The 71018-nt window shown below is 36.9% G+C and overlaps 7 protein-coding genes, 1 long non-coding RNA gene and 1 pseudogene across 16 annotated transcripts; 4 read left to right on the forward strand and 5 right to left on the reverse strand.

The window, feature by feature from the left end:
• Positions 1-3303: 3303 nt before the first annotated feature.
• Positions 3304-4887, reverse strand: LOC113350282. The gene is made up of 2 exons (XR_003360706.1): positions 4162-4887; positions 3304-4065 (listed from the first exon to the last, which is right to left on the reverse strand). It is a non-coding gene; the product is annotated as an uncharacterized LOC113350282 (long non-coding RNA).
• Positions 4888-17778: 12891 nt separating this feature from the next.
• Positions 17779-21380, reverse strand: LOC113350283. Of its 2 annotated transcripts, none has more exons than XM_026594401.1 (2): positions 18712-21380; positions 17779-18565 (listed from the first exon to the last, which is right to left on the reverse strand). In XM_026594401.1, the coding sequence occupies exon 1, from the start codon at positions 21353-21355 to the stop codon at positions 20534-20536; it is 822 nt and encodes a 273-aa protein (XP_026450186.1). In that variant the 5' UTR covers positions 21356-21380; the 3' UTR covers positions 17779-18565; positions 18712-20533. The 2 variants fall into 2 exon arrangements, with proteins under 2 accessions (XP_026450186.1, XP_026450187.1); XM_026594402.1 differs by having other exon boundaries at positions 17779-18626.
• Positions 21381-27896: 6516 nt separating this feature from the next.
• On the forward strand, positions 27897-31322 carry LOC113350285. Of its 5 annotated transcripts, none has more exons than XR_003360710.1 (5): positions 27897-28836; positions 29606-29717; positions 30008-30077; positions 30782-31012; positions 31184-31322. XR_003360710.1 is itself a non-coding variant. In XM_026594404.1 (3 exons), exons 1-3 carry the CDS (start codon positions 28113-28115, stop codon positions 30033-30035), a joined length of 864 nt encoding a protein of 287 aa, XP_026450189.1. In that variant the 5' UTR covers positions 27897-28112; the 3' UTR covers positions 30036-30747. The 5 variants fall into 5 exon arrangements, 1 of the variants encoding a protein (XP_026450189.1); XR_003360709.1 differs by having other exon boundaries at positions 30870-31012; XR_003360707.1 differs by lacking the exon at positions 30008-30077.
• Positions 31201-31920, forward strand: LOC113352605 (chlorophyllase-2, chloroplastic-like; the record flags this gene model as incomplete). Its single annotated transcript, XM_026596412.1, has 1 exon — positions 31201-31920. A coding segment is annotated over one exon (624 nt), but the record flags the coding sequence as incomplete, so codon positions are not given.
• A 148-nt stretch (positions 31921-32068) lies between these two features.
• LOC113350284 lies at positions 32069-35402 on the reverse strand. The gene is made up of 8 exons (XM_026594403.1): positions 34650-35402; positions 34415-34564; positions 34174-34338; positions 34022-34096; positions 33768-33944; positions 33371-33628; positions 32832-33151; positions 32069-32742 (listed from the first exon to the last, which is right to left on the reverse strand). Exons 1-8 carry the CDS (start codon positions 35194-35196, stop codon positions 32128-32130), a joined length of 2307 nt encoding a protein of 768 aa, XP_026450188.1. The 5' UTR covers positions 35197-35402; the 3' UTR covers positions 32069-32127.
• A 388-nt stretch (positions 35403-35790) lies between these two features.
• Positions 35791-40096, reverse strand: LOC113354405 (DNA-directed RNA polymerase III subunit rpc9-like). 4 transcript variants are annotated; one of them, XM_026597742.1, is made up of 6 exons: positions 40012-40096; positions 38787-38860; positions 37452-37511; positions 37226-37343; positions 36988-37140; positions 35791-36252 (listed from the first exon to the last, which is right to left on the reverse strand). In XM_026597742.1, exons 3-6 carry the CDS (start codon positions 37457-37459, stop codon positions 35935-35937), a joined length of 597 nt encoding a protein of 198 aa, XP_026453527.1. In that variant the 5' UTR covers positions 37460-37511; positions 38787-38860; positions 40012-40096; the 3' UTR covers positions 35791-35934. The 4 variants fall into 4 exon arrangements, with proteins under 4 accessions (XP_026453527.1, XP_026453528.1, XP_026453529.1 ...); XM_026597743.1 differs by having other exon boundaries at positions 38787-38852; positions 40012-40090; XM_026597744.1 differs by lacking the exon at positions 38787-38860 and having other exon boundaries at positions 40012-40090.
• Positions 40097-51352: 11256 nt separating this feature from the next.
• On the forward strand, positions 51353-54853 carry LOC113354408 (annotated as a pseudogene).
• A 908-nt stretch (positions 54854-55761) lies between these two features.
• On the reverse strand, positions 55762-57072 carry LOC113352606 (basic 7S globulin-like). Its single transcript, XM_026596413.1, has one exon. The coding sequence runs from the start codon at positions 57070-57072 to the stop codon at positions 55762-55764; it is 1311 nt and encodes a 436-aa protein (XP_026452198.1).
• Positions 57073-65985: 8913 nt separating this feature from the next.
• On the forward strand, positions 65986-67913 carry LOC113354409 (mitochondrial zinc maintenance protein 1, mitochondrial-like). Its single transcript, XM_026597747.1, has 2 exons — positions 65986-66325; positions 67558-67913. The coding sequence occupies exons 1-2, from the start codon at positions 66082-66084 to the stop codon at positions 67632-67634; spliced, it is 321 nt and encodes a 106-aa protein (XP_026453532.1). The 5' UTR covers positions 65986-66081; the 3' UTR covers positions 67635-67913.
• The last annotated feature ends 3105 nt before the right edge of the window (positions 67914-71018 follow it).

A 71018-nucleotide genomic window follows, 5' to 3' on the forward strand; every position in this document is an offset into this window, starting at 1 on the left:
AGATTGGTGCTCATAAAATCTGTTCTCTGCAGTGTTCCTATTTATAATATGGCAGTCTACAAATGGACAAGACTTTTTTGTAGCGCCCCCAAACCTAGCAGCTGACTAATCCAAGAGATTAACTAATTAAAGAGACACTAAGAATCTAAGTCATTTACTTAAACATTCAATTAAGAAATTTGCTACAAAACTTAACCCAAAAATTATCCCCACTCTGAAAAATATATACAAGAACTCCTCTCAAATTATACATATTCAATAGTGAGTTGATTTACAAATGGAATACAAACACAGAATATACATAGCGGTAGCTAACTTACTAACGTAAATAATTCTTCGAAACTTTCATCGTCACGCGTACATCCTGATATGTCTCCGAAACTGAAAGTGGGAATGGGTGAGCACATCATCCCTAAAAGGGGTGCCCAATGGAAATAACAACTAGCTTTCAAGTAATCATTAATATGATTCGAAGACAATGCAGGTTTTATCGAAAGTCGTTAATACACGGAAAGACAGTAAAACACAAATTAGAAACTTCTACAAAAACATCCATAAATAACAGTAAACATTCATGTATGATAGGTGTGTTGCCGCACATAAGGGAAGAGTAATATTGATGCCAATTCCACATCGAATAGGTAATACTGCGGTGTATCGCCCTATCCATAGAATATTGAATATATAAAGGAAGAATAATATTGCCGTGTATCGCCCTAGCCGTGTAATGTTGCGGTGTATCGCCCTAGCCATAGAATACTGATATTGTGTCGGCACACATCTCATACCACACAAAGCACACAAATATATGCATGAATTTCACAACACCAAGATTGATTTGTAAAACAATAATGAATACAAGAGAGTTCGTTATCAATTCCCACCTCTTTTGATGACAAGCCTCGCCTACCTCGAGATCCATGATCCACTGGTTCATCCTTGAATCGATCGTTGTTAATATAGACTAGTTGTTAATCACACAAGAAGTCTAAGAAACTAGCTAAAATGGCTCATACAAGAATCATACAAGTCTAACTAATGGTTCTAAGTCCATTTATGACTTTACATCCTTTCATTCTTTATCTTTAGCAAAACTAAGATTTACTAATTGTATTAGGTTGATTCTATAGTCCATTAGCTAAGCCAAATGAATATCTACAACTTTGTAGAAGAATTCAAAGTCTAATTCAGATAGGGCTGAGCAGAAAAACCGTAACCGCGGATTTCATCCGTATCCGTCCGCAAAATTGCGGGTGAAAACCAATCCGCAAGAGTTATGGACCGGACACGGGTGCATTCTCAAATCCGCACGCGGTGCGGTTACGGTTGCGGTTGGGATTTGATAACCGCGGATTACCCGCACCGTAGGACAATTAGGGAATTTAGTAAAGTATTTAGGATAATATGGGAAGTTTGCAGACAGAATAGACCTCATCGTCTTTCTAATTTCTTCTTTTTCTTCTTCTTCATTCTTCTTCTTCTTCTCATTTCTTTCCTTCTATTTTTCTTCTTCTTTTTCTATGTGTCGAATTCAATCAGAGGATTGAGTTAAGTGGAAGAGTGATTCATAGACTACTTGATAACGTGATGAATTAAAGAAGTAGGTGTCGTCTCTAGGTGTTAATCCGAGTTCTGGAAGAAGATAATCGGTAAGATGAATTAGGGTTTCATAATCGGTTTTGGATTTTGATTGAGATGAATTTAATTTGATTAAGGATTTGACGGGTTTGCTTTCGTTTAGGGTAGAGATGATTGCATGCAGTTTAAATATTGGTATCTTTAAGAAATTGAAGTCCACAGAGAAATTGGGTTTTCTGAATTTAGAGGTCGAGTAGAATTAATGTTGTTTGTGAGTTTCTGGTAGTTTTTTAAGGAAGTGGTGTTTATTAATTTAGTGATATGAAGATGTTCTGAAGATGAATTGAAGAATCAAAGAGTTAAGGTTTCCGTTCTTCCCTAAATTAAGAACTAGGGTTTCATAAGAAGTTCAAAGAAGAATTCGAATATGGAATTGATGTCATAGAATGATGGTTAGGGATGGGTTTAGCCTGAATTAGAGTTTGAAGTTGAAGAATAGCTTGAAATTGTAGTTGAGGATTGATTCTGTTTTAATGATTATTCAAATGCTTACCATCATCATCACCAATCATATTCTCAGATATACAATGCTCCTCCTATCCAACCACCATGAGTTTCCTCAGAAGCAGCAGCAGCAGTGGCTAGCCAAATTGCTTATTATCCTCCTTACACTCAACCACTTGATAACCCATCAACATCTTCTGATTCTCCAGGTTTGAACCCTGCTGCTGCCGCTGCTGTTGAGGCGTTATCAAAATTGACACACTTTGCTGGTAATATGGATGCAGCTGAGAGAGCAATGGCTGCTGGAGTGCAAGGAAGACATTGGAATCCTAACAATGAACTAGGAGTTGGAGGAAGAGGAGGAGGAATGTACAGTCAAATGCCAATGCCGCTTCAGCTTGCTCCCTATCCGGTTCATTTTAGGGTATGTGGTTTTGTAACCGTTACTAGTTTTCTTTGCAGATGAATGTTAAGATCATTTATTGCCTGTATTTAATCAAACTACGCATATTTCTGAAATTGGATTGTTCTGTTGTGGTTTAATCAGTCTTAGGCTTGCTGATACCTCTTGATACATAGCATTTTCCCCCTTCCAGTTGGCATCTAGTTACGGATTTCGCATGCCTAGTGACTTATGCTGCTTAGATGGCTGATAGGGAAACTTTTGGAGGATTCGCTTGGCTAGTGACTTATGCTGCTTAGCTGCTTAGATGATTTTTGTGATTAAATCCGCGGTTAATCCGCAACCGGCCCGCAAAATCCGTTGATCCGCAGAGGACAAATCCGCGGATGATTGGGCCGGTCACGGTTCAATTTTCCAAATCCGCAACTTTGACGGTTTGGTTGCGGGTGACCCCTAATCCGCATCCGTCCGTTGCTCACCCCTAAATTCAGACCATAAGGGTCTAATACATCAAACTAGTAAAACTAGTCATAAGCCCAACTCTACTCAACAAGCCCATTACACAAATCCTGGCCAACTGGGTCAGTTAACGGTCAAAGGTCAACTATCAGTCAACATCTAGGTCCAGGTCAAAGTCCAGTCGAGGTCAAAGGGTTAACTCAATCAACGAGTCAAACAAGAATCAGTGAGTCAACAGATCCGACTCAGTCAGATTAACTGAGTCAGCTAAGCAAAGCTGAATCAGACTGAATAATCTCAGCCAGAAAGGCCAAGGGTTCTTCTCACACAGCTGTCACTCTAACTTTATAACTCTTAACTCAAGTTCAACTTCAATCTACTCAAAACAACTTCATCTGATCATTACAGATACTAATCATACAAATACAATTGTATAAATTCAATACAACTTCATAATTCATTCTCAAATACAAATTCAGCTTACCTTTAAGTAGCAGAAGCAAGCTTCCATTGAAGAGATTCAATTCAACATAAACTAATTCAGATTCCTCTTCTTATCTACACTTCAACAACCTTCTTATTAGATAAACAACATCACTACCAAACTCATTAACCGCAACTCACATATAACTTATCCATTTTATACTCATCCCTGTGATTCCCATAACTCAACCACAATAACTCAGCTAATTCAAAACACAGATAACACACACATTCTCTGCAACATCTCATTCTGTGAGATCAATTCATCCTCCTCCATTGACATACATACTCACATCCAATACCCATCATCAGATGCAGCCACTTGCAATCCACATATCAAAACTAACACAATCATCACCACCATTCCAGTTCTCATCTTTCACTCCACCAAATAGTATCATCACCATTTACTGTTCTGCAAGGTCACTACTTCACACCAACACACTAAAACCAGAGATTCAACCCTAACTTCATAAATTCTCACATCAACATCACCATGTCCATCTTAACCATTTAAGCACCACCAGTTCAACAAGATACAACTGTAATTCCATTTCATATCCAACATCTCCAGCTCTTCACTGTCTTAATCACCAGTCCAGTGTAATGATTCCTCCTTCAGTTTCATACACATAAATCTGTCTCAAAACTTAGATCAATTAACAAACTCATAACTCAGTAATGAAAGTATATAAACATTAGTACATTGCTAAGTTACCAAGAAGAATAATCACCTCAAAACAACTTGTCTCAATCAATTTGAAACCAACCCCTTCTTTCTTCTGATTCCAACAAATCAATACAACCCCATCTCCTTTCTAAACCATCTATTCAATTCTCAAAACCCTAGTTCTTAATTTGGGGAAGAACAGAACATAAACTCTAATTTCTCCAATTCTTCACGAATAGCTCATATCAACCAATTAACTCCATCCCATTCCTCAATCATCTAAACCCAGTCCTCAATTCATCTATCAATCCCATGCAAGCCTAAAATCGAACCCAAAACCCTAATCCTCTATTTCTTGAAGAACAGAAACCATGTCTCTTCGATTCTTCACTGAACCAACTTCAATACTTCAAATCAATCAAAAACCTATCTTTAATCCGTCACTTAAACCCTCGATTTCATCTTCCAGTTCTTCATATGAATCTCCACTCGAACCCTAGCTTCAACTACAACAGTGTCAACCCCATCTTCTCCTCGGATCAAACGATCACAACATCAACAATACATCCTTCATCATCAGAATAGTTTCATCAATCAAGAACTCTCAAACATGCTATGAAATTCATCACTCGAACTCGCAGAAGAAGAGGAACATGAGAAGAACGAAAGAGAAGAAGAAAAAGAAGAACGAAGGATAAAGAAGAAGAAAAGATAAAGAGAGCGAGTTTATCCTCTCGGTTTGGTATCGACACTACCACACCAAATTCCACGACACTCGTTGAAGATAAGGGAAGCCATACACATAAGCTACGAAGTTATTATTTTGCCCTTCATACTTAACCGTTGATATCTTCTTCGTCCGGTATCCGATTGACACGTTCGAGTAGTCCATTCTACACAACTTCCTGAGATCTATCCAACGGTACTAGTTTCATATCTAGATCGTTGTTAGATTAATTTATATTTATTAACGTTCGTGTTAAATTAATCGAGTTACTATCGGCTAATACGTCTCTTGACTAGTCTAATATCGTTGACGAGCTTGAGGGTCCTTACATATGTAATCAAAGTCTGTGAAAAAATCATAAGAAACTTCTTATGGACTGGTGACAGTGAAGTTAGAAAGCATGATACTCTTGGCTGGAGCAAAGTGTGTGCACCATTCAATGAAGGAGGACTGGGTATTAGGAGTTTGGAGGTAATTAATGAAGCCTTATTAATGAAAATGATGTGGAAATTTATAAATTCAAGTGATGAATGCTCAATGTTTTTTTCTGCTAAGTATAAGGATAAACATGGTCAATGGAATACTCAATGGAAACTATCCACAGTTTGGCCAGGATTGAAGTGGGCTTGGAAGGATTGAAATCAAATGTGAGATGGAATGTAGGTAATGGTGAAAAAATATCATTGTGGTTTGATACTTGGGTAGGTGATAAACCTTTAATTGATACTGTTAGTTGCACTGACAGAATAAAAGACAAGTTGCATATGTCTGCGAGTGATATAATGGAAAATGGAGAATGGAGTATTCCATGTGATTTGCAAGATTTCATCCCAGATTCATTACCAACAATAAGTGGAGAGCAAGACAAACTCATATGTAGTGGAGATATGAAAGGATCTTTTACTACATTATCAGCAGTTGAGAAAATTAGAAACAAGCAACCAAGAATAAATTGGCCTGATCAAATTTGGAAAAAATTTATGCATCCAAGCATTGCTAGTAATGTATGGAAAATTCAACAAGGGGTGTACACTGATGATGAGAAATTAAACAAAAAATGTTATTCTCTTGCTTCTAAATGTTGTATCTTCCAGCAGCATCAAGACAGTATGGAGCATCTGCTGTGGACCTGCAGTTTCAGCAAGCATATATGGAAATGGTTAGTCACTATTTTCCAATTCCAAATACTTACTTCCTTCTCAGACATTCTCAATTTTGCAAAACATAAAAGCTTTATTGTCAAACAATCTTGGATAACAGCAGCATATGCAACTATGAGAGAACTATGGTTCCAAAAAAATAAATTTATTCATGAAAATATACCTCCAAATTTGGAGTGCTTCAAAAGAACAATCATGAGCCTAGTGTTCTATGGTGGTTACAGAATGACAGGTACAAGAAGGGGGCAAATTTATGATTCTGAAATACTTCAATTCTTTAACCTTGGTCGGAGAAATATGAAGTTCAACAGAATACAAGAATGTCAGTGGTTCAATCCAAATGAAGGCTATGTTTTATTTTGTTCTGCTGGAATGGCTGTTGGTAATCCAGGTATGGCTGGTTTTGGTATTCTAGCTAGACTTCATGATAGTCAGGTGATTGGCACTGTCTCAGGTGGGACTGGTATTGCTACTACTTACATAGCTGATGCACTAGTTGTTGTGTGGGCTATAGAATGGGCAGTTAATTTACAATGCAGCAAGATACTCATCAGATCTCACTCTCTTACAGTAATAGAAGATGTAAAAAAAGGTGTGATGCCTCGATGCTTACAATCAAGATGGATGAAATCCAAGAAGGAGATTACTGAAATTATCTATGAACAATGTTATAAAGAAGTGAACTTTTCTGCAATTGAGCTAACTAAACAGGGTGCTAGATTACCTCAGGGGTCTGTGGTAGTTAATAGAGGGAATCCTTCATCTCTATCTCAAATAGAATTACCAGGTAGAAAGTATTATAGATTCTGTTAGCCATAACAGGTCTCCTTAAGTGTAATTTTAGCTCTTTTTGGTTTCTTTTTGTTCTTCAAATTTTGTAATTTCTAAATTTGTTTAAAAGCAATAAAATTGTGATTTATCAAAAAAAAAGTGGTAGCTTCTTTACGGGAAGGTGGCTCTGTAACTACACTTTCATCTTCGATTTCCACATCATCACTTTCATAATTTCCCATGACACTCTCAATTATTTCTTTGTCAGTTAACAAATCTGAGATGATATCCTTTTGAGGGATGTTTTAAAGAAATTCAGCATCCATTCTACTGTGATAATTCAATCCATTGATTGAATTTTGCGATTCTCTAGTTCCTTTATTATCTAACGCTTCACTTCAATTCTTTGATATAGTGTAATATATTGAACAAATCTTATAATGACGAAAACAATTTGCAATGTAATAAGGTGTATTGGTTCATTTTGTTCATTATTTCTTTTAAGAATTAAACAATTGATAAACTAATATTTTCAAACCAATTATTTTTGGGAAATCAAATCAAACACAACTTTTGGTTGGTAGCCTAGCAACAAGTTGGGCTCCAACTCCTCTTTGAATAGCAATGCCTAATCTATGAAAAATAAAACTACCAAAACCACTACTAGCGTCATTACTAACTAAACAATTCTTCAGACGCTTGAAAAAGCATAAAGTATTATCACCAAGCTCCCCCAGAGTAGAGAATACTAAAACACCCAGACCATAACCCAAGGAATGCATCTGTCCATATATTTAGTGTGCTTTCTAGAAACTACGTTACAAATTGCCTTTCCAGGGACAAAGGAGCGAACACCGTCACCAGTGAAGGGAGAGACAACGGTAACATCCATGCAAACATCTCGACCATTTTCCCAATTAAGAACAAGGATATCAACCGGTCTCAAGTCTATGTCATCATCTGACTGAACACCAAGGGATACTTCCTTACGCGCAGGTACATTAGCCTTGTAGCAAATGTCAAAAGCAACATACCGGACAAGATCATGTCGGAACTTGCCCCCAACATCTTTAGCACAATGAAGCGCATGGTCTCCGAAGATGTCCATTGATCGGCTGCAACTTGAGCATAAACCATTCTCAGCAAACAGAGGAATACCAAGTCTATAACATAGCACAACACGGAACTGTCTAGGACCGAGGCACTGATTAAGACCACTAATAGGTATTGCTAATAAGTAATCTTGAGCATGCTTGACACGGTTGCACTGCCACAAAATGGAATCTCTTGCAGACATTTAAAACTGGTCTGGGATTTGCTTCTTGACTGCATCAAAATAAGTGACTGCCAGGGAGTGCATGGAACGGGGGGCAGTATCATCGACACAATAAGAAGGAGGTAATCCACATACCTGAATGAAGTTCTGCAAAGCCAACTGATATGCAGAGCCTTTGTTTGCTGAGAATAAATCACCCAGAATTGTCTTCTGCACTGAAGTTGTCTGACACTGAGAAGCGAGGTAGAAGTAAGCACGAGTATCAGCCATAGTGTATATGCCGAGGCCACCCTCCTTGATGGGCAACGTGGCTAATCTCTGTTGCAGAGGAACAAATCCATCCCCATCTCCAGTGATGAGTAAACGTAAATACTTAAGTAAATGGTCATCAAAAAGATCAGTAGCTGGCTGTAAGGCTGCTGGATTGGTAGTACGCATTGCAAAATATAATCGAGAAACACCAGTGCAATTGCGAAGTAATAACATCTCACTTGTGGGTCTTTGAGTTTTCTGATCGCTGCCATTAGTTGAACAGTTTTATTCACCCTGGTCAACAACATATCACTAATAAAGCCCAAATCCAAACTCACCGGACCACCCAAGAGTTTAACACCATTAGCTGGTCTACCAATTTCGGGGGGAAAAACTACAACAACAGTACTTCTGGGATCAATAGAAGGCCAAAAGACTTCCGTCTTCTTCACATTAAGATGCAAACCCCTACCAGGGCCTTCGGTTTCTATTATGTTCAAGGCCTTGGCTACCTCTAAAGTATCACCAATGATAGTGCCACCATCAAGGGACCAAGCATGTAGATCAAGTTTGCATCGAGAAGCAATGGACTTCACTAGAGGGTGAAGAGTCAACGCAAACAACAAGGGACCGAGAGGGTCACCTTGTTGAACTCCAAGTGAAGACGACAAAATATAATGGTCATAAAAGAGCTTAGCAGGGCGCATGTAACAAAATTCAACCCAACGAGAAATACCTGCGCAATGAAGGCGAGCGTCCATGATGAGTTGAGTTCTGCTCACCATGTTAAAGGAATTGGAAAAGTCAATAAGCAACATTGACATTTTATCTGAATGCCCTTTCATCTCAAGTAAGCAATTTACAGCATGTAAAATCCCCTCTCCTCCAGCAGGCATCCCAACTCCAAACTGATAATCGCCTAAGTAAGAAGTCATATCCTTACCGACAGAGAAGGGCAACTACTTTTAAACTAATTAATATATAATTTAATAATTATTAATTTATACGATTATTTAATATCGCAATAAATTGATAAATTTTGCCGTTCTTAACCCTATTATTTTTTAGGGGTTATACTGTACATGTACCAACAGGGTTTCATTCAACCAGGCCTACAACAAAACAATAACTACCATATGTTTTCTCCATCAAAGGACTAGCGGATCTTAACCGTAGGAAAATCCAACACACTTTCGTCAAGAGGTAAATGTTACTCTAACAACGTAATAGTTACTTATCAAATGAGCAGTCTTTAAAAGAAAAAAAAAAAGAGAAAGGAAGGGGAAGCACCCGACATGACTTTACTCAACTGCTACGTGATCCTACTTTGATTTATATTAGTTTGAAAACTTGAAAATTTTAAAACATACTCGTTTTGCTGTCTAGCGCCTAATTTAATCTTAAATGTCATAGCGCCCAGCTTGTGGTAACAGCTAACTGCCTAGCATTCTGGTAAATGTATACCTGGCCTCGATTTCTATTAGCATGTACTATTGAAAATTTCGCTTTTCTTTAAAGCATCAACAACTATGTATATATGCATCTTGAATATTTTGCACTATAATAAAGTTTTCTCACGTGCACGGATGTGCTTAGTCATGTATGCTTAGGTATGTATCTGTATAGGTATTTTGAATTTGATATGAAATTATGTTTGCCACCTAGCATGCTTGCAAAGACAACATATTTATACTTGATTTTTGTACATAATAAGACTAGAATAATGTCACCCAACACCCTTCAAACGTATGTATATTAACAATATAACATGCTTGCACTTGTTGGTCAAATAGAAATCCAGGGCATGCAAGTGTTAAGTATGGTTACGTTGTCTCGCATTTATATTCTCCTAGCATACAAGTTATGGCCAAACCTTCCATTTTATGACTGTATGCGCCAATCCATATTTTCTAGTCGACTAAAGCATGAAACATTTAGTCTGAAACTTACTTGAATAATTGATATATGCGGCTCATGATATGTCACCTAGTCATATGTGTATATTGTCACTTTATTAACTTCACAAAGCATCAATATCATCTTGTCCTGAATCTCACGATCGACAATAAAAAGAAAATTCTAGTAAAGTGCTCTGGGCACCATGCTAGCTAGGATCCATAGAGGCCGCTTGAATAAATATAAATTTATAAAAAATTACGGGATGCATAGACACCCGGTCGGCTGACGATTATACAAAAGGATATGGGATGCATAGACACCCGGTCGGATGACGATTATACAAAAGGCTACGGGATGCATAGACACCCGGTCAGCTGACGACTATACAAAAGGCTACAGGATGCATAGACACCTGGGCAGCTGACGAATTTACAAAAAAGGGAGGCGACCGGTTGATATGCTCAACCGATCGGCCACAAATATACAAAAAGGCGACGGGTTGCTCCGCGCATCTTGTTAGAGCACTGCTCGGTCGAACTCGCATGCGTTGCTATCTCAATCATGTTTGTCAATGTTAGTGATCAAAACTATAAATCTTGATTTCTAGCCTATTTATAGATGTCTCGGACTAGGACATAGTTTGTGTAGTTGAGCTTAGACTTCACGGCTTATCACTTGAAGACGAAGAACTACTAAGGATAGCTTGTGGAACTTCATCGACAAAAGTTATGTGGAGACTTAAACTCATTCATCACTTGGAAAGTATATTTCTACTATATCTCCTATATTGAGACACAAGTAGTGTTACGATATAGTTTTCTCTATACACATTTGAGATTTCGAGCTGAGTATATCTCGCTTACATATTTCTCGAAATATATGTTGGTAAGCTTTCGCTTCGACCAAGTTCATTTTATATCACGAGAAAATTGTCGAGTAACATCTTACATGGTTTGTGTGATACAATCATTTGGTGTAAGACTTGGAATGTTTCGATAATGATTATTTCAATATCTTGAAAATTGCTTTGATGTTAATAGTGTGTGAAAACGGCTATTATCATTATAGAAGAATGTTTCAATGATTGAAATAAAGTGTTGAGATTATGTAACCATCTTTGGATATAAGCATATATAGTGTGTTCTAACATTAGTGTATAAATCCATAAACCGGGAACCAAGAGTATGCATATGTGTGTATACGAAATTGGTGAAGGAGACATTTAATAAGTGGCGGAAGTTTTCCAACTGAAAAATTCTGCTGAGTTTGAGAATTAACAAGCTCTTAATTAATCACCGGTGAGTTTGGAAACTAAACCAACTCAAATCCCGTTGCTTAAGTACGCATACCCGTACGCATACTTAAGCTGGTTACTTTATCAAATCGGCCATTTCATGAACTAAAATATTTATCAATAAGGAATGCAATCTTTGCAAACCGTGGCTATAATGTTCATGTATCGATTCGAGTGAATCAAACCGATTTTGCTTCAATTGTGTTCTTGTATAAATCCATGAGAATATAGCAATTGAACAACTCATTAACTAGTTTCATTTGAGTCATTTGAACTAGTTATGGTCAAGATGAATAAGGTTGATATGAGAGTAATCATATGGCTAACCTCGCTTAACTATTTGTCAACCAACATGATGTACACATTTAGGTACGGTTACATAAACCTAAATGAGAGTACATTTCATTTATGTGTAACAACCTAAGTTTGATCTAACATTTGAAAGATATTAGCTTAGTTGAATCAGGTTATTCATCTAACAGTGATTATTGAATGTTTTGTTACCAAGGTAACTTGGATTGCAAACCATGATTTGAAAACTATATAAAGAACAACTCTAGCAACTGGAAAACCCAATACCCACACCTCCTATGTGTTACTAGTTGCATAACTAGAGTCGATTCTCCTTAACCTTAGGTTTCTTCTCAAGACCTTGTAGGTTAATGACTTGAAGACTTTATTGGGATTGTGAAGCCAGACCCAACTATTCTCTTTGTAGTTGCGTGTTCTGATCTTGTTGTTTCTATCATGATTGAGTGTAATTGTAAAACTGGCTTGAGATTTATATCTCCGATAGGCAAGATAAGTAATCACAAACACCTTCATCTCGTCGTTTGTGATTCCACAATAACTTATTTCGCTAGTCGATTAAGTTTATTGTGAGGTGACTGATAATACTAGGTTGTTCTTCGGGAATATAAGTCTGGTTTATCAATTGGTTCCCGTTCACCTTTATTTATCAAAAGACGGAACAAAAAATCTTGGGGTATTTCTGTGGGAGACAGATTTATTCAATCCTATAGACTTTTCTGTGTGAGACAAATTTGTTTACTAAGTCTTCGATTTTGGGTCGTAGCAACTCTTAGTTGTGGGTGAGATCAGCTAAGTGAATCAAGTGTGTAGTATCCTGCTGGGATAAGAGACGTAAGGAGCGCAACTGTACCTTGAATCAGTGTAAGATTGATTAGAGTTCAACTACAGTCCAGTCCGAAGTTAATTGGTAGTAGGCTAGTGTCTGTAGCGGCTTAATACAGTGTGGTGTTCAATCTGGACTAGGTCCCGGGGTTTTTCTTCATTTGCGGTTTCCTCGCTAACAAAATTCTGTTGTCTGTGTTATTTCTTTTCCGCATTATATTTTGTTATATAATTGAAATATCACAGGTTGTATGTTAAGATCAATCAATTAGAATATCCAACCTTTGGTTGTTGATTTACATTGATTGACACTTGAACATTGGTCTTTGGACACTTGAACATTGGTCTTTGGTACCGTTCAAGTAATTTCTCTTATATTTAACCGGGCTCGCAGATTTCTATTTGCTGATTGCGGATTGAATTAAGAGTTAGAGATATTAAACTCTTTGATATACTTTATTCTAGATTGAGTCTAACTTTCTAGTTGATTCTCTAGAAAGTGTATTGGAGTAAGTCCTCTCAGATTGCAAACGAATTGTTGGGTGTGGTTGTTAGACCCCCGCATTTTCAATTGGTATCATAGCAGGCAAACACATTAAAGACCTTACAAGTCTGTGTTTGTAACGATCTGATATGGACATAGGTGCTATCTCTATAAACGTACCACTAGTCTTCAATGGGTCAAATTACTTGTGGTGGAAAATTGCTATGTGTTCCTTTCTTCAAGCACGAGATTTTCAATCATGGGTTTATGTAGTTAATGGCTATGATGCTCCCATTGTGGCAGTTTGGAATGCGATCGTTCCTAAGGATATTGGTGCATATGACGCTGCTGAGATACTTGCTGCAAAGCAAAACTCCGACGGTTTGAATGTCATCGTACATGACATTACCCAGATCTTCAGCACCATGTGACTATGTGTACTTGGTCCAAAGATGCTTGGGATATCTTAGAAACCGTATTCGAAGAAAATACCAGTGAAAAGGAAGCTAGGCTTCAAAACCTTAATTCCGATTGAGAAAACCTTCGTATGGAAGATGAAGATTCATTTGATGAGTTTAATCACAAAGTGTCTAAAATTGTTAATGCATCTTTTGTATTGGGTAAGACTATTCCTGAAAAGGACATTGTGATGAAAATTCTCAGATCGTTGTCATTTGGATAAGATTCTAAGAAGCATGCCATCGTTGAAGGAAATAACCTTGATGCTCTCTCCAAAAATACGTTGGTTTGGAAGCTAAAGATCTTTGATCATGAGCATACATCCAAAACTGGAAAGGATGTTTCCTTCAAAGCACAAAGGAACACTAAATTACTTGACAAAAGTAAGAGTATTTATGTCTCTGAGGATGATATTTCTGAGACTGATTCATCAGATGAATATCTTGACAAATCAGTCTCTATAATCACAATACAGTTTAGGGATCTTCTATTGAAAATAAGTAAACGGTTTTCCATAGATAAACCTAGGTCGTCAGTTAAACCTCACAATCGCATTCCTCCTAAAAACAGGGATGCTGACGAGGTTGATGACGAGGATATGGCACAGTGCTTTAAGTGCAAAGGTTTTGGTCATTTTGCGAATGAGTGTCCGAACCGGAGAGAATACAATGGAAAAAAAGGTCTTGATGCAACACTTGATGAAATGTCTGATCATTATGATTCCAATGAAGATGAAAAATCAAGTGTTTCACTACTCTGTGAAGATATTGATTTTGATAGTTGTAGCAATACATACATCAATCTTGATATCCTTCCAGAAGAAGACTCAACCAATCTGGAAGAAGAAAATAACCTTTCTGTTGGAAACCCTATGTTTGTTTTTTCAGGTTCCACTATGTGTCTATCAGCTTGCACATCTCGGGCGTCTGAATCATCTTATCCAGTGACATTTTCTTATTGTTCACTCAAGGGTAATGAACTTTCAAAGTGTTTCAAGTACAAACACAAGATGATACATGTCAAGAGACTTCAAATAAGAGAAAATCGCCTAGCAAACAAGCTCAAATTAACTTGTTCAAAAAACCGCTGAGGTATGTAAGATTTTATCCTCTTCAAAGAAGTTGGTTTCCAAAGATAGGTCAAGGCCACTAGAGAAAAGAGTATGGTCTAAACAATTTGATAGACAAGTTTCTATGAATTTCTTTCAAAAAGGAGATGGTGGACAAACTGTTGATCGCCGCAGCACAACTTGATTGTGTTGGTTTCGTGCATCTCGTCTCATGTGCCTGATCAAAAAGAGACAAGATTGTGCACACCTCGGGCTTTAATAAAATAAAAGTAGTTTTTCTTTTTAGTTTGTTTTTGCTTTGGTTTGCAAATTTGGAATTCTTCATTGTCAATTGGTTTTGGAAGAGACTTCCCCGTGTATTCAATAAAAGAGGGTTATTCTCGACAATTCTACTCTCTCTAGGGTTATGAATTGTGCGTGCGGGAACCTGTGCTTTTTAAGGTTCCGTGACCCTACATCTTTTTTCCTTCTCTGAAACTCTTTTCATCTTAAGACTATCTGTTGAGTTTAAATTGTGATTTCCTCTCACAAACCAATACAAGTATGGAGACTCCAAGCATCATGTGTTCTGATGGAAAAGATGTTAATATGATTGTTAAGTTATCAATCATGAAGGAAAAATAAAAATCTCTGTTACCTCCAACTTTGAAGAGAAAAAAGAAGGAATGTGAGGAAGACAAGAGTTGTTCCTTCAAATTCTCAGAAGTTTTCTGATGTTCTTGAAGAGTTGAAGGAAGCAAGGAAGGAGATTCAACAAATAAAGGCTTTTGTTATGAGAACTCTCGAAATTCAGAAGGCCCTGATTCGACATCATCATCCTAGAAGGTTTGTTGGAATTGACTCCTTTCTCTATGAACCTTATGTTCCCATGGCTTTTGACGACAAGGAGTTCGGGGACGATAAAGAATTTTTCAGAGGTCTCAATGTCTAGTAAATCTTCTTTATGAGAATTTAGTTCTTATTTTTTTGAAGAATAACTAGGGTTTGGAATAGCCATTATTGTGAGTACACATAGCTATGTCCAACAATTGTCATCTTCAATGTTTTTAGATTTATTTATTTAAATTCTAAGTTATTTGGAAGAAGATTTTTTTTTGCAATTTTAATCTTTATGATTTTATATATTGCAAATTGTTATGGGATATGTTGTTTAAGTCCGTGAACCTGTGACTGTCCCATACTTGTTCAAAAGTTATCTCTATTATGTCGGTATGAAAGTATTGATAGAAGATAGAATGGAATTTTGACATTACAAAAGTTAAAGCCTTTTATGTCATTGTTTTGATGGAAGAAAGGATAAAACTTTTGTTTACAAGGATTAAGTCTATTATATGTCATTGTGAAAATAGTGATGGAAAATAAAATGAATCCTTGTCTATTCCGCAATATTGGTCGATCTCTGATCCACATTCTTGTGCATATACTGTGTTGCTCCATAAGTTTTCTTATGTTTGAGCATGACCAATTGAATTGATCATTATCTTATGGTCAGTTTAGTTGTTGCTCCGTAAGTTCTCTTATGACGATCATGACCAATTGAATTGATCACTTTTGTGGTTAATTTAGTTGTGTAATTGAATTAATTATGGGTTTTTTGTGGTTAATTTAATTGTGCATTTCGATTGGACTAATCATGAATTCTTTTATGGATAATTCAATTGAATACTTTGGATTCAAATTCATGTTTTCCATGTGATTTGTTTGTCCAAATGAAATCCTTCTTTTCTTATGAAAGTAAGGTCGCCTTTGTTGTTCCTTCAGGGATGACATTTATGGGGGAGAGTTCATTTTGAACTTGTTCTTAAGTGTCAAATCTTTGTGGGGAGTGAGGTTGTGGAATATTAGGGGTTATATTGTATCTTTATAAACTCCTTGATGAGTGCATTTAGTTTCGGTTTTATGATGTCATCTAAATAAGTTGATATGGTATTCTCTTTTGGTCATGAAGTATCTCTTTGAAAATTTCTTGAGGATCCCACTAGTTTTCGTACCTTTTCCAATCTATATTAACAAAAAGGGGGAGAATTAATGTGCAGTGTGATAATACAAATACATATGGTTTACGGATTATTATGTAAGGGGGAGTGGTTTTCATGTCGACATGAAGTATTGACTAAGGGGGAGTGATACATATCACCATAGTATTGTTGTCAAAGTTGTGATACAATTGAACTTTGATGTTGTGTAATAATACTATGACACTGTATAACAATGATTGAGAGCATTTGTTTTCTCATTATTATCACTATGGATCTTCAACAACTATGATGTTGAACTTACAACCTTTAGGATCATGGAGTACTTGGAAGTGACGAAGATTTCAAGTCGCGTTGAAGATGCCAAGGAGATCAAGCATTTGGATGAGAAGCTACAATTTTTATTTATTTTGTAATCCATATGTATTGATAGTTTTTTCACTAAAATTGACAAAGGGGGAGATTGTTAGAGCACTGCTCGGTCGAACTCGCATGCGTTGCTATCTCAAGCATGTTTGTCAATATTAGTGATCAAAACTATAAGTCTTGATTTCTAGCCTACTTATAGATGTCCCAGACTTGGACATAGTTTGTGTAGTTGAGCTTAGACTTCACGTCGCTTATCACTTGAAGAAGAAGAACTACTAAGGAGAGCTTGTGGAACTTCATCGACAAAAGGTATGTGGAGACTTAAACTCATCTATCACTTGGAAAGTTTATTTTTACTCTATCTCCTATATTGAGACATAAGTCGTGTTACGATATAGTTTTCTCTATACACATTTGAGATTCCGAGCTGAGTATATCTCGCTTACATATTTCTCGAAAATATGTGTTGGTAAGCTTTCGCTTCGACCAAGTTCATCTTATATCATGAGAAAATTGCCGAGTAACATCTTACATGGTTTGTGTGATACAATCATTTGGTGTAAGACTTGGAATGTTTCGATAATGATTATTTCAATATCTTGAAAATTGCTTTGATACTAATAGTGTGTGAAAACAGCTATCATTATAGAAGAATGTTTCAATGATTGAAATAAAGAGTTGAGATTATGTAACCATCTTTGGATATAAGCATATATAGTGTGTTCGCACATGTAGTGATCTACACTACAACTGAGTAATCAGGCTCAAGACCGCAGGATCTACTCTGCAGAATTGAAGGGTAAACCTCAAATGAGGGGAAGAACAAACAACAATTTCTATTCGATAACCTTCAATTACAGGAGTTCAGTGTTTATAAGAGAAATGGAACTATTGAATTGGCACATGCCACTCACACGCTCGCTACTAATACTACATCTACTAATTACCATACAGACATCCCTTAACAAGTGGATACCCCATAACCGGGACATGACAAATTCCCACCTCTTCAAATTATCCTTGTCCTCAAGGACATGGTATGAGCTCGACCTCAGGACACAGTTGTTGCAGTTCCTTCTCCACCACAGTAAAAGACATGAATACAGTTTCCCTAACTTCGAAAATAAGGCCCCTAACAAGCTGAATTCCTTCGCGTCACTGTCAACTTGATCCAAGTCCCCTTCAGAAATAATCAATGAACTTGAGCCTAGAATCATTTCCCAATAGTGAACAGGCCTTGTATCTTCACAACTGAAGGTTGGGTAGATACTAGTAATGACACCACTTGCAGCTACGAATAATAGTTTCCAAATGGGATTGCAAATCACTGTACGAGTACCTTTCAGCATAAGAGGCTTTTATCCATTACCAGTTGAGGTATGAACGTGCATCTTCATATTAGCTTCTTCACAACGAACTTGCACGTGGAGCTGTAGTTGTAAACCTGCCGTTTCCACTAACACAAAAACTGCCACCTGCAACTCTTTTCTTGGAAAGATAACTCCTTCCTTGTTAGTCTTCAGCTGCTTGTAGCCATGTTGTAGCAAAAGAGTTGTTCCGTGCAAATGGGGATATATTTTCCTGAGTCACTCCTAAACCTGTGTATACAAAATCAAATACTCGAAAAATTCCACAGAGGCTTGTTGACTTAATTGTCTCCTGGTAAGAAACCAGAGAATAATACACCTCCATCACACATTCTTTCTTAAAATTAGGAAAAAACCTTAATAAAGAAGTTTCTTACCAGGCCATCGTGTGATGTAGATATATATTAATTTCTTCCATTAGTCCAGCTGTACAAGAGTGGTGACTTGTACTGGCTTGTAGAAAGGTAGCTACTGTGATGAATACCACCAGCCAAAACCTTCTAAAAATTATGTAGCTTTTGATGTGCAGCAGGTTAATTCGAAAGCCATGTAATGTAGTGACAAGAACTGCGATGGCCCCTTCAGTCTTGAGCATAATAATCCTGGAGATGAAAATCTTGAGCTAATATCCCGTTGTATGCCGAGCATTTCAGTAATGCACTAGGTGACAAAATGGACTTGACAGACTCACTTCTCCCTTGTATTGTCGAGCCATTGGATGTGGAGATGTTCAGTCGGTTCACTGAGTGATAAGTACTCTCAACATAATACTCAGCTGGCACTATGACGTACTTCTCAAGACTTTTTCTTCCAACTTTTACAAATAATTGCTGCCAGTGCCTTAGATTTAGAGAGAACCCAGTACTGCCATTAGTAGATGAGCTACGTAGTGTAGTATAGTTACTCTTCAAAATGCAACGTTATAATAAAATCTTCTACACAATTATCCGTCATAACTTTCAGAAGAATGAATGTTTGGGTCACGATGAAGGAATACAACTCAGCTGCATCTTCCACCTGATAAAGAATACTCGCAACTTGTGTAAGCAATTCTTCCAACCACATATGCACACTGTTTCCACCACCATTAGCTTCAGTAAGTACTTCTTTGATTCCCACCATTCTTATAATGATTTCCTTCCAGCTAGAACACCAAGGATTATTACTACAAACCATGGAACTAGGTATTCTAGGATGTAACTTAGTGACAATCGATTCATAGCTACTGCCATTTCGTAAGTTACTGATAATCAATACATACCCACTGTCATGGCCCTTTATGACCCAAGAATCATTTCCAACTTCCAAAATGAATTCAATAGTGGACCTGAGCACAATTGATCCAATCATTCCCATAGCAGACAAGGCTCTTTCAACATCATTCACAAGTCCTTTGGATTCCATCTTGTCTTGCAATCTGTCCGTATGTAGAGTACCAACATCCATTTCCTCAGCTTCTACGACCTTTTTCAGGATACCCCATCCCCATTCAGAAGATTCTGCTCTGCTGTAACTCCTCCATGGTTCACACAATAGTCTCAACAGTAAACTTCTGACAATTGTAGATAAACCACCGTTAACTCCTCTAGTGTTAACTTCGCTTGCAAAAACAGTTTCCTTTTTACACTCCTTGGGTAAAAGTAGCATGAGTCAATGTTGTGGAACATATTTAGGTTTTAGCTTGAATACCACACAGCCATACGAAGACATATATTGTTTTCTATCTGTTTCCATCTTCACATACAACTCATTCTTCAGTTCTTGCAGAAGATGATTCACATCCCAACTGAAGTTCAAACCTTTACTAAAATAAATAATAGAGCTGGGGTATTCGAGGAACCCCATGGAGACCAATACATAACCATATTCTTTTCCCATCCTCCATGAATCGAAGGAAGACCATGTTAATTCAAACTTTGATAAGAAAACAAAAGGGCTAAGCATTCTGAGAATGATTAGCTTCCTTACCATCTGCATGTCATATCTTTTTGCAGCTATCTTTACTTCCCTGAGCCCCTTCCAAGCTACTTTCATATGTGTAGGCAGTATGCAAACTCTCACAAGCAGTTGCTCCAATAGTTCAATTGTATCCATGTGCTTGTTTTCTCCAGTTACTTGAAGATCCCAATTAGTCCATAAAAGAATAAATTGCTGCAGCATTTCACCAGATAATTTGCAAGCATGATGAATGTCACCATTTTAAACAAAGAAGAATACATTTGACTTCACCAACAACAATTCTAAACCATCGGCAAGCTCTAAAGTCAGCTCGTAAGACGAATTTTCATTATGCTCATCCATGATAATCAACCCATTGCAAACAAACCAATAAGAAGTCATGCAGAATTTGCATTTATTCCTATCACAAGAAGAACAGCTCACAACAGATTTTATTTCTTTATCACGATCAAATAAGATTCGAGCAGAATCTAGACAACAATCTAAACCTTCTACACAAGACTGTTTCTTCAAAAAATTCAACCCACTCGAATTCTCAATTCTATTATTATTCTGATTTAATGTATTGAAATCATTTAACTCATGAGATTCATCTCTTTTAATTTGAAAATCCACCACAAAATCATTACCAAGTATGAAAGGTTTACCTTCTTGATATGCTAGAAAGCTTGAACCATCATTGTATTCCTGAACTCCAACTTCAAAACCAGCTTCATCCCTATCCGGGAACTGAGTTCTCGCTGTAGATCTAAAATTTTCTTTATCTGCTGATAGAATTAAAGAAGGGAGAGCGAAATTACTCCATGATTTTGACTTAACAGGAATGACTTCCAAATCAGTGTCGAATTTGGGTATAGATTCAATTGAGGGTTCGAGTAAGTCTTCAGTTGATTTAAGTTTACTCACGTCATCAGCCAAATCCCTCAACTGAGCAGCTAGAAGTTCCCTCGAAGCTTTCAAACCAAACAATAATTCCTTCAATGGAGCTTCTAACTCAACCTTCAATCTAGCAGCAATTGAATTCGTCACTTCAGCTATAATCTCATCTCTGTTGATCATCATTGTCACTCGGTCACACAGGAATCGAGTGCTCTGATACCAATTGTAGTGATCTACACTACAACTGAGTAATCAGGCTCAAGACCGCAGGATCTACTCTGCAGAATTGAAGGGTAAACCTCAAATGAGGGGAAGAACAAACAACAAATTCTATTCGATAACCATCGATTACAGGAGTTCAGTGTTTATAAGAGAAATGGAACTATTGAACTGGCACATGCCACTCACACGCTCGCTACTAATATTACATCTACTAATTACCATACGGACAGCCCTTAACAAGTGGATACCCCATAACCGGGACATGACAACACATTTGTGTATAAATCCATAAACCGGGAACCAAGGGTATGCATATGTGTGTATACGAAATTGGTGAAGGAGACACGTTAAGTATGCGTACCCGTACGCATACTGGCGGAAGTTTTCCAACTGAAAATTTCTGCTGAGTTTGAGAATTAACAAACTCTTAACTAGTCACCTTAAGTATGCGTACCCGTACGCATACTGGCGGAAGTTTTCGAACCGAAAATTTCTGCCGAGTTTGGAAACTAAACCAACTCAAATCTGGTTGCTTAAGTACGCATACCCGTACGCATACTTAAGCTGGTTACTTTATCAAATTGGTCAGTTCATGAACTAAAACATTTATCAATAAGGAATACAATCTCTGTAAACCGTGGTTATAATGTTCATGTATCGATTCGAGTGAATCAAACAGATTTTGCTTCAATTGTGTTCTTGTATAAATCCATGAGAATATAGCAATCTTTAACTAGTTTCATTTGAGTTATTTGAACTAGTTATGGTTAAGATGAATAAGGTTGATATGAGAGTAATCATATGGCTAACCTCGGTTAACAATTTGTGAACCAACATGATGTATAGGTACGGTTACATAAAACTAAATGAGGGTACATTTCATTTGTGTGTAACAACCTAAGTTCGATCTAACGGTTGAAAGATATTAGCTTGGTTGAATCAGGTTTTTCATCTAACGGTGAATATTGAATGCTTTGTTACCAAGGTAACTTGGATTGCAAATCCTGATTTGAAAACTATATAAAGGAGAACTCTACAAACTGGGGATTTTATAAGGGAGAACTCTACAAACTGGGAAACCTAATCCCCACACCTCTTGTGTGTTACTAGTTGCATAACTAGAGTCGATTCTCCTTTAACCTTAGGTTTCTTCTCGAGACCCTGTAGGTTAACGACTTGAAGACTTCATTGGGATTGTGAAGCCAGACCCAACTATTCTCTTTGTAGTTGCGTGATCTGATCTTGTTGTTCTATCGTGATTGAGTACAACTGTAAAATTGGATTGAGATTTATATCTCCGATAGGCAAGATAGAAAAGTAATCACAAACACCTTCGTCTCATCGTTTGTGATTCCACAATAACTTGTATCTCTAGTCGATTAAGTTTATTGTGAGGTGATTGATAATACTAGGTTGTTCCTAGGGATTATAAGTCCGGTTTATCAATTGGTTCCTGTTCACCTTGATTTATCAAAAGACGGAACAAAAACTCTTAGGTCTTTCTCTGTGTGAATACCAATATTTTGCGGAGCACGTGTCACGATCTTAGTGGTCACACATAAGATAATTGTGTAGCCCTCGCTATACAGAGAAACCTAAGTGGCATAGGATACCTTCGCAGATCTACTTTATCTCATCTCAAGAAGTGATACCTCAACGGCCAAGATGGAGAAAGTAAAAGCCTAGTCTATAGAGAGGCAGCTGGCGAAGGGACAGAGGTAGATGACGCATCTAATCAGCATTAAATGCACAAATCTCTTATCTACATGCATAACCAAAGCACGTGAAGAGAGATGATGTGGCGGAATCTGACTGGCAAAGGTTATCGGTGAACGAAGGTACAATGTGTACTGAGGCTGGGAGGTTCCCGAAGGAACGTGGGTCAGCTGAGGTGGAAGAGTTTGACTGGAGAAAGCACGCGGCGAACGAAGGTACCATTTGTACTGAAGGTATATCAAGAAACGATGGATCCAAAGATAACAAAGATATACCTGGAGTAGAGGGGGCTATAAATACCAAGCCTCACCAACAAACTAAGGGCATTCAATATCTAGGAGAAGAAGATCTAGTCTCAAGTTTATACCTCTTAAATGTTTAGAACTTAAGTATTTACTTCAACTTGAGTTCTGTCTATTACTTGAGAAGCATTTAAGATCTTTGTAACCACTACTACTTAATACAAACAAATCACTCATTACCCTGTGGATGTAGATGAAAGTCGAACCACGTAATCTCTTGTGTCTCATGATAACTTAGTACCATTTACATTATATTTGTGTCATTTGTTATTATCGTGATCTTAGATATCTTTTACTACTTATTATTATCAGTTCAACAGAGGTATCATTACTACACAGTTCTCGATCCTCTGAGTTGTTTACATTACGTAGACTGTGGTAAAATTAGTAGTCACACTATGGGAGACAGATTTATTCAATCATATAGACTTTTCTGTGTGAGACAGATTTGTTTATCAAATCTTCGACTTTGGGTCGTAGAAACTCTTAGTTGTGGGTGAGATCATCTAAGGGAATCAAGTGTGTAGTATCCTGCTGGTATCAGAGACGTAAGGAGCGCAACAGTACCTTGAATCAGTGTGAGATTGATTAGGGTTCAACTACAGTCAAGTATGAAGTTAATTGGTAGTAGGCTAGTGTCTGTAACGGCTTAATACAGTGTGATATTCAATTTGGACTAGGTCCCGAGGTTTTTCCTGCATTTGCGGTTTCCTCGTTAACAAAATTCTGATGTCAGTGTTATTTATTTTCTGCATTATATTTTGTTATATAATTGAAATATCACAGGTTGTGCGTTAAGATCAATCAATTAGAATATCCAACCTTTGGCTGTTGATTTACATTGATTGACACTTGAACATTGGTCTTTGGTACCGTTCAAGTAATTCCTCCTATATTCAATCGGGCTCGCAGATTTCTATTTGCTGATTGCGGATTGAATTAAGAGTTAGATATATTAAACTCTTTGATATAATTTATTCTATATTGAGTCTAATTGTCTAGTTGATTCTCTAGAAAGTGTATTGGAGTAAGTCCTCTCAGATTGCCAAACAAATTGTTGGGTGTGGTTGTTAGACCCACGCATTTTCACATTCGATCGGCCACAGATATACAAATAAGGCGACGGATTGATATGCTCATCCGATCGGCCACAGATATACAAAAAAGGCGACGGGTTGCTCCGCGCATCCGATCGGCCACAGATATACAAAAAAGGCAACGGGTTGATATTCTCATCCGATCGACCACATATACAAAAAAGGCGACGGGTTGCTCCGCGTATCCGATGGGCCACATATATACAAAAAAGGGTTGCTCCGCGCATCCGACCGGCCACAGTTATACAAAAAAGGCGACGGGTTAATCCCCGCATCCAATCGGATACGGAAAAGAGGAGAGCGTGTAAAGGGGAAGCGCGTTTGCCTACCTTGGAAAAGGAGGTGCGAAGCATATGGACTTACCTCCATTACAAGGGATTCACCCCTCGCCTTGAATGCGTGTGTTGCCTACCCAGACATAATCACGAAGAAGACGCACCTCCATCATTCACCCCCTCTAAACATCCCCAACCACGCGGAAAAGTTAGAGAAAATAAAAGAGTGGGGGATAAGTAAAGATTACGCCCTTTCTTCACCACACACTCCCCGGGACTCTCAAATTGTGCTAGTAATACAATCCAAAGGTCCAAGAAATGTTCAGTTATTTCATACAAGAATTCTCGGAAAATACTTATCTAAACAGTCGTCGCGCATGACATCAATTTCTTGCAAAAAACTATCTCATTTCATAAACTCCCCAAATTTGCGGACTGGGGACTCGACTCGAGAAGACAATATAAGGGAAACTAGAATGGAATGCAATATGACTATCAGGTTATTTGACAATTAACCCAATAGTCAGGGGACTAATATTAATACATGAAAATAATTATCCTTAGCAGGGCTAGGGACCCTTAAAGGGGAGGCAAACCCGACATGAAACATGGGAGACTTGGGGAATAAGGCCCAAGTCCACTAAAAGGTATCCATAATATGGAAAGGATAAGGCGGGAATTAATGGAAAATGAGAAGGTTGTATTACAGAAGGAGTGGCATTAGTGGTAATTTAGGAGGTTTAGGACATGTGGCATGATGTCATAAAAGGAAGGGCTTCTAGGAAAGCCTATAAAAGGAGACACATGGTACAATGGAAAGGGAGGAGTCTCTCTCTCCCCCTCTTTTCTCTTGGGAATTGGATGTGTTGTGGCTAAGACTTGTAGAACCAAAATCATATTCACCCTTCAACAAGAACAAATGTTGGATTCCTAGTTGTTGAATGAATGGTTTATTTATCTATGTTAAGTTACAATAATTTAGCCGACAAGGTATTGAATAAATGTTTTGTTTAGTTATAGTGCCAACTAAACCAGAGTCGGCAAGGTGTTAAACTGGTAGGCTGCCGACCTCGACAGCAAAAATGATGCAGTTACCAGGATCGTCAAGTTAAGAACATTACAACCTACCCGACTATATATTAGTCGAAATTATTGTAACCATCACCATGCCGACTAATGGTAGATGGAACTGACCTTTTCCTGTGTGTGAAAAAATATATAGTCGTCAGGTTAAGAAAATTAGGACCTTGACGACCATGTATTAGTCGGCATTTTTCTAAATCACTATCGCGCCGACTAATGCTCAATGAATATGAGTTTTCCTGTGTGCGAAATTGCCATTATTCGTCATCTTAACAATGTTACGACCATGCCGACTATATGTTAGTCGTCGTTGTAATAAATAAATATCTTTCTGACTATATGCAGAAGAATATGACATTTTCCTGTGTGTGAAAATTCTATTAGCCGTCAGGTCACAAAATTACGATCCTAACGACTAATGATGGTCGGCAAATGGAGTAAACAAAAACATCGACGGCGAGTTCAAAATTTAATTTTTGCAAGTACAATTGCATTGATTGACTGCCCAAACGGCTAGATCTCGGCACTATTTTATAAATACACTAGTTCTCTCTACAAAACTACACACACCTATTTTCAAATACTCTACAAAGCTCAATCCATCATCTACTCATTCTAACTCTCTTCATACCTCTACATACAACCATGGCATCATTTGACTCTGCCGAAGATTTAGCCATCATCAAAATATGGTACCCTGAAAGTCGAGTTGTCGATCAATCCCCCGTAAGGGTAGAACCCTAAACCTTCTGGGCGAAGATATATAACCAATACAGTCGAGATTATGGGAATCCAAAGATAATAAGTCTTCAGCAAATTCATGATAGGTACCAAGTTATCCAAAAAGGCATATGTGACTTTATAACTATCCAAAAACGGATTTTGAACGCTAGCCAACTTAGATTTCCCCTTGACCAATTGGTAAGTATTTTTATGGTTTATATTGCATAATATATGTTTTTTGATCTTCTAATTAGACAACACCAACTAAGTAAGTTTGTTTTGTGTTTTGTGTTTTTGTAGCACGAACTCGTCAAAGCGTGCCACTTGGAGGAAAAGGGGGAAGCATTCACATTTGATGAAAGCTATCATTTCATGGTATCCAAAATTCCGGAGTATTCTCACCACGACTATTCCTCTGATTCCTCCTCCGACGATTGATAGTTTTACAAGTTGTTGTGTAGATTTTGTGGGTAAATCTCTATGTAAATCCTCACCAGACTATAACTCGTCCACTAGGGTCGCCTAGGGGTTCAAAGGCTTAATGCACGTGCTAAGTGCATCCGTGATTCCTACGGAAAGGAGTTAGATTTTATGTTTCAATCAATGTAGTAACCAAAATTGCATAAATAAAATGGATAACATTTTTTCAGATTCGGTTTTTTGTAGGTATACAAAAAGCCGGCAGAGATTTAAACTACACAACATGCCGACTAACCCAGGGTCGTCATTTTTCGTAATGACAACTATGCCGACTACTTTTAAGTCAGCAGGTTCAGAAATAAATATTATGCCGACTAATCAAGCATTTAGAACAACTTTGTTGTAGGTCAAAAAAACATATAGTCAACATAATGGTTTTTTACTAGCCCGCCGGCTATTTGTGGTCGTTATCTTCCAAATTTGTCGACCTTGTCGATTTTTCATACTATTAGAATTGAAAGTGTTGATTTCTTCTGTAATTTTGAGTATCAAATCACCCAAAAGCTTTACAATCCCCATATTTATGTGTTTGGGTAGTATGGTTTTATTTCCGTTACAAACAAAATTTTCAAAAAAATAAAAAAATCTCAAAGATCTACTCACATAATTCATGAGTTCAATCTAAATAAAACTAATTTCAGAATTTTAATCAACTAATTAACTAAATTAATCAACCTAACAGATTCTTTTAGTGTTAATTAAGTAAATATGTGGTTAAGGGTTATGTGTTTTACTTCAAACTGACCTCATTTTTGTTTCATCAGGTATACTCTAATTAATCCGTGTCTACCTCGATTTGGCCAGGTTTCACACGGCTCAAGGGCTCTGTTGTATTCTAAGGGTGAAACTGTAATCTTTGCGCTCTACTCTTTTTCTGCCCTCTCTCAGTTAAGGAATCTATGATTTTGTTCATTTTCCCTCCCTGAAAATCTCGATGAAATCGAAGTAAGATCTTCTAAAAATCCCAACTTTCTCATCCTAATCTCTTCAGTAAGGCAAACCCACAAGATCCCCTCGTAAAATCTGAAATTTATGCATATAAATGGCACAAAGAACCTTAAACCACCATCGTCAAACACTGGAATCCTTCACTTACCAACTCCATACTTGGAAACCATTTCAATTCCAAACCCTAACGAAACCCTTTACAGATTCACACAAAAGACCATGTTTATCAGATCGAACAACAACAGCAACAACAACAACAATTGACACTCTAGACATGTCAAAATTGAGTTTAATCGAAGATGAAAAAAGACCAAAGAAAAAAGAGAAATTTCAATGGTTCGCTTCTGCTAAGAAAAGAAGAAGACACGGGTCAAGATCAGTATCAGGAAGAAGTACTAGTGATAGGAGTGGTACTAGAAGGTGTTGTTCAGTTGGAGCATCAGCAGCTCATGCGACTTGTTCTGATTTTGTGGTTGCTGCAACGAATACTGATTCCAGTGGTGAATTGTTCGTTAATGCAGGAGGTGGTGGCGGAGGTGAAGGGAATTGGTCTTCCTCTGATGTTAGTGAAGTAAAGAATAGTAGAAAGGATAAGAAAGATTGTGGGGGTGGAGGTGGTGGTGGTGGTGCTTGTGAGAAGGGGGAGAGTTTGAGTTCTGGTGGGGTTTGGCAAATTGGGGGTTTTGATAATCAAGGGAATGAAAGTGGGTATGGTAGTGAACCTGGTTATCGGGGTGATGCTGAATTTGGATATGGTGATGAATTTGATGAAGAGGAAGATGATGGTAGAGTTTTGTTTTGGGGTGAAAGGTCTAGAGGTAACTAAATATGATTCCACTTTTTATTTTGAATTATAGTTCATTCATATGTCGTTTTATAGTACTTGTTGTTCTTCATCACTAAATTTTTTAGAACATCATCTATGTTTGCACTTCATTGATGCATTAGGCATTTCAGTTGTCTTGCATTGGTTCTGAAATTCTCTTGAGCTAGTTATTATTATTCTTAGATGTTTGATTGTGTTATAGTGAAGCCACTGAGATTGATTAAGTGAACTCCTCGAGTCTTATAGAGACTACCCAAGGCTTTATGGATGAGATATATAAAGACATCAAAGAATTTCAATGAAAGGGGTGAAATTTCTCAGCTGTTACTATTAAATGATGTTTCATGTAGGATTGAAAGTGAAACCATGTTTCTTGTCATCATTGTCTAGTAGCTTTATGTATTCTCCATTCTCCGTTAGTAAGTCAAGTCGGTTTGTTTTATCTACGCTCTTTGGAATTGTATAAAGGCATGTTATATACCACGTGAATCAGTAACCTACAACTTCGTGTTCTGTTTGTTTTCGCCTTTCTCTTGTTCACCACTTCATTTACCTTGTTGCTACGTCAATCTCCTTTTATGTTTATTATCATTTCTGAAAATTCTAGTATAGCATATTGAACATTTAGTACTTAAATCAAATCTCCCTCTCTCTTCATTGTTATTGCAAACATCATCTAATGCTAAATTGTTCATTGCTGCTCAAGGTGTGCTGTTTTTGATTTGTGTGTATATGTTCTCTTTTCTATTTTTCATTTCTAGATACAGATTGCAACATGGAACTGGTTGAAGAGAACACATTTTTGGATCAAAAATCTCATTACAGATGCAGGCGTAAGAAGCATGACTGGAGAATGGCAGTTGATCCACCACGGTAACGGACAACCTTGTTTCCCTAATTAATCAACATTCACCCATGTCATTCGTTTGCCACATCCTCTTCGGCGAAGTAAAACTATGTTCAGTGTATTATTGTATCACAAATAATATTATTTGTCCTTCGTTCTTAAATTAATAGTAAAAACAACTTTATTTGGTTGAATACTCATTTTTCATGTTTCAGAGTTAAATGGAGATCTTTTAGTGAAAATTATTTTGAAGGCTTTGAAATGTTTGTCGCAAGCTAGTTGTCAGTTAATTTTAACCTTCACTACTTAAGAACAGGTTAGCAGGTGTGCTCTACTTTAAATAACAAGTTCAGAGCAGGTGTAGGGTCAAATTCATGGTAACCAAGGTATGAGCTCCTTACTTCCCTCAAGCCATGCACTCTCAATTGAAAATGGATGGAAAGGACAGTATATGATGGGATAGAAACTAGGAATCCTGATGAACTTCAAACTGTTGAATTTTTTTTAGGTGAATGACATAGTGAAGTACTGGTCATCTTGAATGTGTACTTACCGTATTTTAGTAATTGTGTGTGTACTAAAACCTAGCACTAATTTCTTATGTAAATCTGACAAGCCAATCCGTATAGACAAGCTTCAGAGAAACGAAATTAAGTTAAGATATATCCATATTGTAAGTTCCTTTTGTGTATTCCACTGTTCCAGAGTTTAAGTTTCTTTCATTACCACAGAAGGGATAGTGACATGGGATAAATACTAAGATAAAAGATCTTTTGCAAGTTCGACTTGTATATGCCACTAAGATCACACGGATATATCCCCGTTTTGTCCTGCCAATTGCATGTCCCACATAGAAAGAGCTAGTAATAGTAATGTGCTAAGTGACAAGCAGACCTTATCTCAAGGTTGTGATTATAACTGACAAGCAGGCGTAAAAATAAGAATCTTATCTTAATGGTACTATATTAGCATGAATTTGTTTTAGGAACACTGGAATTGCAAATTAGAAGGTGAAACTATTACTAGCTAGTTAAACGGATTTCACATGTCTTCTGCATCTCATTCTTCTTCTTCTATAAATGTTTTCCAGTTGGGGAAGTACACAGTGTCTTTATTTCCAGTCAATCCTCAGAGCTCTACATTAACATCTTCACCGTTGTGTAATCATTCTCTCACAGTACCACTTTTGATTGCGACGCCAACTGAAGAAGGAGAATTTCCAATACTGGTATTTCTCCATGGTTTTCTGCTCGAGAATTCTTTCTATTCCCAACTAATCCAACACATTGCTTCTCATGGTTTCATTGTCATTGCCCCTCAGGTCAGTTGAACTATTCTTCTAAATTCCATCACATCTTTGTTCTTCTTTTTGAGCAAGCTCTAAACAAAAGTAGTATCCACTGGCTTTAGAGATTGCTCCAGTAAGACTGTCTCACGAGTAAGAAGAATTAAACGCAATTGCTTAATTGTTTCGTTCTCTGACTTTATACAGTTACCCAATAGTGTTGAAATCGACTCAGCAAAAGGAGTACAGAATGGTTGTCAGATGGACCCTGTCCCTTACTGCCACCAGTTGTGCGACCTAATCTATCTAAGGCACCACTCGGTGGTCACAGTAGAGGTGGCAAAATCGCATTTGGCCTAGCTCTATCTTACATTAGTAACCCTAGCAATAGGATCAAGTACTCAGCTGTAGCGGGTATTGATCCAGTTGAAGGACTGATGAAAGGTATACCAATTCCTCCACTCGTTCTAACCTATGTTCCTCACTCTTTCGACCTAGATATGGCGGCTTTAGTTGTGGGATCCGGCCTTGGAGAGATTAAGAGAAATCCACTGTTTTTTGCTTGTGCTCCAAAAGGTGTAAACCATGAAGAGTTTTACAGTGAATGTCGATCTCCGGCCTTGGATACACTCGACGACGAAACTAAAGGGATTAAAGGGGCCGTTACTTATTGTGCTTGTAAGAATGGGAAATCAAGGGAGCCAATGAGGAGCTTTGTTGGGGGGATTACTGTTGCTTTTATGAAAGCATATCTTGAAGGTGATGATAGTTACTTAAATGCTATCAAGGATGGGAAAGATATTAATCTTCCTGCTCAGCTTCAAACTGTTGAGTTTTTAAAGGACTGACTTACAGTTAAGTGTTCAGCTTCAAACTGTTATGTTTTTACAGAATTTCCTACCAAATTCTCTATTGTACCATTAATCTGATGTTGTTAGTCCGCACATATTTCCGTGTTTGCAGGAAGGATACACTGAAATTCACAGAACCCATCCTTCTATTCTCTGTTTATCAAAATACTTGCTTTAAAACTACACTCATTAGTCCAGTCCACGCCAGAAATAATCAATACTAACCCAGCAACAGACGGATTAACTAGAGTTAGGTAGGGTCACAATTCATTACGCACTCCCTTGTCTCCGTGCTTCTGATCAGATAGCAACATTCACCTTATAACTCCGCTGAGGAACCTTTCTAAAAGTAGCTCTAATAAGATCAAAGTACAAAGGAAATTGTGCAGCAGCAAAAAATGCAACAGGCAAACAAGTTGTTGCATACAACGGATAAGCTGCATATCTCAACTTATCTTTGAGTATAAAGAAATGACCAGCACAGAACGATACCAACATTGAAGCTATAGATATAAACAGTGAAGAAAGACCCACTATTAGTTTCTTTGGTAAATCACTAGCAAAATCTTGTTCTTGATATCTTGAAGTGAGAATGGAAAGAAACATAATCACAGAAGTAACAGAAAAGCAAAGAGTGACAAGCGAGGATATAGCAAATACGTTGAACGCTGGTTCTTTTTCGAGGGTCGATGCACCGGTGTTTGACTGAACTCCACCGGGGACTGTTGAGGCAGTAGCAAAAGCAACTGTTGCAATAAGTGCGGCTACAACAGAACATGATTCAGATGTACTGGTTAACCATGCACCTCCTTCTTTAACTAATTCTGAATGTGTTTCTGTGAATACTTGTTTTGGTGATTTCCCTCTGTTGTTCTGACGTACAAAGAAATTTCTTGGCATGGATTCTTTAACAAACTGTCAAAATCATTTTAAAACATTTGTGCTCAATACCTATGGTTCAAGTCAAATAATTCTTTCATGAGATTAAAAGAGAATATGTGTACCTTGTACCATCTGATTTCCCATTGCATTTGCAAGGCAGCACCAGGAATAAGCCAAGGCCTGTACTCTCCTAGAGTTGCAGCAAGGTGCAATGCGCTGTTCCCTTTGATATCTAATTTACGGAAGACACTCTCTAGAAGGATTTTCCGTTTCAGTAATAGTCGATAGACATGGGGTTGCCTGTTCTCCACAGCTAATAACACAACATTTTTCCGCTCCGAGTTGATGTCTTGGATTGCCACAGGAAATTTATCTAAAATTTTCTCTACCATCTCTGTCACCCCCATCTTGGCTGCAATTAGTATCGGAGTCTCAACAATCCCTGCACCATCATCATCAGTGAACTGTGTTACAACCTACAACATGCAACTAATTACAGAATGATTTTAGTACACTACGGAAATTATTCCGGGCTATGAAATAGAAAAATGGCTCCAGTCTGGACGTAGGATCCTTTTCAAAGTTCGAAGTAAAAACTTGTGAATTTACAATTTCTTGACTATACATGCTATTTTGACAGAATATGCTTAAATAGTCTAACCTCTTCTCTTCTTGGCTTTCTTTTTTCTAGCTCTGCGATCACCGGAATCAGATGATGAAGCATCATTATTTCGAACTGCATGTGCTGTGGCCACAGCATCAAAGGCCGTGGTTTCTTCATCAGTAAATGGTCTGTGTGGGTCTACTCCATTGTTTTCATACTCCCAAACGGAAGCTCTTTCAACAAGTTCTTCCATGACTTGTGCTGCCCATGTATGTTTCTCTTTCTTCTCTTTGATTTTCCTCACCCTTATAAATCCTACATTACATTCACATTCAACATGTAAGCGGTTGATTTTTACTGTGCATGATGGGTAAACATTTTCACCTAATGTAAGATAATTCTACATCCACCCTTCAGTGAGTGCTTAAACAATTTATAATGATGAGGTACAAACCTAATCCAAGAAAAATTGACAATGCCTTCATAGCGAGTTTGAAGAAGTTGAAGCAAGTAGTATAGTTGGGGGGATACAAATGATGACGCGGGTCCAATGCCCCATAGCTCAAAAACCTTTTGTTTTTCTTTATCTCGATTTTCTGTTCATCATTTTGCTGCTCACTCAGTGTTCTACCTATAAAATTTCCATTTGATAGTTATTTTGAAACTACATAATGAAGTTCTCAATTGTGTTAAAGGAGGCACACTTACTGGAAGACTTTTGTTTCACTTGATGTGGGTTCTCTGTATCCCCTCCATGGGAATCCCTTACTTGTTTACGACTAACTAGAAAACACAAAAATGGTTAGTAATGTCTGTGTAAACCGTTAAATGCCTCCGGATTTTTTCATTGCTCGCCTTACCTATGACAAGAATAAGTTGCTTGAAGAATTTGAATAAGGTGAGGCAAGTTCTGTAGTTTTCAGGACAGTACTTTCTGTAAGTAGGACAACTTTCTCTACTAGCAACAATTCTTTGCGAGATATAATTGTAGCTCTTATTCGGAGTGAGCTGATCCAAAATTATACCTAGGCAGCAAAAAGGTACGCAAATTTAGAGAAGATAGTAAGAGACAGAGAGACATTTGAATTCAGTATCCCTTACAGTAGTAGAGGATTAGATCAAATCTTGCAAGGCGGCTTCCACTTTTAAACGCTGAAGGATTAAGAACAAGAAGGTGAAGTGGTGAATGACCCTTCTCGTTGTTGTTGTCAACAAGGTGCTCGTATAGTCCGATTATACGGAACGCCAAGTCTATCCACAGAGAGATAAAAGATGTAGGTGAGTGAGTTACATAACTAAGAAAGTCTTAAATTATAAATGGGCATATAAAGCTCACCAAAGTATTCTCCTCTGATTGCACAGTGTAGTATGGTTTCCCCATCATTCCTTCTAGAGTAAGAGTAATCACTATGTTCACAAAAAGAATGTAAAGAGAGAAATGCTTGTTTTTTCCCATGTAAAGCAGCTAAGAACAGTGGTATCTCGCTATCATAGTTTCGAACTCCTATCAAACAACAACTTTTCTCTGCAATTGCTTCACACATCTCTACACTACCCAATGTCGCTGCTAAATGAAGTGGTGTATTCCCTCTATGGTTTCCAATCTTTAAGACCCTTAACAAATTTTCCTTCGAAATTAGATCAATCAACTTCTGCACCGTCTCTACTTGACCATCAGAAACCGCTACATGTAATAGTGTGTCTCCTGATTTAGTAATCGTCATTTCCTGAGCCAATGGATTTGCATAGTTCGCCACGACATCTTCCCAAAGTCCTGCCATGGCTTTCTTAAACATTCTTTTCTTCAAGGCCCCAATATTTTCTGTGGGTAATTCACTTTCCTGGGACATTGTTGATGGGAGAAGACTAAGTTCAGGAGCCATGGAAGAAACAGAAAGAAGATTGAGGATCTTGCAGCATTATGTACTCGGGCATGTTTACTTATATATGACCAAGTCCATCTCCCTGTACCAAATACTGATCAAGTATAATCTTCCAAAACTTTAAAAAGAAGAAAAAGCAAAAGAGTCACTTCCTTGTACCAAATCTAGTCAAGTATGGTCTTCTAGGGCCCAAGAATATATTTCTACCTTCTTTCTCACTTAAGCTACAAAGTAAAATCTTCTTCATGGCTGAAAATTATCTTCACAATACTTTCTGGGGAGGAAGGAAAAAAAAAACAAGGAAGGTGTTGGGGAAGGAAGATCTACCTTCTATGATAAGCTTACTACTTGAGGAAACTGTCTTGAGATGATATTCTCTACATCCTTAAAAAGGCAAAGTTAAAAGAAATAAATGAAAATTGAAAGATGCCAACACAGGTAAATGGAAATAGACTTCTACCCTTCAATTTTCAATCAACTAGATCTTATAAACTTATCACACTGAATTTTTTGTTACTGAGAGGTGCTAGACGTAGACTAGGTGATAAGCAGGGTTTGTGAATGTGCAAAGTACAACAATGTGGTTTTGTAAAATGAAGCACCAAAAGTGTAAATAGATAATAATAAATGGTTCAGAGTTACACTTTTGTGTGCAATTATAGGTAATGAACATGTTATTGACTCATTTTTGTGAAACCTTAATTTTCTTTCTCTACTGTTGACCCATCTGGGAATTGTTTATTTACCCTTATCTGTATCATCCAGCGTTAAACCATCTGTAGTTCCTTCTATATCCTCCTCATCTGTATCTTCCGGTTGAAAGCCGTCGCAAAATCCTTCTTCATCCTTATCTGATCCATCTGTTACTTCTTTAGCCTCATCTGGAGCTCCTTCAACATTATCTGTACCTTCTTCCATTGGCAAACCATCAGGAATTCCTACTTCACCCTCATCTGCACCTTCAGGCGTTGGTGGTGGAGGAAATAAATTTGCTATCAGCTCCACCAACTCTTCGACTTGTTCCTCTTTCAAGCGATTCTGACACTCTTCAATAATCTGTTCACATGGACACAGTACCAGGAGAAGATAATAAGTCCATGATTTCCAATAGAAAACATCTTACCACAGTCTATAATACTCGAAGAAGCCAAAAGAAATGGGCTGAAGCATCTGGGAAGTTTTAAGGTATCTAATTTAATCAGAACGTATAACAAATGTTTAGCCTACGCATGCTGATTGCTGAGGTAAAGACGCCATACACTATGTTGCCACGCTACCACTGATGTCTCATTTTTTGCCAATTTCATTAATATGTAAGGGTCCAAACAATCATGCCTACTAGGTCATATTTCAAATGATGTAAAGACCCCAGGACTGGTGAAGCTGTCAAGAAGAGTATACAATGGTTAACATGGATTCAAGTAACAGGCTAACTTTAAAGCATTGACTAACTAAGAAACAAGATTTCAGACACATTTGGAAGGCGTGTGAGTGTCTGCGCAGAAATTCCTGAGATGCACTTGTGAATCTTGAAACAATTAAAACTGATAACAGATCAAAAGAAGATCTATTCATTTATTTCTGTCTATATCAAGCTCTAGCAGTTACGGAATGCGCAAGATAGAATTCTAAAAAGCCTTACTTATTCAATACAAAGGAAAATCAATACAAGTATGATCACATATATATGGCATGCTAATACATAAAGAAGAGTGTGCAACAGACAATAAAATGATTTATAAACATATACAGTACTAGGAACTGAAAAAGGATTTTGAAAGTATATATTACCGGGTCAATTTCCACTTGAGTTGATGGCCTAATGTTAATGATGTTGAGCTTCTCTGCTTTCGCAAGTTTATACTTCTCACAGCTCTTCAAGAACTCATTGATATTCTCTTGTGTTTGATTACAAGCAGCAGTTTCAACCAAATAATCATAAACCTAAAAACCATTGAATGAATGTGAGCGCTCCTTACTCTATAATGTAGAATTTCAGCCCACATCATCAGAATGTGTCAGGTCTTACCTGGTACTCAGAAGGAGAAACAGGAGCAATTACTCGTGTGGGATCTGTTGATGCTCCTCTAGCTCGTAAAAAGTTGAGCACTTCCAAATTGGTAAGTGCGCCAGCATTAGCTTTTTTCCTACACAAGATGATGTGCCAATAAATAAACAGTAAAAACTAAGAATAACAAAATTTAGCACTACGTCAAAAGACTCAAAACTAAGCTATTCAGAGGTATGGCACTTACACTTTCATCGTCAAACACGAATTGACGACTCAAACGATAATTAGTCAGATCCTTTATCACCTGCAGGTAGGTGGTGTTTTATCAGCCTTCGGAAGTAATCAGCAATGACGCAAAAAGATGAATAATATACATCTTAATTATGGAAAACAGAGTTAATATACAGCTCAAAGAGTTTTTGATGCAGAATGTATAAGAGTCCCCACATTTTAATTTTGAAAGATGAGCAAGGAGCTCAACATTCAATGAGTCTGCAGTTGTGCACTCACTCTTAAGTCAAAACCACAACTTAAGGTGAGCACCGTACTATTTCTTATCGGTATCTGTGTAATAAAACTCAAATTAATAATGGTTGAAATAGATAGTCATCAAAGATGGCAACCCAACACGCAACACCTTAATGTTAAAAGCATTAGTACTAGAATAAGTGCTAAACTTCTCTACACACATCTTTAACATCATATCTTTAACATCATTCATGATTGATATATTCGATGTAAACGTTATGAAATTCCAGTTCGGCTGTATAGTACTACTACAACTATAACCCACAGAAAAGAGCTACACTCACTCTAATATTCAGCATCTATCTACAGTGGCGGAGCCAGGATTTCAGAATGGGGGGGGGGGGGGGGGGGGGGGGCTAAAAAAAAATTTTGCTGCACCTAAATCAGTATCTAGTTGTTATCTAAAATAGTTAGAGTTGAAACTAAGATTAGGAACCGAATTGCATTTGCCCTCTAAATATGCAATTAACGTAATTCCGAGATTAAGAAACTGATGCTTATTAGTGAGTGCTACAAAGTGATACAAGAAAAATATGATAGGCTAAAAAGTGACCAAGGAATATGCAGTTAACGCTTCCTTTAAACACTTTTAAAATCCATAAAGATCAAGGAATACACACAATTTCTGTTGTGAGAACAGTATCATGTTAAGAGTTATTACTCATAGTTATAAATAAAACTGAAGTTAGAAGAGTTGAGGACATTTTGCAGAGTGCATGGATGTAGACATTTCTATGCACTATCTATGAGTAATACATGGTGGCAAGCACTCCTTCTCTAATTAATTCAATTCTGAAGCCAAAAACACTAATACGAGTTTATGTATCAGTACAGGTTTTAGTCTTTTTGAGGAAAAAGTGTGATATAATGAAAAGGACAACAGTGAACTGAGAAAGATCTTGGAAAATGGCAGACATGTATTGCGTATACTCCACCACACACGCATCTTTTGAAACCTCAAATAATGCTCCAATATCAGAGCTATTGCTTAGCTATTTACTTAACTCTAAACGATCAGACACACACAACATTGAGAATAGTTTCTACATACCTGGAGCTATTTAGGGGAATCCAAGCTGGGGGCAGAAATTATTTGCAGGAACTCCTTTTTCTTTTCCTTTTTTCCTGCGAAAATCATTTGCAGGAACTCTTAGGTTGGTAAAAGAACAACTTTATATGCTAAACTATAACAGAAACCTATCGTTCACTTTTCATTAACCAAAATTAAAAAATTGCAATCTGACTTGTACAGTTCATAATTTTGAACACCTAATTCCTGGATTTAAAAGATATTGGATCAAATTGATGGACGGTTAACGAGTGTGCGAAGGGCTAAACAAATTAAGCTTGGAAAGGCTCAAAGGAAAGCTAAGGAGGCTATAACTATATACACGGCCGCATGAAACTTAATTTTGTAACTGTCTTTAAGCTGGAGTATATAATGAAAAATAGCACTGGATGGGATAATTCATGTCTTCTGGCCTTTGCCAATAGTTATGATCATCTGGAGATATTGAGTCCCACCTTCGGTACATTCTGCATGGCTAAAAGATTGATTGACAACCAATATAAACCTAAAAAATTGCACCATGTCCTTTAGATACACTAAGAAGTCTTGTGTAAGATTCCACACAACCCTCAATATCGGTACAGCACCATTATTCCACACAACAACGTAAATCTTAGAATAGTTTTAATTTCCAATCAGTATGACAGAATCTAACCAAACAAAAAAAGACCCTAAAAAACATAAGATTTTTGTAACCTAATTAAGAGGCTGGTCCAGGTTTAGTCAACCTGTGGCTCCGCCCCTGTCTATCTACAGGAAACTTTGATCAAACAACTGATGTGCGTTTTACATACGCCTAAGCAAGTCACAAGAGGCTGGTCCCATGGTTCAGACCCTGTGGCTGGAACGTTAGGATTTAGTTCTGGTTCAAACTAGGATTGCATAATCTTATAGCATATCTCAAATCTTTACTTTAGGGTTCCTAATCATGATTTTAACATAACAAAATAAGATGATAATGGTACTGATTCTTAGTAGAATGAATATGCAATCAAGCTAAAAGTAGTCGAGCCAGCAAATATAACAACAAAAACACCTAACATCCAGTATAACTCAACAAACATACCCACTGCATACCTTCCCAAGCCAAGTTACAATTCCCCCACAAATTCAAAGAGCTAACGCTAACTATTTAATAAGTTAACAGAGATAAATCTCGAGCTCATAAGATATAACTCCACAAAGATTAAAGGGCAAAGAAACCTACCTGGTCGCCGCCAACGATTAAACCCTGTGGTGGTGGTGGTGTAGCATTCAAGGAAGTTAGCCTTTCTCTGAGACTCAAGTACAAAAGACAGTGAAAGAAAGAAAGAAAGAAATAATACAAGAATGATTTTTTTTTGTGGGGCCCATGGTTTTTTTTGGATCATGATTCTATTTTTAGTACGACATTTAGAAGTAAATGTAGGTCACCCCTTATCTAGATATTTATATTAATATCTAAACTACCTTCCTGATTAATTTTGGGTAATGATTGGTAAAATCATTAGTAAAATGATTAAGCTAAAGAAGTAGAATTATTGAGAGAGTAAAATTAGAGATGATGAAGAAGAAAAACATGGAAAATAAAAAAAAATTCCAATTCACTAAGCTTGAGTATTCAAGTAATGATAGCTCATCTGAGTCTTCATCTCCATCCTCTCCTAGAATATCTGGTAATCTTCACAATGATCTAGATATGAGTTATTTTCTAGATGGTGAATGTATTCTTCCACAAACTCAATCTCAAGATGAAAATGATGGATTTTACCAACCACAACCGGAGGAAGAGTATTTGGTACCCAAGTATGCTTCAAAATTAGATAATGGTGGTTGAATTGATCAAAATATTCATAAAACTGTAAATTTTTATAAAAAATTCCTGTTAGGTTCAGGTAGTTCGGTTACCAAGTGTGAAGAACAGGTAACCGAACACGGAGTTCGGTTAATAAATGTCAAGAACATATAACCGAACACAGAGTTCGGTATCTTTCTTCAAACACGCAGGTAGCCGAACTTTAGTAATAAGATTTACAGAGGTATGTTCGGTTAGTTCGCAAACTTCATCCCAACCAAGTTCCCAATCGAACTGCAGGTTAAAAGTAACCTAGTATTAGAAGTTCGGTTGGTTCGCAAACTTCAACATATTTTGCGAATCAACCGAACTGGGCTTATATATGCATATATGCAATTTGCAAAATTTCGGTTACTACGAAATTTATTTCTTGGCGAATTAGGTAGAGTTCGGTTACGAAGTTTCAAAGGTAGAGTTCAGTTACAAAGAAAACTTAACATTTTTGCGAAGGAACCGAACTTATGGACTTGTGTTGTTCTAATACAAGGAGTTCGGTTAAAAGTATTTTTTGCGAATCAACCGAACTCTGAGTTCGGTTAAGAAAAAAATAATTCGTGATAACCGAACTTTTTGTGACGAAACCGAACGTTTTGCGACGTAACCGAACTTTTCTCTGGAAAAAAAAACTCTATTAAACCTCTCTGCAACTTTCATTTCAACTCATTTTGATGATTACTTCTCATTTATTCAACCAAAAACAAATGACAAGTAATGGGTTTGTGAGAATATCTTTGTTAATGTTTTAAATTAAGCTATATATATAGAGGTGGTGGTGGTTGGCGGTGGTGGTAATCAGAGGTGGTGGTGGTGATCGGTGGTTGGTGGTGGTGATAATTGGAGGTGGTGGTGGTGGTAATCGGCTGTGGTGGGCGGTGGTGGTGGGAGAAGGTGGTGGTAGTAATCAGTGGTTGTTGGTGGTGATAATCGGAGGTGGTGGTGGTAATCAACGGTGGTGTGCGGTGGTGGTGGGAGGAGGTGGTGGTTATATATATATAGGTGGTTATTAGGTTGGTTTTAAATTAAATTAGGTTAAGAATAGGCTAGTCATTTCAACGTTTTAGGACACCCCTTATAACTATAGGGAGGGTGGCCTAATAAAACCATGGTCCTCTCAAAAAAACCATGGTCCCTAAAAAAATGAACCATAATATTGGGCATACCAAAATCTTCCAAGGCATACTGAATGAAGACAAAAAAGGTTGTGAAATAGAAAAATCAGATAACCCCTTAATCCAAAAAATTTTTAATGGCAAATCTGCCCTTTACGTATTAGTGTTAATAATCTTGATTAGTGATTAAATATTTAGTTTAGTGATTAAAATATTTTTCAGAATTATAAGAGTTGTTTAGATGAAAAATTTGAGGAAAAAAAAATCAAAGTTTTGGTTTGGTTAAGAAGGAGAGAAAGAGAAGGAGAGAAAGAGAAAATTCTAATTCTTGATTCAATGGAGGATGAGGAGGGTCATCATTCATCTAAAAAACCTAGGAAAATACATATCAACTACAACGATGATCCAGAAATGGCTGATTTCTTAGATTATGAGAATGATTTTACACCCACTCAAACTCAAGCTCAAACTCAAACACAAACTCAAGATGATGATTTTTATGAGTCAAATCCTGATGATGAAGACATTGATGAGGAACCCAATGCTTCTAATACACATGTACACTTATATCCTATACTTAATCTCACTTCTATAGCTCTCAATTATCAAAAGTTAGGTTTTTTGAATCATGGTTCGGCGAAACAGGTTGAGGTTCGGCTCACATCTATGAGCCGAATCTACCAATTGATAAACGGTTCGGCTTACTGAATCTGTTTACTGCATGCGCCGAACCTATAATTTCCAATTCCAACCCTTTTGCTAGACACTAGTTCGGCTTATATGAAAGTTTCATAGTAAGCCGAACAACATCCTGAATAGCCCGGAATAGAATCATTACTAATTCGGCTTATATATCCAAAATTGTATGTGCCGAACATAATTTTTTTTTAATTTCTGAGTTGAAATATTGTTACTGGTTCGGCACATATGGAGAATATCGTATCAGCCGAAACCTCTTATGTTCAAGGTTCGGCACATAATATGATTATCGTCTGAGTCGAACATGAATTTGTTAATTTTTGGGTTAAAATATTGTTCGTGGTTCGGCACATATTGAGGATATCGTATAAGCCGAAACCTGTAAATGTTTATAGTTCGACACATAATATGATTATCGAATGCGCCGAACCTTGTTATTATATTCCCTTTCTAGTGTTTAACCTTGTGATATTCTTTGTAGATCGTGCTTGGACCCATGGAAAATCAACCTGATCCAGTAGACATAATTCACGAGGATACCAAGGATCACTAAAACATGAAATTGAGGAACATCAACCTGATCGTGCTTGAGGAACACCAATACTGGATTACACCAATAATGATTTTTAAGGCTCGGCTTATAACTCAAATTATAGAAAAAGCCGAACCTGAAGGACAAATGATTCGGCGCGTAACTAACATTAGAGGATAAGCCGAACTCTATAAATTCGGCGCATAACTGTTAAGCTATTCATTAAAACATGAAATTGAAGGTGTCCATAACCCAATCCCAGCACCATTAAAAACAAAGTTCAGCACCTAAAAGCAAAGGTGTTCGTAACACCATAAAAGTGTACTTAAAACTTAAGAAAAGGTGTACCATAAAAGTGTACATAAAAGGGCATTTAACCACGACCCCTCTTCTTAGTTGCACGACCACCTCTTCTTCCACCTTGGTCTTCATCTTCCGACGCATCATTACTGGGTTGGACGGTAGCACCACCTTGGCTTATACCTTCACCAACTTGTCGAGACCTCTTAGTGGTAGGCCTTTGTTCGGGTTCCTCGGGTCCTTGTCCTTTGTTGATGATTGCATCCCACTTGTTGATGAGGTATTTTTGTTCTTCCACGGTCATTGGTGTTTTGCAACCAAGTTTGGCCTTCATTTTTTTCAACATCTCCCTACCCACGGCAACCTATTTTTTCATTTGTCAACAACTTATAACCATGAGGTTGAAGACATTTTTACCATAACTAATATATGAAAATAGTATAAAGTGAAGTCATTCTTACCATAATCTTGAAAGCCTTGACTACATCTTCGGAAGTAGACTTGTTGGTGATCTTGATTGACTTCGCCTTCTCCTTATCATATATATTTTGCCTTTTCTTATTGATAATGAAGGGATGAGAAATTTGGTTATACCAATCCATATAGCCCGGATCCTCTTCACATGGATCATCAAGTAAAGGTGTTAACTTGGACGCATCTAATGTGTGATTGTCTAAATTATTCCAAAACTCGACGGTGGGATCAGGATCATACTTTGGTTCCCAAGATGAAGTGGTGCTTTTAGTTCCCTTACCACTCTTTGGTAACAACCTGAATTTCTCGTCAAACAAAGGAACCTTTTGGACGAATCCTAATTGACGGAGTACTCGCCTAGGATCATATATAACATAACCACCGGGATACCACAATGGCCCATGATACATACCTACCGGCATATCCTCATCTTCAACAACTTCATCTTCTTCATCTTCCTTCTCATATGGTTGAAAAGTGACATCATCAACACCAAGACGGTCTAACGTATTCGGCACAAAACTAATACTACCATACAAGCCGATCCTACGCACATGCAAAATTTCTGAAATTCACAAAACATATTCGGCACAAAACTAACACCATCGAATAAGCCGATCCTAAATATAAGTCTCTGTGTCACTAAGTTCGGCTCAAAACGGATTTCAGATATACGCCGAGCCGTTCATATGCACTTTCACGGTTCAGTTTCAAGAACAGCTTGGCGCACATCTAAGATTTGTTTTGCGCCGAACCATACCCTGTAACCGTCGCAGAAACATGATTTTGACGAATTAAATCGACCAAACCAATCTAAAACATCAAATACGAGATGGGTTTGTAGAACTAACCTTCTTATTATCATTTCCGGAGTTGGTTCTTCTTCAATCTCTTCTTCCGGTTGATTTTGTGGTTGATTTTGAGTTTGTTCTTCACTCTCTAAATCTTCTTCTTCTTCAATGGGTTGTTGAGTCGATCAATTTGAACGAGATACTGGCTTACGACGACCCATTATATAGATGAGTTTAATCGTCGACTAAATTTTCATGAATCGACGATTAAATTTCCGCGATGAAAAAAAAAGAAAGGGAAGGGTGAATGAGTTCGGCTGTGGAGAGGAAGAAGAAGAAGGTGAATGAAACTGATTTTAGGTGTAGTTGATTATAGGTTTTGTATTAGGGTTAGGGATAGATTAGTAGTAATTTAAAGGATTTAAGGGCATATAGGTAATTGAACCACCCCATAGGGTACCCCTTATAAGGTCACCCAAGTTGGGACTAGTGCTTTGTATGCCTAAGAAGATTTTGGTATGCCCAAAATCAGCCTCGCGTTTTTAGGGGACACTCGAAAGGATTTAGGGGCCAACAATAAAACAAAAAAGGTCACCCAAAGGGAAAATGTAGCCAGCCCTTATCTCGCGTAATTCGTAATGGCGAAATTACCCTTATATATTCGGAGGATATGATAACATTGTTATCCTCCGATTGCAATCGGAAGCCAAAATATTTCCCAGACTTCTGATTGTAGTCGGTGCAGTATTAGAATGATTTGTGTTTCATTTTTTCCATTTCTTTTTCATTTTTGAGTTGTTAGAGTTATAGAGAAGAAGGTGAAGGAAAAAAAGAGAAAACCCATTTTATCACTACAAAAATGGATGGATATGAAGAACAAGGTGAGAATCATGACGAAGAACAAAATGTTGAGGGTTCACGACCGTTTAGAGAAGACGATTTGGGGTATATGTTGAATGATCCAAACTTTTGTGGAGAGGATAACATAGACGACCCTTTCATGGAAGAAAATGGATAATCACCCGATATTGAAGCTAACGATGCATGTAAAACACAGGTATTGTGTTAAGAAACTCAAATACTCGATTTGCATGCGTTTGTGTGCTTTTGTAAACAAGAAAAACCGATTATTGCATGCATTGAATGCCATGAACTACCCATATTCGGTAGATAATTTGTAGAATAAACCTACGAATATAACACACTGAGTACCAAATATGTATATTCGGTAGTTCCAAGATACTAGTTTACTGCCGAAGATGAGAAAAAACCCCAAACTGGTTTTCCAAAAATATCTACATTCGGTAGTTATGTAGAGTTATTTACCCCCGAATGGCCCCAAAAACGAATTCCTCAGAAAATTTCAAAACTCCGTATTCTTATCCTTTACAATGGGTAATAGTTTAACATTCTTTGACTGCCGAATATAACAGTGGCCTCGAAATAAAATTTCCGAAAACTTGAAAATCGGATGTTTATCGATTAAAGTTATCTTCCGGTTATTTATATTCGGCTGGTTTACTATATATTTTAGCTTCCGATTATATCATTTTTTGCACTCTGTAAACTGTGTACGTTCATTTGCATAAATCGGTTGTTTTGGGTAACCGATAGGATTCCGAATATAGAGTATTCGGAAGTTTGACTTATTTAATAACCTCCGATTATTGTATAATAATTTGTTGCTTTCATATGCAAGCCGTTGAAGAGTTTGTTGATGACTTCTATTTGAGGCCCGACACTTCCCTATACTATGCAAACGATTTTTGAAACGTATCATTGGTGCACTACAATCGGTTGAAAATATGGCCGTTGAGGTTTCTGAAAATATAGTCGTTGAGGTTTCGTATCATTGGTGCACTACAATCGGTTGTTAACGATACACGTATTACCCCCAAATAAGACATTCGGTGGCAAACTTAAATTCTTATCTACCGATTAAGTTGGAAGTTACCAAAACTTAATCGAAAGTTAAATTAGTTACCAAAACTTCCGAATATGGGCTGTCTAACCTTCAATATTGGCCCTTGGAACCACCTGGAGCCATGGCGTGGTTTTTTTTGAATTCTAATATTCGGAGGATAATTTTTTTGTAAAGTTCTGAATGTACGATGGCCCAAAAATCAGAATTTGGGAAAAACTTATACTTTTCAAATTTTGTCTTTGAATTAATCGGAAGTTAAATTAGTTACCAAAACTTCCGAATATGGGTTGTCTAACCTTCAATATTGGCCCTTGGAACCACCTGGAGCCATGGCGTGGTTTGTTTTGAACTTGTAATATTCGGAGGATAATTTTTTTGTAAAGTTCCGAATGTACGATGGCCCAAAAATCATAATTTGGGAAAAACTTATACTTTTCAAATTTTGTCTTTGAATTAATCGGAAGTTAAATTAGTTACCAAAACTTCCGAATATGGGCTGTCTAACCTTCAATATTGGCCCTTGGAACCACCTGGAGCCATGGCGTGGTTTGTTTTGAACTTGTAATATTCAGAGGATAATTTTTTTTGTAAAGTTTCGAATGTACGATGGCCCAAAAATCAGAATTTCGGAAAAACTTATACTTTTCAAATTTTGTCTTTGAAATAATCGGAAGTTAAATTAGTTACCAAAACTTCCGAATATGGGCTGTCTAACCTTCAATATTGGACCTTGGAACCACCTGGAGCCATGGCGTGGTTTGTTTTGAACTTGTAATATTCGGAGGATAGGTTTTTTGTAAAGTTCCGAATGTACGATGGCCCAAAAATCAGAATTTGGGAAAAACTTATACTTTTCAAATTTTGTCTTTGAATTAATCGGAAGTTAAATTAGTTACCAAAACTTCCGAATATGGGCTGTCTAACCTTCAATATTGGCCCTTGGAACCACCTGGAGCCATGGCGTGGTTTGTTTTGAACTTGTAATATTCGGAGGATAGGATTTTTGTAAAGTTCCGAATGTACGATGGCCCAAAAATCAGAATTTGGGAAAAACTTATACTTTTCAAATTTTGTCTTTGAATTAATCGGAAGTTAAATTAGTTACCAAAACTTCCGAATATGGGTTGTCTAACCTTCAATATTGGCCCTTGGAACCACCTGGAGCCATGGCGTGGTTTGTTTTGAGCTTGTAATATTCGGAGGATAATTTTTTTGTAAAGTTTCGAATGTACGATGGCCCAAAAATCAGAATTTGGAAAAACTTATACTTTTCAAATTTTGTCTTTGAAATAATCGGAAGTTAAATTAGTTACCAAAACTTCCGAATATGGGCTGTCTAACCTTCAATATTGGCCCTTGGAACCACCTGGAGCCATGGCGTGGTTTGTTTTGAACTTGTAATATTCGGAGGATAATTTTTTTTGTAAAGTTCCGAATGTACGATGACCCAAAAATCAGAATTTGGAAAAACTTATACTTTTCAAATTTTGTCTTTGAAATAATCGGAAGTTAAATTAGTTACCAAAACTTCCGAATATGCGCTGTCTAACCTTCAATATTGGCCCTTGGAACCACCTGGAGCCATGGCGTGGTTTGTTTTGAACTTGTAATATTCGAAGGATAATTTTTTTGTAAAGTTCCGAATGTACGATGGCCCAAAAATCAGAATTTGGAAAAACTTATACTTTTCAAATTTTGTCTTTGAAATAATCGGAAGTTAAATTAGTTACCAAAACTTCCGAATATGGGCTGTCTAACCTTCAATATTGGACCTTGGAACCACCTGGAGCCATGGCGTGGTTTGTTTTGAACTTGTAATATTCGGAGGATAATTTTTTCGTAAAGTTCCGAATGTACGATGGCCCAAAAATCAGAATTTGGAAAAACTTATACTTTTCAAATTTTGTCTTTGAAATAATCGGAAGTTAAATTAGTTACCAAAACTTCCGAATATGGGCTGTCTAACCATCAATATTGGCCTTTGGAACCACCTGGAGCCATGGCGTGGTTTGTTTTGAACTTGTAATATTCGGAGGATAATTTTTTTGTAAAGTTATGAATGTACGATGGCCCAAAAATAAGAATTTGGAAAAACTTATACTTTTCAAATTTTGTCTTTGAAATAATCGGAAGTTAAATTAGTTACCAAAACTTCCGAATATGGGCTGTCTAACCTTCAATATTGGCCCTTGGAACCACCTGGAGCCATGGCGTGGTTTGTTTTGAACTTGTGATATTCGGAGGATAATTTTTTTGTAAAGTTCCGAATGTACGATGGCCCAAAAATCAGAATTTGGAAAAACTTATACTTTTCAAATTTTGTCTTTGAAATAATCAGAAGTTAAATTAGTTACCAAAACTTCCGAATATGGGCTGTCTAACCTTCAATATTGGCCCTTGGAACCACCTGGAGCCATGGCGTGGTTTGTTTTGAACTTGTAATATTCGGAGGATAATTTTTTTGTAAAGTTCCGAATGTACGATGACCCAAAAATCAGAATTTGGAAAAACTTATACTTTTCAAATTTTGTCTTTGAAATAATCGGAAGTTAAATTAGTTACCAAAACTTCCGAATATGGGCTGTCTAACCTTCAATATTGGACCTTGGAACCACCTGGAGCCATGGCGTGGTTTGTTTTGAACTTGTAATATTCGGAGGATAGGTTTTTTGTAAAGTTCCGAATGTACGATGGCCCAAAAATCAGAATTTGGGAAAAACTTATACTTTTCAAATTTTGTCTTTGAATTAATCGGAAGTTAAATTAGTTACCAAAAATTCCAAATATGGGCTGTATAACCTTCAATATTGGCCCTTGGAACCACCTGGAGCCATGGCGTGGTTTGTTTTGAACTTGTAATATTCGGAGGATAATTTTTTTGTAAAGTTCCGAATGTACGATGACCCAAAAATCAGAATTTGGAAAAACTTATACTTTTCAAATTTTGTCTTTGAAATAATCGGAAGTTAAATTAGTTACCAAAACTTCCGAATATGGGTTGTGTAACCTTCAATATTGGCCCTTGGAACCACCTGGAGCCATGGCGTGGTTTGTTTTGAACTTGTAATATTCGGAGGATAGGTTTTTTGTAAAGTTCCGAATGTACGATGGCCCAAAAATCAGAATTTCGGAAAAACTTATACTTTTCAAATTTTGTCTTTGAACTAATCGGAAGTTAAATTAGTTACCAAAATTCCGAATATGGGTTGTCTAACCTTCAATATTGGCCCTTGGAACCACCTGGAGCCATGGCGTGGTTTGTTTTGAACTTGTAATATTCGGAGGATAGGTTTTTTGTAAAATTCCGAATGTACGATGACCCAAATACTGGCCCCAAAATGGGATTTTTCCTATATCAGAAATTTTGAGATTTTTTCAATATATACATTCGGTAGTGAGTGTTCTTCCGAATACTGTGTGTCTACTTAAATATATTCGGTAGCCAAAAAATTCATTAAACTACCGATTATTAGAAGTTTGTATCCAGGAAGATATGGCCACCAATATTCGGCAGATAATTATCAAATCTTTCTCCCGAATATTGTCGATGTTCTTGAGAAATGAAGAACACGACTACATTCGGAAGTAAATAAGCATGAATATCGCCCGAATCTGGATAAATAACCGAAAACCCTAGAATTTTTTTTCTCGATTCGACGAATTAAAGCGAAATAAACCCCAAAAATGATAGATTCTTACCTAATTGGGGCCATTTGAAGTTGACGAAGTGTTTGACTATCGGAATCGCCACCACCGACTACATTGCCGGGTACGCGTTCTTCGCGTTCTTATACAATTGAAATGAGTAGAATTTTTTGATTTGGTTTTTATACAGTTTTACCAGAAGGGCATTTATGTAACTTCAATATCATATAGGGTACCCTTTAACTAGAGTCTTTGGCTGGGTATAAATTGATTGCCCCTAAATCCTTTGGGGTGGCCCCTAAAAACGCGAGGAAAATCAGGGTTCAAAAAAATCATTCTAATACAAGCAGGCTCAGGCCCAAATAAGTTTTCAAAGGCCTATACTGACCCAGTTGGCCTTTTAAGGAGAGAAAGGAGGGAGAGGGAGGGAGGAGGGAATTTCTTAGTTTTGATCGGAAAATAGAAATAGAAGAATGAAGGAAGAAAACTGAGGCAAGAAGACGAAAATGGTGAGAATGATAAGACAGTCACTGAGTGCATGTAGATCTTTACTAAGATCAACTATGAAATCATTCAAAGAGATACATTAATGTCGACTAAATCAGCTTCTCAAGTACCAAACAAATTTGATGAGAATCGAAATGTGAAATCAGATACAGAGATTCAGAAGCTGATTATCGGTGATGCACATCAACCTTCCTCAACTACGATTTCTCAAGCTATTCTTCGCCCTCAAGGAGACTATGGTATATCTTTTTCTTAAATAAAAAACAAACAAATTATATATGTTGTTGCGAATCTTAATTGTTTGTGTATATGATTGTATGAGATTAGATTAGAGAGCTTAGGTATTTAGAACTTGGATCTTGTAATTTACAAACAAACTCAGGAAAGATTGGTTTGTCATACATTTTCAGCTAGAGTTCAGAGCCCCTTCAAGATGTTTCTAGAGCCTCTTCTAGTCCAAATTGGAAGTTAGATCAGCTTCTAGACAAGCTCGATCAATGTGTTCTTATCATGATATATATGCGGCATTCTTTTGTATGTTTGCAACATAATTTTAACTTCGTATGTAATCAACATAATATGCTAGTTTTATTTACTACTACTGATAATAAATAATAATGTAGGTAAACTTTATGAGGTTTTATCAAAGTGGTTGGTTTCATTGACATTTTCCGGAGTGCACAAGCATTAAGTTGAATTTTCTCACTGAAATTCAGTCCAATCTATATATTCTGTGCCTTCTTTACCTCATCGACCCACAGCTTAATGTTCTTTCAAAGACAGCTACCTCGCTTTTCTCTCTACCGCTTCTTTCTTTCTTTCCGTCCCAGCTTTGTATCATCATACCTGGTTTTCTGCTTATTGAACACATATTTTCTTAATGTCTAGTCTCTAGTAGTTATGGTGAGCTTCAGAGATTTAAACATCCAATGAAGGAAGATGGTTCACTTAGTTTCTTGGTGGTTGGAGATTGGGGAAGAAGAGGTTCATATAACCAGTGTCATGTTGCTCATCAGGTACGTGATAATTTCTAACCAAAATGCTTGATTCTTCAGTTAATTTATTATAAATTGTCCAATTAGATCATTCAGAATTTAGCAACTACAAAAGCTTAATCGCTAAAATATTATAATTAACAGTATCTATGAGGATCACCATAAGTGTAATGAATCTTAAAAGCACTATTAAGCCCAAGTAAGACGTTTTCTTTTTCTTCTTGATATCTTTGTTTCTAAATGCAATGTGTTTCGAATCCAATATCATCTCATTAGGTAGGCAACGCAGAAACCATGCAAGTTTATTTTAAGAATGTACTATCCATATACAGAGAGAAGACACTTTTTTTTTCTCTCGATAAACAGACTTTAGAATTCGTACTCAGCGGGCTTAATGTTTTTTGTTTCGGTTGTATATACTAGGCTGGGTACCACCTTAAGTATCCTTCTTCGACTAAATCTTTCTATTGTCTGATAGAAGGAAAAAATCTATCTGGAAAATGTGGTAGGGAATTTTTGTCGAATATCCTTATCAATCTCTATTCAAAAGATTAGGAGGTTCTCTGTACTTTTTGGTTTACTTCTTTTCTTTCCTTTAGTTAATATAAACTTTAAAGGTGCTTACTATTACAAGTAGACTAGATTAAAGGAAAATCTGTCACGATTTATTGTGCATATAAAAAAGTTAATACAGCCTCTCGTGTTATGAAGAGTGACATAATGAATTAGGGGAGATAAATATGTCGATCTGAGTAGTTGATTCGGGTCAAACTCGATTGTTAAGGAGGTGAAAAATCTGGTTTCTCAATTAGCTATGGTTCTCAATATTTTTCCTAAGCAAAATTGGTGAAAATGATTGTGGATTTCAACCATAAATGATATTGAAAAACCTTGTGTTTACATACAAGGTCACATTCCTTACTGAAAGGTAATATTCATGACTTTGAGTCGAAGCTCTTCAGTAATTGATTTACTGATATATTCAAATGCCGAAATAATTCAGGCATCTATAATTTACCTGTATGAGCTGGGTAGTCAAAAGTTTATCACTCTGCTAATTTTCTGATTAGCAGCAGCAACAACTCCCATTCTACTTAGAAAACTGACTCCACCTAGTGTGAACTTAATAATGAATTTGTTTGAGATACTAGTACTGTACTTTAGTTTAGGTATGAAAAAACTCTCTTTTACTGCCTTCACGTACATTCCTGTCAGCACACAGTGTTAAGAGGTCATTATCGAATTCAACTCTGTTGTTGCTCATTTCTGTTGTCCGCTGGAAAACCACTTCAGCACCTGCCTTTTATAGGCTCACCCGTGTAAATCTTCCTTGTTTGTGACAATTGTGCTTCTACATCACCTCTATTGTCTTTCATTATATCGTAATAAACCTTGACTGATTGCAGTACTGTTTTTATTGAGAAAAGTACTAATGCTTGATGCAGTTGTTACTGTTTAGAATTTCAAGGTTTTTGTCATGCATTGGACAATAAATATTGCACTCATCCTTGATATAGGTGCCTCGGCATCTTGAACAGTTGTCCTGAATACTTTGCCACATCTGGCTTTCCAGTCATGCCAAATGATTGTTGAGCACAATTCAGGCCATCTTATACCTCCCCCTCCGTTAGTTCATAAAAAGATGTGTCATGTCCTCTCTAGGGTTAGAGCATAGGCAGAAGCATGGTTACTCTTTTACTGGTAGGCACTGTTTGAATGCATATACTCTGCAACCATTTTTTATTTTGACTTGAATTTATAGCTTTGTTTTTTGTTCAGTTTTGATAATCATAAGCTATGTAAATCTTTAATTTACTGATGAGAAAAATGTGATTATTCATTGAGTTGAAAAATAGATGGGGGGGAGGATTGGGGAAAAGCTAGACATAGATTTTGTGATCTCTACCGGGGATAACTTCTACACCGATGGATTGAATGCTGTCGATGATCCTGCATTCCAAGAATCGTTTGTAAACATCTATACAGCTCCAAGCTTGCAAAAGCAGTGGTATGACGGTATGTGATTATCTTTCCAAGACTAGATCAACATGCAAATCTTCCTTGTTTGTCTATTGTTACCTACCTTTTGAATATTGTTTCAGTTTTGGGGAACCACGACTATAGAGGTGATGTAGAAGCACAATTGTCACCTTTACTTCGGCAACGCGATAGCAGATGTTTTTGCTTAAGATCATATGTACTAGACGCAGGTGATAAGCAATTTTCAGTAATATTAATTTTACTTATTTCTTCTTACTAATCTAACTAGTAACGCTGATATTACTCTGTCGATCGAAGTATAAATTAATCTTTGTTTTGTTAATTTTCTTAGAATCGTGGATTTTATCTTCGTTGATACAACACCTTTTGTGGAAAAGTACTTCACTGAACCTAAAGAACATACATATGATTGGAGAGGCGTGATACCACGAAGAAAATACATCACAAAACATCTAGAAGTACAAATATCTGTCAATTGCTATTTTCTCTATTTTTTCAAGTTTAATTTGAAAATAATGGGCTTATAATCATATTATCATTAGGAAGTAGATATTGCTCTCAAAGAAACGGATGCAAGGTAGAAAATTGTAGTTGGCCATCATACATTGAGAAGCGCTGGACACCATCGTGACACCGAGGAACTTGCAGAACAACTTATTCCAATTCTTGAGGTAATAAAGTCAAGATAAATTCATTTGCTTACTTTATGTAGTGAACTATTATCTGATTTTGCAGCGAATTATTTTTCAGGAAAATAAGGTGGATCTTTACGTTAATGGGCATGATCATTGCTTACAACACATCACCAGTACAAAAAGGTAGGACTATTAGATTATACTTACAATCAACTTACACCTAAGGAAACAAAAATTAGTGTTTTTTCTTCTTCTTTTTCAATGCTGTTATTCGCCCCTTCGAATATATCATCTTTACCCAGGACTAGAACAAATTTATATGATGCTCTTGTAAGCAAGGTGTAAAAAAGAAAACTTGATAGAGATTTCTGTACATTGACGCAGGGGTGAGAGAATAGAATTTGTAACAAGTGGAGGGGGTTCAAAGGCGTGGAAAAATGATTTTATAGAAGAGAAGGTTTGAATTTCTACCATGATGGTCAAGGTTTTGTGTCCATAGAACTCACACAAACTGTTGCTAAGATCGTATTTTATGATGTGTTTGGACAAGTGGTGCATCATTTTAATATGTACAAAGAACAGCAACTGCATTCGTTCAGTTAAATAATTGTGTGCACAGTTTCAGGGTAGTCAACTTCTCAGCTGACAAGCTTGCGAAAGAGGTTGTGGGTCAGCAAGAGGTGGGGTGGAAGTGTATAGTAAGCCTCCCTTTTTGTTATGTTAAAAAGTTAGGACAAGTGGTGCCCTAAACCCATGATCTACAATAGGGCAGGCTCAAGCCAATGATTAGAACTTAGAAAGTTGGAATTGGAAAACTAAATTCATATCCATGATTCGTAAAAGAGGAAGGATCCGTTGACATGGTTATAATGACATAATCCGTTGACATGGTTATCATTTTCTCTATCAAACCCAAACGGCAATGAATTCAAAGCTAATATTTTGGCGACGTGTTCCTCGTATAAAACTCTACATTCCCACCAAAAATGAGAGAATTCCGAGATATATAAGACCACCATCCACAAATTTTAATTTCAGCCGTTAATTTTCAACGGTTGATATTCAAAATGATAGATGGTGGCCTTATACATCTTGGAATTCTCTCTTTTTTGGTGGGAGTGTAGAGATTTATAAGTAGAACATGTCATCAAAAAACTAGCCTCAAATTCATTGTCCGTTGGGTTTGGTAGAGAAAATGACGCTAAAATATCAAGATTATGTCATTATAACCATGTCGACGAATCCTACCCCTTCATAAAAATGCATGTTTTTCAAAATGAAAGGATATCCTGCAAGATGTTATTTACTCTAATAAGTTTAGAGAGCAAGTGCAAAGCAGATAGGTTATTCAAAACGGAGCCAACGAAATGGCCGTCAGGTCTCATAATCGTAATAAAATCCGTTCGCAAAACATATTTAAATTTAATAGTTAGATGCCATTAATTGGTTAGTAAGAATGTAAGATGGCATGATAACAATCTCGATAACATGACATGATAAATATATAAAATCTAGGTGATCCACCGTGGTCCCTCGAAGCCTACTCTTGATCTTGAGATATCAAACTCTATGAAACCCATCTGATGCGCACCAATGACAATGGAAGTCACGGGATTTGAACCTCCATCAACAAATGCTAAACAATGTACGCCATCATTAATCCATACCAGATCCTTGACGATATTCCAATATACATTCTTTGGAAAGTTTAGTTCAACAGTTGGTGGCTCAGGATTTCCAATTGTTGTCCAAGGTATGGTGGATGAGCTATAACAGGCACTAAAAGGCTCAACCGAAGCAACCCTGGAAACATTCATGCCTTTAGCCCATTCAGTATGAACCTTAACAAATGCCCTGTAGATTGATGTCTCCAGCATAGTGTAAGGAATCCGAATGTCGATTTTCGTTCCTCCAACTCCAGTTTTCTTGTTAATGGACAACAATTTCTTCGATATTGGCACAGTTTTACCGTGAATCAAGACCGATCTTACATCAATGAAATATTCTTCACGCCTTCTTGGGTTAATCAAGAGAGGGGTGTATGTTAAATATCTTTTGTAAATAACACCCATCATATAGTTAAGAGTAACGTAAGATCCACCCCCAAAATAAATGGTACCACTAGATCTATATAGTTCCAGAGCAAATATGCGAGACAATCCGAACGCAGCTGAAAATTGTGAAACTAGGGAAAGACCAGATGAGCGCCCGATACCAGCCACTCCTGCGGCACCTTTAGCAAGTCCCCTAAGACCATTGCTAGCAGTTGCACAGCCGAATGTAAACCGACGAGGCGTAACAATTGGACCTGGCTTTGAGAACTCCATATCTGGACTTATTATGTATCCGTCATCTATAGTGTACACATCCTCAGATTTAACGGTCACAATATCTGAAATGAGCTCACCGCTGCTGATAGATTGAGTTACCGGGTTACTTGTGTAAACGCGACATGCGTTGTTATGGCACCCTGTGGTTTTAAGCTTGGTTTCATTGCAAGATACACATGAGACTGGTTTGCTCACCACAGAGCATTGGGGTGACTTGCATTTGACTGGTCGATACGATGATGACATGTAACCTTTCTGACAACGGAGCCAGGGTAACTTCCCGCCGAGATCAAGGCTTAGTTTTATGGCTGCCCGAGGAGTTCCTTGGTTGATTTTGATCATATACTGAAGGTTTAATGGATCTCTGTCTAGATCGAAGACTATAGAGGCTGGTCGAGAAGTAGAGGAAGGTAATTGAGCATAGGCGAAAGAAATAAAAAGGAAAAGAAGAAGTGAAAATTGAGTAATACAGGAAGCACAAGAAGCAGCCATGGGATAATATTAGAAGATGATTAGTGCTTGATTGTGATTTTTGAGTACTGAATGGTTATGGACTAATGATGATGACAAGTAACTAAGCATGGGGTATATATATATATATAGTCAACTTAACAATTTGAACAGGTGGGTGTTTCATGGTCTATATTTTGTGTAGGAATACATTCTTTTTCTTCTCGGTTATAAAAACAAAGGCAACGCCAACGGTAACATGACCAGATTACTACTGTCATTTTCTGACACTTCATTTACAAACTTGGGGAAATATCGACCTTGTTTGACTCCTAATAACACCACCATACCAGTTCTAGCTGTTAGCGTGCAGATTGGTTACAAGACCTTCTCTAGTCTCTACAGATTGGTTACACCAGGCCTTCTCTGGGTGTCTAGGAATACACCCAAGTAGTTAATTTTATGTAGTTTATATTACACCAATGGGTGTATTTTATTCATTGTCCATAATTAATCCGGTTATTCTGGCAAAATAAAAAATAAAAAAAAATCGATCCCGCAGTATCGTTTAAATTTATTAATCAATCCAGTACCAGGGTTCCATGCGCAAAAGAAGCAACGGTCTTAACATAAATGATGAACTTGGTTTTGTTTAGTGCTTTTCAAATGCGAATCAAAGACCACATGTGATCTTCTTAGACAATCAACACTTAACAAGGTAAAGTTCGGGCAACACATCTCAGCATCTGGAGTCAAATACTTGTCTAGCACCTTGGATCATTTGCACAACAACCAAATTTCTATCGGCACTGGTGTGTCCATCAAAAAAAATTATTTTTTATGTAGAAAGCAATGATCGAAGGCCTAAGGACCCTCGGTTTTCTACACCATATCCATCTTACTAATTTCAATAATTACCTCCGGTGCAATTCTTATCTGGAGACTGTTTCTCACACTCTACTCCACCACCATTTTTTTTGACGGAAAAAGGGTAAATTATATTAAAAAAATAAGAGGTCACAAGGAAGTGACGACTTACAAGAAAGGGAGAGAGATACAAGTAATCAGCAATTGTCAACCCAATTACAAATTAGCATACTGGATCAGATGGTTTTCCCATCAGCTTTTATTTATTGTGTTGGGACATTATCAAGACTGACTTTCTCAATGTGGTGAAAAATTTGCAAAGCAGAAGTTTTCTTGACTGGAATTGAAAAATACTTTTATTGCTTTTTTCCATAAGAAAGGCACTATTGAAGAAATCAGGGATCTTAAACCTATTAGTTTAGTGCATGGTGCTTACGAGATTTTGTCAAAGATGCTAGCTGAAAGGTTCAAAACAACTCTCGTACAGTTATTTATCAAGAAAAAACAAATCCTAGATAGAGTTTAAATTGCAAATGAGCTTATAGATTCAAGATTAAGGAGTGGTAAACTAGGTTTGTTATGTAAAGCTGATTTTGAGAAGGTCGTTGATCATATTAATTGGGAGTTTCTTGATGATATTCTTCATCTTATGGGTTACGGTGCAAAATGGAGGTGCCGAGTAAAATGTTGTCTAGAGTTTGTTAAGCTCTCGGTGTTGATAAATTGTAGTGCTCCAGGTTTCTTTACCAGTGAAAAAGGAATCAGTCAAGGAGACCCAATTTCTCTATTTTTATTTTTTATTGTTCGTGAAGCTCTTACTTACATGATTAAACAAGCTCAAGAGCAAGGTATTCTCTGTAGTTTTCAAGTGAACACTGCAGGTATGCTTATCAGTCATTTATTGTAGATGATACTCTACTATTTTTAGATGCTGACATTGAACAAGTTAAAAATCTCATACTCATTCTTATCTCCTTTGAACTGCTAACTGACTACCTGAGTAAAAGATTCTGGGAGGATCCTTGGCTCTATGATACTCCCATCAAACAATGTTATCCTTATTTATATGTTGTTGCTAGATAAAAGAACATGAAAATTACAGATTTGGGTTTGTTTAAAGTTAACAGGGTTGTATGGGATTTGAAAACTCCTAGAAGACTTTTTGGTGCAGCTGTTACTGAATTTCATATTCTTAATTTTGATTTGGTTGCTTTCTCTTTTATGCCTGGAGTAGATGATGAATTACAACTGTTTTTAACCTCTAAGAAAGTGTTTTCTGTTAAGTCCCTATATGACTTCATTTCTGTTATTGATGGTCAGCATGATGATGCAGCTATTTTCTCTAATATCTGGAAGCAGAAATACCCTCCAAAAATTGGGTATCTTTTTATAGAATATTGCTCATAGAAAGCTACCTACAAGAGGCTCTCTTAGAAGAAAATGAATTGATATTCTAGCTGATTGTCTCTTCTGTAGTGACAATGAATCTACTTCCCACTTAGTGTTGCACTGCAACTTTGCCAAAAAAAAAATATGGAGCAATTTTCTGGAGAAGCTGAATTGGTTTTTATCAATACATGGAGATCGTGTAATATATTTACAGTCTTGGCATCTGACTCAGTCCTCTTCTTATTTAACTACCATAGGAATCTTATTCCTACTGCAATCTTATAGTGCGTTTGGAAGGAATAGAACTCAAGAATTTTCACTGGAAAGATTAGCAATGAAACTGCAGTGGTCAACAAAATAATATACTGCATGTATTCTTGGTTTTTAGTTGAGAAAAATTTTGAGAATATTTCTCAAGGGGATGTAATGAGAAACTGACATTCTGTTTTCTTTGAGATGCCTTAGTTTCCTTTTGGTTGGATCTGTTTGTAGACCTTTACTTCTTTTTTTCTTGTTTTGGGATGGCTGATATGAATATTTTATACCCTCTTCTTTTTTAATCAATAAATTCCCTTCTTTACCGATCAAAAAAAAAAAAATCTTAATAGGAAGAGCCCAATTAAAAAGAGTGCACCTTATAGAGATTATGAGTTGATTCATATTTCATTTCCTATTCTCAAATAACCTTGCATTTCTTTCGTGCAAGATTTTCCACCATATGGAAAAAGGTATATGGCCCCACAACTTCTTCTTCATAACGATACTCTTCTTGTTAGGCCATTCCCAAAGAGTAGATTTAACACTATCTGCAAGAGCCCAGTTATAGCCGAAAGAATCCAAAAAATAATTCCATACTTAGATGTTTCAACACGGTGAAGGAAAAGATGCACATTAGTCTCTTGTTCAGTACACCAGAAAATGCATCTTTTTGTATTTGATTTTCCTACCTTGAATAGAATTTCTAAAGTACGAGCTCCTTTATAACACAAAGTCCATACTAGGAAGGATACTTTTAAAGGAACTCGAGGATTCCACAACTGTTTTGAGGGGAAAACGAGATAACCATCAACATCCAAAGAATTCGAAGACCTGAAGAACGTGAAGACGTATCGACTACAACGAAGACATCATCCTTCCAATTGAGGATGGTGATACTGACTTGAATTGTTTCGATTCCTATCATTTCTTTCAATTGTTTAAGATTGAAAACATAACATGCGATGTTATATATATGATACTCTAGTATTAGACTTAGTCATATTAGTGTGGTCATGAAGTATATTGAATTACAAAGTATAACGTTTATCTTTTGAACTTCGTAAATGCGACATCGACATAATCTATGTAACTTGTTACTTGATTGTGTATTGGATATAGGTGTGATTGAATCCTAGGAAACTATGTTTCATTACGTAAGTTTAAAGGAAGTACATATACGAACTTGCTTTGTAATTGAAAATAAATCAATAGGTATTTTGGTCTAGTTTTCTGTGAAGATGTTTTGGATGACCAATTCGAACCTAAGGTGGGAATTCAGGTAGAAACGATCTTAAATTATGTTGATATTCAAGGTAGAACTGTCAGAGCATTGCTCGGTCGAACTCGCATGCGTTTCTATCTCAAGCATGTATGTCAATGTTAGTGATCAAAACTATAAGTCTTGATTTCTAATCTATTATACCTAAGTATCAGACTAGGATAGAAAGTGTAGTTGAGATCAAGGACTTCATGGCGATTCATCATACAAGAAGAAGAACTACTCAAGGAACCGGTGGAACTTCTCAACAAAAGGGTATGTGAAGACTTGAACTTATCTGTCACTTAAAAGTCTATCTACTCTATCTCCTACTCTTTGAGATAAGAAGTCGTATGCTATATATATATATAGACTTGGATTATACACATTTGGTATTTTGAGCCGAGTATACCTCGCCTATCTATATCTCGAAATATGTGTTGGTAAGCTTTTCGCTTCGATCAAGTTTATCTTTACCTAGTGACGATAGTCATGATATGTTTCAATCACTTTGAAAATTGCTTTGACGAGAAATAGTGTAACAACTATATAACGTCCTCTAAGAATCTTCCAATGATTGAAATGAGAGTTTAGATTACATAACCAATGGTGGACATAAGCATTGTTGTGGAAACACATTTATGTATAAGTCATATTCCTTGAACCAAAGTTTGTGAACTTTGTTGATCAAGAGAACCGGAAGAATAGCGTAATCCAAGTCCGCGAACTCAGTCCGCCAACTGCCGAAGTTCTCAAACCCGAGAATATATGCTGGAGTTGACAAAATACTTGCGTGAAGCTAAGTCCGCGAACCGGCGAAGTTCTCATTCCCGATAATTTCTGCTGGAGTTTGTAAACTCTGCCCAGTAACTTAAGTCCGCGAACCTATTCTGCGAACTTGAGAAGGTTATATATCTGAAGATGATTTCTGAACTTAAACTTAAAAAGACTAAGGAATGCAGTTTGCAAACCGTGGCTATAAAAGTTCATGAACCGATTCAAGTGAATCAAATCATCTTTATTTCAATTGTGTCTTGTGTAGTACATAAGATTTCCTTGCAATTGAACAACTCTCTAACTAGTTCATTTGAAATCATTTGAACTAGTTATGGTGAAGAAGAACATGGTTGATATGAAATGCTCATATGGCTAACCTTTTGGTTAACTATTGTTGAACCAACAAGTGCATACGTTTCGGTACGGTTAACAAACCTAGAAGCGTGCATTGTCAAGTGTGTATAACAAGCTAAGTTTTCGATCTAAAGGTTGAGAAATATTAGCTTGAATCTAAATCAAGTTTTCATCTAATGGTGAATATTGAATGCTTTGTTACTAAGCTAACATTGATTGCAAACCCTGATTTGAAAGACTATATAAATGAGACGTCTAGTATTGTGCAAAACTAATCCCCACACCTTACGTGTGATACTAGTTTGCGTACTAGAGTCGATTCTCCTTTAGCCTTTGTTTTTCTTCTTCTAAAACCAGGTTAACGACATAAAGACTTCATTGGGATTGTGAAGCCAGACCGATACTACTTTTATCGTAGTTGTGTGATCTGATCTTGCATCTTCTATCGTACGAGTACAATCAGATTGATTGGCTTGAGATTGATATCTCAGATAGGCAAGATATAAAAAGTAATCACAAACATCTTCGTCTCATTGTTTGTGATTCCGCAACATCTTGTTTCGCTACCATACGATTAAGATTGTTGTGAGGTGATTGATAACTCTAGGCTGTCCTTCGAGAATATAAGACCGAATTATCGATTGGTTCATGTTCACCTTGATTATTATCAAAAGATGGAACAAAACCTTTAGGGTTTATCTGTGGGAGACAGATTGATCCTTTGATAGACTTTTCTGTGGGAGACAGGTTTGTTTATTGTAAAAGCCTGCGATTTTGGGTCGTAGCAACTCTTAGTTGTGGGTGAGATCAGCTAAGGGAATCAAGTGCGCGGTATCCTGCTGGGATCAGAGGTGTAGGAGCATAACTGTACCTTAGATCAGTGGTAGATTGATTGGGGTTCAACTACAGTCCATTCTGAAGTTAGCTTGGAGTAGGCTAGTGTTTGTGGCGGATTAATACAGTGTGTGTTCAATCTGGACTAGGTCCTGGGGTTTTTCTGCATTTGCGGTTTCCTCGTTAACAAAATTCTGGTGTCTGTGTTATTTCTATTTCCGTATTATATTGTTTATCTTTATAATAAAATAATACAGGTTGTGCGTTATAGATCATCAACTAGAATATCCAACCTTTGGTTGTTGATTTAAATTGATTGATCCTTAGATATTAGCCTTTGGTACCATCCAAGTTATTCCTTGTGTTTGATTAAAGACTCGCTGATTTCTATTAGCTCGAGTAAATCCAAACAAAAACAAAAAATTAACTCCTTGAGATATGTTTACCTAGATTGAGTCTGACTGTCTAGTTGATTCTCTAGAAAGTAATTCGGAGTTAGTCCATACAGATTGCTGAGCAAAATATTGGGTGGTGTTGTTAGACCCCCGCTTTTTCAAGAATTGATCCCTACCTATCTTGGGATACTTGGTAGAATCTATCCTAGCTTTTGTTTGGAATCATGGTAGAACCGATCCCTACCTATATTGGGAGTCTTTGTAGAACTGATCCTAGCTTTTGTTGAGAGTCATGGTAGAACTGATCCCTACCTACATTAGAAGACTTAGTAGAACCGATCCTAGCTTTTGTTGGGAGTCATGGTAGAACTTATCCCTACCTATATTTGGAGACTTGGTAGAACCGATCCTAAACTATGTTGGGAGTCATGGTAAAACTGGTCCCAAAATAAAAACCGATTTTCAACATTCAAATATCACTTTATGGTTTTGTGTGAGTTTGGAATTAGGGTTTGCTAGATAGGAAAGTTCCAGATATCGACATAATCTGAACGTGTACATAATTCTTATCATTGATTGTTCAAATATATTCCTTGATACCCAAGGTGATCCCAAACCGAAATATTGAGAATCTTTTAATTAAGATTTTCGAATTATATATTTTTGATTTTCTAGCAATCAAAACATATCTCTAGAAAAGTTATATTAGTTAAGTGCTAAACTAATATTAGATATATTGTAAAGGGATATTTCGGAATTATAGGCTGGATATTAGTGGGAAATACGAAAACTGAAATTAGGTACTTTATTGTATATCTTGAGAATTTTTCGGTTTTGGAATTTCCATATTGTCCAGACAACCTTAGTCTATAAATATCAGAGAGGAAAATACCCAAATTAGGAGAAAGCTCTTATGGCCGATCCCTTAAAGGCTTTTTTGGGATCTAGAAGCTCTAACAATTATCATTTATGCGAAACTAGACACAAGATCATTGGTATTTAGTTTTCGATTATTGATTTGATTGACTAACAGTAGTTGAAACTTTGATTGCACCTAGTTTGATTATTCTTGAGATCCTTCTCTTCTGACATAAGGTCACTCAAACTAGATCAGAGTATTGACGGGATGTTCAGAACCGTTTTTTTATCTAAAGACAACTTGTGATCATCCATTGTTAACAGACTCTGTTATGTGCGTGACCGATCATAAGTGGAATCAGGTTTTTGTGTGTAGGTACAATTGAAGACAAGTGAAGATTTGAAGACAAGAAGATTTTTCTGATTGGTTTCGCATCTTGTGATATTACTTTAGGCAAACATCTTGATTAGTTGGATCCGACTAAGATCTAATTTATCTTTGGTAGATTTGATCAAATAGTCGTATAGATCGGCAACTATCATTGGTGGTATTCTTCAATATCCGAATCTAATAATTGTGAATCTGGATCTGGTTATTTCGAATCTTGATTGATCTTACCCGACAAAGGAATTTACTTGTTTAAATGGAAGAGCCTTTATCAAAAAACTCAACATTTCTTTATTCTTAAAGATTGATATAGGAGTTACCAAACAGCTTTGTTCGTTTACTGTTTGGAATATGATCAAAAGGAGTTGAGTGCTTAAGACTTTACAGCGGTAAAACAACTCAAGGTAGTGATTTCTATCTTGGGATTCATGTGCATTGGTCAGACGGTTGTTGGCGCAGGGACACTGCGGGAACTAAGTAACTAGGGCTAGATTACTTGATCTCAACTGTACAAAGTTGGTTTGTTCTTTGTATAACGACTTAATTCTGAGATTATTCAAAACTGGTATTATCAAGTATATACCTTGTTGTTGGTATCAAACTTATAGGTTGAAACGAAAAGATTGTGGTGTATTTGGGTACCCTCGCCATTTCACAAGATATAGTTTTCATCAACCAAATTTGACAACATACCTAATATACCAAAATTTGTGAGTTTGACCTTGTGATGCTCTGACAATAAAAACAAAATGAATAAATATACAAAACGTATGGGCTGCCACACATTTACCGCTTGGTTTAACGTCGTCAATCGACTCTCTACTCCTTATCGAGCGTCAACCTCTTCTAAAGAAAAACATGATTTTCGCCTCAAATACATTGAAGCATATGATCTCACCATCGAACTTCATAGTCATTATGGACATCAATCTTTGTTTTATTAATATTCATAAATAGTCTAGCCGACAGTAAAGTGTAGATGCAGATGAATTTTTATCACTCATATCTAGAACATATAAAATCTACTGAAAATATTAGCTCGTTTACACGCACTAGAACATCCTTAACAAACCCATTTAGGATAAGTACTAGATCTATTAGCAAGTTAAACCGACGAATACAAATGTTTTTTTTTATCATTCATCAATATATAACATTTTTCATCAAAACAAATAAAATAAAACCGTAAAACATGACAAAAAAGACGGAAGTTGTGCAGATTAGTTCCTCCCGTTATGGGGTGATAAAACTCCATACTAGCAATTAGTTATTTACTTTTCTTTTTTAATTTTATGAAAATGTCGCCGGTCAAGGGGACTAGTTATTTATTTCTTTTTGTTTTCATTGTCAGAACATCACTCATCAAACTCACAGACAAATAAATAACTAGTCCCCAAGTAAAGGAGCATTGGAACCATCTTGCCACTTGATGGTTCTCATCGGCAGGACTTGAACTCCTGACGGACTCATCTGGTGGAAAGTCTGGTTAGTTTATCATTATCAATTTCTCCTCTTGAGTAAGGCCTTGTTCAGTAGTGGGCTATTTCATGCCCATGTTGACAAATTAACACAAACTGGATCCAATTTCAGATTCAGGTGAAAAGAAGAACCTATAGAGTCTAGAGAGAGAGACCGAAAAAGAAAGAAGAGAAAATTTTGAAAGAATAACAAAAATGGTGAGAACAGCAGAAGTATTGAATGCTTACAGATTAGTACTGAGATCAACAAGGAAATCATTCAAAGGAGATACATTGATGTTGAATGAATCAGCTGCTGAAGTACGAAAGAGATTCGAAGAGAATCGACATGTAAATTCAGATGCTGAGGTTAAAAGACTTGTTGAGGAGGCAAAGGAAGCTGCAGGTTTCATCTCTACTATGATTGTTCAAGCTAAACTTACTCCTCAAGGAGGTTATGGTAAATCTTTCTTAAACCCGTAAACATTTGTGTTGTTTAGTTTCTTAATTCTTTCAATTAGGTATTTAGAAAACCTAAATCATCATGTTTGATTTGTTTCAAAACTGCACGCCATATGTTTGTGGATGTTTCGATGTATTGGATGATTGAAATCCGTACCATCTTCTAACCAGTTCTGCTACAACCCTGAAACCTACAGCCTTGAGATTCCATTAATTGAGTATAGGTCTGTGTAGACAGAATTGTGAAATGAAAATGTGTTTGGTTGACAGAGTTGAGTCCAGTAGTATATCCTAAATATTATGGTATACCTTGTTACTGTAGGATGTTATTATGATGACTAAAAAAACTCATAAGACAATAGGAAACAATGAAATTGTTAGAAGCGCTCAACACTGTATTTATCAAGGGATAATACCTATGACCTGTAGATGCTTCTTTACGTCCTAATTTACAAGGTATTAGGGAATAATGAAATCGTTATGGAGTACCTGACTGTAAGATGTTATGATCATGCATAAAAAACTCACAAGACATTAGGAAACAGTGAAATATTTGGGAACACTTAAACACTGTAGACGCTTCTCTAGGTGGTGGTAAACTCTTTCCACTTTCTAATTTATTGATTCAACTACAAACACATGAGAGTTGTGGTCAAATTTAGATCATGTAATTTTGAAAATTATATGTTTCAATAGTGATTAGACTAATTTGAATGTTCTCTTGGATGGTTCAAGTCCCTTTTGGCGTCTTACTAGAAAGTTTTGAGTGTTGGCAATTTTTTGACAGAATACTATGGCATACCTTGATGTTACTATAAGATGTTCTGATCATCTATAAAAACTCAATTGCACTTAAGGAAACAAATGAAATTATTTGAAGCGCGAAATAGTGTATATTGGTGTTGGGAGGCTATGCGCTTGACCTGAGGTTGACACTGATATACTTCTTAATTTACCGATGATAAGAAAACATTGTATGTTTGGGGGTTTGGCACATTGGACGGACAATTGGTTTACGATCCAAATGGGTTAACTTATGAAGTACAAGATTTCTTGAGGACCCTTTCGGTCTAAACTGTTTATTTGTTTCACTTCCATTTCTGATATTTTTCTTTTTGATTGCTTTGAACTGCAGTTAATACGATTGTTTTCATTTCAGTTTCTCTATAGTGTAACTAGATTGTCTAAACTTTTACTGATCATCATAAGCAAATGTTGATGTGCTTGCAGCTGTGAAAGCAACTAATGATCATAAGGATTTAACGCTAGAGGTCCCTTCCGAAGCCCTCCTACCAAAGACCACATAAGGGGAATTGTTCTTGTATGACAATGAGCTGATCAGCCTTCCCAAGTCCTTCTAGGGCATTTTTGGTTGTTCCATTATCATGGGAGATTCATGAAGTTGCAAGCTTAATTAAGGTCTTACGATTTTGTCTTCGGAAAACATTGTACTTTAGTTTGCTTACCGTAATCAGAAGGCAGTAATAATGGTGAATAGTCGGGGTTCAACTTCCCTTTAAGGAATTAACTTTCTTATCGGATTCCTGTCAAATTTCAACTGTTTTTTTTTTTAATTATTCCTTTTTGCAAATATTTGTTGCACTAAGGCCGGTTCCTATGGGTTTGGCTAACCCACCCATTTGTCATGCTAGGTGGCCTGACAAACTGGCCGGGCCACGATGGGGAAAAGGATAAGTGATCGAGTCTCCACCTAGCGGTCGAGACTACACCGCTAGAGGTGTACTAGCGACCGCCAGGACTAGATTACACCGCTAGCGGTTTAATCTCGACCGTCCACGGTCGATGCTCTACCACCTATAAATACCCCTACTCCCTTCAGTTTTCATTCACAAAAAAATAATTCTTTCTTCCCTTCTTTAGGGGCAGACCATAACGATTTTTAAAAAATGAGTAGTTCCAAAAAAGATAGACAAAGGAAAAGAAACAGGAAAGAAAAAGAAAAATCTGTTCCAGATAGTGATATTGTATGGGTTCAGGATAAAGAGCGCGAGTTCGCTAATGTTAGGCAACTAGTTGGATCTGGTGTAACATCTACGCATTTATGTAACCATCCCGAGCGAGTTTTGTTACGTAAATTAAGAGGTGGGTGGTCTGAGCTAAGTGAAATTTATGAGTTACTCCCCGAACGTGTTCGAGAATCCTCGAGAAGATATCCTTCGCAGCGTTTATATTTCATGAAAGGAAAAAACCATAGGACTCAAATTATGCGAGTTATTTGTGAACGTTGGTGGAACACTGCAAATACGTTCTTTTTCAAGGATTTCGGGTGTGGTAAGTTCTATTTCTTCCATTCAATAGTTTAATTTTTAGTTCAGAAACAAATTTTAATTTTTAGAGATTCAATTTTTTAGTTTGATACAAATTTTAGTTCCACATACAAACTTTAATTTTATGACCATGTTGTTTTTAGGGTTCACATCGTTAGATTTGTATATGTTGACTGGAATAAAAAGTGAGGGTGAAATAGTACAATTTAACCAATTAAAGTGGATATCAGAAGGAAGATGGAAACAGTTACTGCCCTTGTACTCAAATGATATTGGAGGAAAACCAGAATCCAGAGACTTACACTCATATTGATTAAGAGTGTCTGGGTTGAAGGCTTTTTTGAGCCGTTACCATGCCAGGGGGATAAACAGAGCTGAAGATTTTATCCCGAGCTTGAACGGATTTTTGTATTATGGATGTTAGGCCAAGTTTTTTTCCCCAATGCTAGCACAATGTCATTAATTGGTTTTCTGGAATCTTTAGAAGATTTAAGGAAAGCGCCAAATTATGATTGGGGTTCTGCAACTTTAGTTGAGCTATACATATGTCTCGGTGATTGCTCAATTAAGAAGACAGATAGCTTAAATGCATTTTGGGTCGTATTGAAGGTAAGAACTATTTAATAGATTTATTATCAATTTTATTTTTCAGTGGTGAATATACTAACACATCAATTTTCGTCAATGTTATTTTTCAGTATTGGTGGTATACTTACTTTACGGTCGGCGAACCTGATCTTCACGATAAACGATTAATTTTTTCAGTCGTGTACAAGTACAAAGCTGATAATTGGATTGGCCGGATTAACGATGGTCAAAATATTGCTGCTATGCAAAGGATGCAATAAGTGTGCGGAACTAGTATCAACATTACGCCAGCGCTGTATACAGTAATTGATGAGTTCAATGAACCAGTGGCACAAGCCATGCTTCAGTTAAGCCTTAAGCGATTTGTGTTTTACAGTCCAGTTAGTGGTCAGTGTATTTGGTACTACGGAGAAAGACATTTGTTTCAGCTACAAGGAAGAAAGGTAAAAGCAATCAACCCTTTTCCAACTTCAATTATTTTACATGATGATTGGATAAAGTTGATAAATAATGGACAACCTTGGGAAGAAGCTGATGATTTGATCCAAGTACCAAAAAATGACTATAATTACTACAGTTGGTTCCAAAAGGTATGCGTGCTAAATATTGTTGTTCATCCACAAACTTAGGTAGTGTTGACTTTCCAGCAATTGACAATTTGCCACTTACAGATCTTCCATCCCAACCCCCACCACCATCGGGCGAACCATGTACGTACACTAGCAGTCAAATGGGGTCGTCACATGATGCCTCCATTATCTTGGGAAGTCCAGACTTTATCATCAAGTGGAGATGTTGTTACAGTTCCACTTACTAGTGAAGGTATGCTTCTGAGCTATCCATACGATAATGTGGTGGCAACAAAAAGAGTATAAGACCGAGTTGAACAATTTTGCGCTTTTTACCAATCAATTCCTCAATTTTCACTTGAGTCAGATGCAGGCTTGGAGGGAGAGTATGAGTTATGAATTGAGTTATGAATTGCATGAGACTCTGTTAGGGTCAAGTTCTCAAACGCCCGGTGAGAGTAATACAAGAAATCGTGCAAGTGGAAGTTGTGCAAGTGGAAGTCGTGGAGGTCGTAGAAATCGTCATCACACTCCGACGGAAGAGACTATGGTGGAAGAGACTCAGCTACCACCAACAACATCAAACTTGGAGACGGATTTCCAGTCTCCTCTTGGTTTCATTCCTCAAGGTCATGTACTTACTCCTAGTGGTGGACACGTTAATTTGGATGCATTTAGGCAATCCGTAATTTATACCCCAATAAGTTCAGCATTTCACCGATTTCAAGCACCTCCAATGGCTCTGGTACCATTTCAAAATTATGAATCACCTGATGCTACTCAACCACCATCTCAGAGTCCAAATAATGAGTTTTTACAAGATCCAACATGCTTAGGGGATTATCTATTTGGTTGTAATCGTTAGTTTGAGAGTTTTGTTTAGTCGTTAATATGAATCGTGGTTTGTTTAAATCGTTAATGTAATTGCACTTTTGTTTGATAAATAATAATCTTCATTTCAAGTTTTCTACATAACTTGAGAACCTAGAATTGATAAGCTAGATTAAATTGGGGCATCACTTTTAAGATTTCATAACAACTTGCATATCGGAACTTCTTTCCGTTGTCACGGAGCCACTTTGCACGACATCTTTGATCAATCTCCAGCAGGGTTTCACCACTTCTCATGTTTCGAGCATCTTCCCTTATCATACTAATATACTTGTTAACATCTTGGAAATTATGGAGAACCGAGCACCCAACACCATCGAATTGCGGCTGTTGAGATTTGTTGTTTCTTCTTCAA

This window comes from Papaver somniferum, chromosome 2 (genome assembly GCF_003573695.1).
Source record: "Papaver somniferum cultivar HN1 chromosome 2, ASM357369v1, whole genome shotgun sequence".
In the NCBI taxonomy this organism is placed as follows: Eukaryota; Viridiplantae; Streptophyta; class Magnoliopsida; order Ranunculales; family Papaveraceae; genus Papaver; species Papaver somniferum.

What these genes read in the sequence shown, in the direction of transcription:
- LOC113350283 (XM_026594401.1), bottom strand. Translation starts at nt 21,355, where the DNA reads ATGATGATCAACAGAGATGAGATTATAGCTGAAGTGACGAATTCAATT.
- LOC113350285 (XM_026594404.1), top strand. Translation starts at nt 28,113, where the DNA reads ATGGCACAAAGAACCTTAAACCACCATCGTCAAACACTGGAATCCTTC. An exon ending in TTGGGGTGAAAGGTCTAGAG is followed by an intron (nt 28,837 to 29,605) that starts GTAACTAAATAT and finishes TTTCATTTCTAG; the next exon opens with ATACAGATTGCAACATGGAA. An exon ending in ATGGCAGTTGATCCACCACG is followed by an intron (nt 29,718 to 30,007) that starts GTAACGGACAAC and finishes ACTTAAGAACAG; the next exon opens with GTTAGCAGGTGTGCTCTACT.
- LOC113350284 (XM_026594403.1), bottom strand. Translation starts at nt 35,196, where the DNA reads ATGGCTCCTGAACTTAGTCTTCTCCCATCAACAATGTCCCAGGAAAGT. An exon ending in GCAACTTATTCTTGTCATAG is followed by an intron (nt 34,097 to 34,173) that starts GTAAGGCGAGCA and finishes TGTGTTTTCTAG; the next exon opens with TTAGTCGTAAACAAGTAAGG. An exon ending in GGGAAATCAGATGGTACAAG is followed by an intron (nt 32,743 to 32,831) that starts GTACACATATTC and finishes TGATTTTGACAG; the next exon opens with TTTGTTAAAGAATCCATGCC.
- LOC113354405 (XM_026597742.1), bottom strand. An exon ending in TTTCTCCTTCTGAGTACCAG is followed by an intron (nt 37,141 to 37,225) that starts GTAAGACCTGAC and finishes AATGGTTTTTAG; the next exon opens with GTTTATGATTATTTGGTTGA. An exon ending in CTCAAGTGGAAATTGACCCG is followed by an intron (nt 36,253 to 36,987) that starts GTAATATATACT and finishes CCATGTGAACAG; the next exon opens with ATTATTGAAGAGTGTCAGAA.
- LOC113352606 (XM_026596413.1), bottom strand. Translation starts at nt 57,072, where the DNA reads ATGGCTGCTTCTTGTGCTTCCTGTATTACTCAATTTTCACTTCTTCTT.
- LOC113354409 (XM_026597747.1), top strand. Translation starts at nt 66,082, where the DNA reads ATGGTGAGAACAGCAGAAGTATTGAATGCTTACAGATTAGTACTGAGA. An exon ending in TACTCCTCAAGGAGGTTATG is followed by an intron (nt 66,326 to 67,557) that starts GTAAATCTTTCT and finishes ATGTGCTTGCAG; the next exon opens with CTGTGAAAGCAACTAATGAT.